Source organism: Lactuca virosa, chromosome 6 (assembly GCF_052849685.1).
Source record: "Lactuca virosa cultivar CGN04683 chromosome 6, Lactuca_virosa_CGN04683_v6, whole genome shotgun sequence".
NCBI classification, from domain to species: domain Eukaryota; kingdom Viridiplantae; phylum Streptophyta; class Magnoliopsida; order Asterales; family Asteraceae; genus Lactuca; species Lactuca virosa.
The window spans coordinates 57,506,883-57,578,971 of record NC_136431.1 but is presented as its reverse complement, the minus strand read 5'-3'; positions in this window follow the sequence as shown (position 1 = coordinate 57,578,971).

Below are 72,089 nucleotides of genomic sequence, written 5' to 3'. Positions count from 1 at the left end.
AATATCGTTCAAGGAGACCACTGCCTCATCATTCAATATGCGAACAAATAAATCCAAGATGACGAATGCGGAATATCAAGAACAATCATGAATCAATCACCATAATATGAAAGTAATATGTCAAAGGTTTTGTGTATATTGATTTTGATATGAACGTACAAAGGAAAACCTTAATCAGGAAAAAGATTGCATCAAAAGCTAACCTAATGATTATTTATAGGGTGCATAAAATATTTACTAAAAATATACAACCAATGCCTTAAAAGAGCTCGATGAAGAACTTCTACTGTAAAGGCAAAGTAGGGAATCACAAAACGATTAACCCTAAAAAGGCTTCCCTAATAACCAAACATGCCAAATCAGTTTCAATATCTCAAATACTCAACAATCTCCCCTAGATGATGAAACTGATGAAGATCACGATTTTCGATCTTCTTGGCATTTCTCCCTCTAAATTGTGAGAATCATCAGCACATGGGGTCCTCAAAGCGAGAGAAACACATATTATCTTCCAAATACGAACTCCCCATTGAATAATCATCACTTCCCCTTGAATCTTCAACAAATACCATGGAGAGAGTCCGGAAAGTTAAGAAGAATCACCAACAATCTTCACTATCTCATAGAGTAAGTCGTATAACCTGCTCTATCATAAGGAGCGAGTTTGCCAAAATAGATCTCCAAAACCCGTCGGATTTAATGAAATAAATCCTTTTAGAATAATCACAATCAAGGTTGTAGAACTCGTTACTCAGTGCCTGTTCGGCCGACTACCGAGTAGGGAGTACTCGGGGAGTACTCAGATTCGGTAATTCATGTAGAAATATTTTTAAGGAAATTATATATGTCAAAATCATAAGTTAAAATCATAAGTTGATTGAAATATATAACAAAATTAGATACATGTGAATACACAAAAAGGGAAAAACACATAATGGTCTCACTTCGTGAATAATTACTGAAAATTTAAGATATATATATGTAGTAATAATCACATGTGTGTGTTAAATAATAAATCATTAAGTGTATTATACATATTAATCATCGAGTTGACCGGGTTTTACAATACTGCTCAGTTCAGTAAGGGGCCGATCGGGGAATACTCGGGATTTTGTAACTCGCCTCGGTAAGGGGCCGAGTAGCGAGTACTCGGAGGAGTAATCGGCCAACTCGGCGAGTTTTACAACACTGATCGCAATACTCAAAAATCAAAACCGGAAAAATAACAAAAATTATTTTGTATTTTTCGGTTTTTAAATATTAGACAAAAAGAATAGAATAAAAAGCAATTATTTAGAATGGTTTGAAAAGAATAAGACCAAAGAAAAGGATTAGAAACGAAAATATTTTGGAAAGAAGGGGGTAAAAGTGAAAAGATCACAAGAATTTGAAAGGATTAAGGATATGAGGTTAAAATTGCCAATTCGCATAAAATATGGGGACTGGATTTGAACGTGTACACCATCTTTTTCGTTTGCGCTGAGGAACACGCGTGTTGAATTTACAAAGTCCAAATTTAATCAGTTTTTTATTCCAAGAAACTGCGAATCCGATTATCAAACTCCGAATAAACTGCAATTCCTCAAAATAAACTTCAATCAACTTTCGACACTGATTTCAAAATCCAATTGCGATTTCTGAATATCGAGTTTAAACCTTCAATTTCGGTGTTCTGCAATGCCGAACGTGATGAATGGATCCAATTGCGATTCAAGATTTCCAAATCCGAGTTCAGCAAGTCAATTGAGAAACCTGTTCTAGGTCCGAGTCCCATATAATTCTGATTGCGAGTTCAATTTCATTTGTTCTGATTTTATCTGATTCCGATTCCATAACTCCGAATCGATTGCAACCTCAGAGCCTAGAACTCCGAACCCAGAACTCCGAACAACACCGAGCGATTCGGAGATTGATTTTGAATACGAGTCCCAATTCCGAATGCAGTTTTCAATTGCAGATTTTGGTTTCTAAATTCCGAACCTTCGTCGTCAGTGAACTCCGAGCGATTCGGAGATAAACAGAAAACTCCAAAGATTGATTTTCAATTGCGAGGCCCAATAGCTAAATGCTCGTTCCGATTGATTTCCGTTAGAAGTTACGAAGAGCAAGTTTCGATTGCGAGTTTCAATTCGTGTAAAACCATTTGTTCGTTCGTTACCAGATGCAAAATGAGGATTTCATCACAGTTACGTTTTGGCCCCTAGAGAATCAGCGAAGAATCAAATTCAGCCCAATATACCGATCAAACATCATCTTTGATTGTAATTCCGAATTTAACCTTTTATTTCTCCAAAGTTCTGAAATTAGCCCCTGTCAAGAGTACACTTGACAGCTTGCACCCATTTTGCTGAATTGTGTCAGATTGCAGCCCTCTTTTTGCAGAAAAAGTCATTTTCAACCCATATTTTTCAACTTTTTCGCTTTTGTCATTTCCAACAATTAAAAATTGATAAAAATTGATTCCTTCAACAAGATTTCATCTTTTTGACTCAATTGTCGTCAGCATTCACCAGATTTTGTCTTTTTTTTTTTTGATAAAGGGCAAAACTTTTATGAAACTTTTGGTACCCATTTAAGATTCAAAATTGATGTTGATTTCTTGCACACCCATTTATCTGAAAAGAATCGATCATCTTCTGAAAATAATACTCGCTTTTTAGTTGGAAAACAAAAATTTCCATAAATTTCATTAAACCTACCAAATACTTTTTTCTTTTTTCTCCAACTTCTAACATCTTTATCTGAAGAATAATTGAATTTTCCTTGAACATTTTTTACTTCAGCTTTCTGAACCTTTTCACATGCATTAGGTACTTGTACCTTAGGCATCTAAACCTTCTTTATTTTACTCTTGTTCTTGTTCTTCCTCTTTCTTTTCTGATTGCTAGGCTTCAGCAACGAATTTTGGATCTGAACAACTTCTTCACCTTTCTGAATCTGAACAATTGAAGACTTTTGAACATAACCCTTAGGAGTTTGGTAAATCTGAACATCTTGAATAATTGGTTTTCTGTAAGGAACCAATCCTTCAAAAACATCATAAGAACTAGAAAAATCATCTGTTAGGGTTCCAATTGAACAAAACTTCTTTTCTTTCACGATTTCAGAAGAGTTTCTTTGAGATTTATCTTCAGAACAACTAGATGTAGATGGTGATACTTCTGAAAAACTTGAAACTTTTGACCCCCCTCAACAAGAACATTTGGGGTCACCTTTTCTTCAGAAACATGATGAACATTATGAACTTCACCAAGAACGCCAAGAACATCAAGAACATCCTTTTGAACAACATCTTCTTTTTTCTTTTCAACTCTTTTCATCTGCAAAATCTGTTGTTTATTTTCTCGATCTAAATGTCCATGGATAATACGAAATTGTTCTACTATTCTCTCATCCTTTTGTAACTCACCCATATCAACACATGAGTATTCAGATATTTTCCGATCAATAAAAAGATTATATAACTCAGTAACATCCCTCAATGTACATTCATCAAGAATATGAAACATAGTCACTTTGCTGACACCGTAGATTGGTTTAGTAACCTTTAATCTAAGTTCTAAAATGGAGTCAAAGATTAAACGATCCATTGGATCTTCAACAAGAAGCTGAACTTGAAGAAAGAGAAAGTAGATCTGATAAGATTTCTAGAGAGAGAAAACAAATCTGAGAATATTTTTAGAGAGATAAAGTAGATCTGAACACGAATATAAGAAAAAAAACATGAAATTCTTCTTTTATTTCTCTTCCAAAACATGAATCAAGAACAAATTAGATGAAAGAATGGGTAAAAAATAACAAATCTGAGATGGGTTTTGCAACAAAATGAGATTTTTCACTTTTTCATTTCAAAAAACTTACAAAACTTGAAGAATAAGGTGAGATTCATGATAAAATAGCGTCATAAACAAGATCGATTTTGCAATAACCGCTGAGATCTACAAGAACCCGCTTTGATACCACTTGTTAGAACAAATAAATCCAAGATGACGAATGCGGAATATCAAGAACAATCACGAATCAATCACCATAATATGCAAGTAATCTGTCAAAGGTTTTGTGTATATTGATTTTGATATGAACGTACAAAGAAAAACCTTAATCAGGAAAAAGCTTGTATTAAAAGCTAACCTAATGATTATTTTTAGGGAACATAAAATATTTACCAAAAATATAAAACCAATGCCTTAGAAGAGCTCGATGAAGAACTTCTATTGTAAAGGAAAACTAGGGAATCACAAAACGATTAACCCTAAAAAGGCTTCCCTAAATAACCAAACATGCCAAATCAGTTTCAATATCTCAAATACTCAACAAATACGCACTTTCGCAACTTCGAAACGTGGAAAGTGTTGTGAATCTGATCGAGCTCCTCAGGTAGATCCAACATTTAAGCAACCTTGCCAACCCTGGCAATCACCCGAAAAGGTCCAATAAACCAGGGACCCAATTTCTCCCTCTTCCTGAAGTATATCACACCTTTCCAAGGTGAGACCTTCAGTAATACCATATCACCGACCTAGAACTTCAACTCGGATCGGCGCTGGTTGGCATAATGTTTATGCCAACTCTGAGTTGTCTGCAGTCCCTGCCTGATTTAATGGATAAGCTCTATGGTCTAAAGGACTACTTTGGTCCTTCCTATAACCCTGTGACCAACCTCACCCCAACAAACCGGGGTACGACATCTTCGCCCATACAAGAGCTCAATTGGCAGAGCACCAATGCTGGAGTGATAACTAATGTTGTAGGAGAACTCCGCAAGATGTAGGTAGGAATCACAACTCCCAACCAAATCAATAACACAATCCCGCAACATATCCTTAAGGGTTTGTATCGACAACTCACTTTGATCGTCAGTCTATGGATGATAACCAGTGCTGAAATGCAACCTCATGCCCAGTTCCTCGTGGAACTTCTGCCAGAAACGGGAAGTGAACCGAACATCTCGGTCCGAAACAATGGAGACCGGAACCCCATAAAGAGCAACAATCTCTCGGACATAAACATCGGCCAACTTTTCGGCCGAAGAGCTCTCCCAGATGGCCAAAAAGTGGGCACTCTTGGTCAATCGATCCACGATGACCCATATAGCATCGAAAACCTTCGTCGTCTTCGACAACTTGGTGATAAAATCCATCGTGATCTGCTTCCATTTCCACATGGGAACCTCCAGAGGCTGCAGCTTGCCATGCGGCCTCTGATGCTTAGCCTTGACCATCCTACATGTCAAGAATCTCTCAACATACCATACTATCTCCCTCTTCATACACGGCCACCAGTAGCTCAATCTCAAATCCCGATATATCTTGGTAACTCCCGAGTGTATAGAAAAGTGAGACTTATGAGCCTTCTCTAACACAATCTGCTTGACCCCACCAGAAACTAGAACCCAGACCCGACCATACCGGGTCAATAACCCTCGACTATCCATGAGAAATCTGTCAATCTCACCCCTGATCCTCTCTAGTTTACAATTCTCCTTCCGACCTCCCTCAACCCGAGCCTCTCTAATCAAACCCAAAAGTGGATAATCAACAAATATCCTCATACACATCTCCCGACCGAAGATCCAGCCAACTTGCGGCTCCAAGCATCCACTACCACATTCGCTTTACCCAGATGGTAAAGGATCTCGCAGTCATAATCCTTGACCACGTCCAGCCACCTACGCTACCTCATGTTCAGGTCCGACTGCTCCATAAGATTTCTCAAACTCTTGTGATCCATGTAAATCGTACAACGGTCCCCATAAAGATAATGTCTTCAAATCTTGAGGGAAAAGACTACTGCCCCCTGTTGGATATAGTGTCTAAGTCCATAACTATATTTGGTATGTACTTGACCCGACCCGGCATAGTCCATTTGGGTTGCATGGCATTGCAATACTTGGGTAGACCAAAATAAGAGAAAGGACACTTAAGGTTTTCTTAATATATTATAAGTACTAATATATTAATAATATTATTTAATTAGTATTGATCAAAGAATTAATCTTGAATTCATTAAGTGATCAAAAAGAGACTAATTAAATATATGGGGTTGATTATGAAAATAATCTCTTCTTGTATAGTGGGCTAATGATCCATGGTTTGTATGGATTGGGTTAAAACCCATAAGGTGCTCCATGGATAGTCCATGGGGGCTACAAACCCATGGATCATGGAATATGGAAAGCCATGACAATTAGGGTTTACATGGTGTAACTCTAATTGTGTCACAACTATATAAAGACTCCTTGTCTAGCAAAATCGGACTACTACAAGCAAGAAAGAGGGCTAGTCAATTTTTTGAGTATAGTGAACTTCTCTCAAGGTTATTCCAAGAATTATGGTGTTGTATGAAGCATTTGAGGCATCACATTTGGGGTGCTAGGCTCACAAAGTCATCAAGGAATCCAAGCTACTAAAAGGTATGTTATTCTACTTGAATTCTGTATTACAAGTTCCCCATAACATGCTAGATAGGAAGTAAACCTTGGAAAATTAAATTTTCATGTATTTAGAGAAAACATAGATCCAAGGTTTCTAGGGTTGCATGTACACCACAGGAGTGTTAGAATGCTCAAAACCCAACAGTGGTATCAGAGCCTAGGCTTGTTTTCTTGATACTTGATGCAAACTTGTTGAAAAAGCTCAAAATCTGGACTCTGCAGCATGAACTCACCGAGTCCATGGGGGGACTCGACGAGTCCATGTGGAAATTCATCCTACTCGTCGGGTAGGTTCTTGCACTCAACGAGTAGGAGCCCCTGAATGCAGATTTTCGAGTTTTGCTGCTGGAAATGGACTAGAAACATTACCCTAAACTATTTTGGTGTTTTAAAACTTTTTTTAGATGGTGTAATGGTTATGCTAATCCATTTACAATGGTTAATATCAAAATTCCATGTTTTATATGTGCTAATATGATTCTTGAAATTTTGATATGAATGTTCATGTTCTTATGAGTTTTAGAAGATCATAGGAATTATGTGTAACTTGCTTGTAAGTATGATTCTTGATCTTAATGGCTAATCATGGAGTCCATAACTTGTCCTCAAGTTATGGATAACCAAAAGTCACTTCTTTAAATGTGTCATTAAGGAATAAGAGGTTACATAAAAATGAAGAGTCTTCATTTTAATGGACCATTAAGCTCATAAGTTATGAAATGAAAGGTCTTGAATAGTTTCAATACTTGCCCTCAAGTTTTGGAATTTGTAAAGTCTTACACCCTAATACTTTAATTTCCAAATTGAACCTTAGAATTTTAAAAGTTTAAAATTCAACCCTTATACTATTATTATATTAAAAGTTTAATTATATTAGATATGTATAAGAATAAGTCAGTCTTACCGTTAGTAGGCCTCATTCACGAAGCCGGTCTATAAGGGGGGTATAAGGTTGTTGCCTATAAAATGGAATCTTAATGGGTGTCCACTCTCATCCACCGCTTCCTTGACTGGTGGAGGGTCGTTAGCCGAACGGGTAGGACAAGGACTTTAAATCCTCATTAAAAGTATAATGAAATTATAAAGTAACTACACTTTAATAATTCCCAATCTTAGTTACTTTTGGAAAATGTGAAATAGGTGCTAACCCATGAAATTACACTTTGTACTTTACCAAGTCGTTAGTGGAGTGCGTGTGGTTAACCGGCACACTAACAAGGACTAGTAAGAGTGACAAAGAGTAACTTACTTTTACCATAGATCGGTGGAGTGCGTGTGGTTAACCGGCACATCGATTAGGTGATAAAAGTTAGGGGTACCAAGTCAATTTGCATGGTTATTCACACCTTGTTTGTGATCCTCGGCATATCAATCACAAACTTGAGAGGGCACAATCGAGATTTATACATGCCATTGAAATTTCAATGTATCTCAAAAGATCTAGAAATTTCAAATCCAATATAACTTAATAATCTATTTCGTTTTCATGGTGGAAATTGGTAAATCGTCATTTACCTACCTTCAAATTTATTTTATAGCTTGGATTACGGCATCCCTCTTCCAACTATAAATAGTTTGTTGGGTCCTAGCCTTAATACTTCATTTGGGTGACTTATTAAGGACTCTTTATCTAATAAAACTTGTCTTTCTTTCTTTTCATATGTCTTCCAACACTGCTACTGGCTCAAATCCTACAGAATCCTTTTCCCTAATGAACTTGTGTGGGAAAATCATTTTTGATGGTTCAAATTTCAATGAATGGATTAGGAACATCAGAATGATTACTCACTATGAGGGCAAAGAGTATGTCCTCGATAAGGAGCTAAATGTTGGATTAATGTCTAAGCACGTAACTATATTTGGTAAGTACTTGACCCGGTTGTGCATGGTCCTTTTGGGTTGCCTTCACCATAGCAACTTGATAGGGTGATTTATTGTAATGCACGTGTTTCTAGGCTAGGCATTAATATTGACATAATAGTCTAGGTTAACCATTGTAACTCATTTAGAAGAAATGAAAAGGAATTATGTGAAAATTATGTGTTTTATGCTTAATTATTAGGGTTTAATTAATTAAGAATAAAAATGAGCGTCGAAAATAATTATTAGATAAAGCCGATATTTATTAAGAAAGTTGTATTGGTCGTGAAAAGGATTACGAATATATAAAGAATGCCGAAATCCGAGTTATAACGAAGAAGTTATGACCTGTCAAAGTTTCACGACAAAACCGGCACGGTGCCGAATGTCGTAAAAAGTGAGTTTTTGATAAACTACTTTTTAGACTTAGTGATCTAAACGAAAGTCGTAGTGTTCGTTAAACCGAGAGTAGATATAAAAAGAACGCCCAAATCTGACTTCGTATGAGGAAGTTATGATTTTTCGAAGTTTCAGCTTAGCAGTAGACAGCTAAAAACTCGAATTTTAGATCGAGTGATTTTTAGCCGACACAACCTAAACTAGAATCGAAGGTCTCGTCAATAGTATCACAACGGTAAAAAGACAGACGTAAACGGACGTCGGATGAAGAAGTTATGAATTTTTAACGGATTTCCTGTCCCGTTCTGTTAAAAATAATAATATAAAAATTAAATTCAAAATTAGCCGACGAAGTCTAAACAAAAGTTGTAGAGCGTAATTTTACCTACGCGTGCATATAAGGAACGTCAAAAACGTAGCTCGTATGCGAAAGTTATGGATTTTAGAAGTTTTGGCGCGAAAATCGAGAAAAATTGTCAAAACCGGGAAATTTCGCATACGTGGACTTTGGCCACGTCACCCTCGCTTAGAATGTGCCACGTGTTCGAAATTGCTGTGTCATTAGAAGCGTGTCCGAACCAGAGAAGCCATCCGAAGTGGTCCAATGAAGTTGCGACGCGTGCATCCGAGCTTCGCAGGGTGCCACAGACCCCCCCCCCCTCCTCGGACGCGGACTTCGGTCCACTTAGAAGCTGCCAACGAGACCCTCGCATGCGCAGCCCACGTGACCTCTTCTCACATCTGATGCCACCTGGAGGCTTCTCAACCCTTGGATCAGCAGCCTCGGCCTATAAATAGGAGGGTGCGAGACCTCCTAGGGAATATTTGAAAATTTGACACTTTTAGCCCCTCTTTCCATATTTCTTTCATTCTAACTTCCCCCAAAGCCCCGGTATCAATTATAACCCCCGAAATACGTCCCGAAGTGCCCGAAGACCCGGAAAATTTATCTTTTCGGTTTCGAAGCCCGACCCTCGCAGAGCCCGGTTTCTGAATAAAACTCCCGGTTTTATTAGAAACAAACGTTTTAGGAAACGAATTGCTGCCCGATTATCATCAAATCAAGTGAGTGTGTTGTTACTTTCACCTTACACATAGATATGAAGTATTTTATATAAAATACATGCTGTGTGAATATATATAATGTTTGTTTAATTGAGATGGATGTTGAAGGAATGATTTATACATGTTTTTAAATAATTTAAACTGTATATGTATTTTTATCTACAAAAATGTTGGGTAAAACATGGGTAGATGAAATAGTGAGTATGTGATGAAAGGTGAGTTGAATAAATGAGATGATTAGTGATATAGATCATGAGTTGAGAGTGAGTGGTGAAATGAGATTATGAGTTGAGAGTGAGTGGTGAAATGAGATTATGAGTTGAGAGTGAGTGGTGGAATATGAGAGAATCAATTACCCAAACGTGGCCCCCATCATTCAGCAGAGTATGGATGACAACCATGGACTATTCTAGATGATCTGTGGAACACTAGCAGGCCCGCAACCTGTAAGTGTGTGAACTATATGTTCATCAACTGTACTCTAAAAACCCATTGACATGTATTGCGGGGAGGATTCCCGTGGGAAATACTGTCGATTAATAAGAGCTATGGACTTAGCACATGGCGACGATGTGACTTCGTGCCTATTTGACATAAATTGCTGAGGGAAAGCAATGTTGTCACCCCGATGTTTGTCTTATTTGACATAAATTGCTGAGGAAAGCAATGTTGTCACCTTATTGGTTGTTTTATGTTAGGTTGTTTTGTTTGACATAAATTGCTGAGGAAAGCAGTGTTGTCACCCCGATGGTTGCCTTATTTGACATAAATTGCTGAGGAACCCCCGAAGTAATGTTGTCACCCCTAGTGAAAATCCTTAGGCTAGGTCCCTTGTGATAGTTGTTTTAGGGACGAAAAGTGAGGATAATGGGAATGGGTAATTATGGTTATTTTTGGTTGATGAAATTAATTGTTGATTGTGAACTTAATAAGTTTATTATTTATTGTGGGTTGAAAACCCTATATGCTCACCAGGCTCCCAAGCCTGACCCACTCAACTTTTTATATTACAGGTAGTCGACCCCGAGCATAGTCGGATGATGATGTGTGATATTTGGATTATAGGCCAGTAGTTGTAAATAACTGTTGTAAGGCTTATAATGTCTTGTTTATGCTTTTGATCTGTATCGGAACATGACATCCCGAGGTTTGATATGAAATGAAAATATACATTTCTTAAAGAAAGGTTTTGATAAACTTTTATCATGTTTTGTTTTGGGAACAAATTCCGCAACATCTTTTAAAAGGATTACTTTGATTTTATTTTAAAAAGCATAAAATAAATCGGTCTTTTCTGGCCGAGAAATTAGGGGATGTCACAGTTGGTATCAGAGCATTAGTTTAAGCGAACTAAGAAATTGTAGGACTTCTAGACTTAAACTTAGAATGCTAAGTGATGCTTGTGAGATGAGTGTCTACCATATATTAGACACGAGCACTAGTTTATTTTAGGAAAGATGCCTAAAATGCTTTTATGTGCTAAATGCCATATGTTTGCCATATATGTCATTATTTGTTCAGATCTATGGTCTGTTGCCGACCGGATGTGGAAACTTTATGTGTGTAGGATTCTAAACGTATGATTACGATATTAGAACTAACATATAAACGTTTCGGAGTAATAACGAAGATTTAACGTCTATAGAAAATAAAGATCTAAAATCACCTACGATTGGTGTATAGATCGAAATGGCGAGTACGCAAAGTGAATTCGGAAACGATAATCCGCAGCCTGAGCCAGTCACGATGACTGGGGTACAGGCAATGGTGCGTACGATGTTGGATCAACAGATAGAAGAAACAAAACGTTTACTTCAACAAAGTAAGGATGAACTTGCTGTGCCAGTACGTCAGACATCTGTTCTTGAGGCAACTATCTGGGTTGCTAAGTCTATTGAAGAAATGATCAATGACAGGACTGCCAACAAGGTTGAAGTTGGCAAGAAGAGGAAATTTGAGGGGTCTTCAAGGCCCAACAAGAGCAACTTATTCTCAAAGCCTGACAAAAGAGGAGGTAAAGGAAAATGGTGCGGGAAGTGCAAAAATAAACACTCTGGGAATTGTGACAGGAAGGTGAAGTGCTTTAGGTGTGGAGAAATTGGGCATTACGCCAATGAGTGTACGATTCCCAAGGGGGTGTGTTACGTATGTAAGGAAGAAAGCCATATTTCTAAGGACTGTCCGAAGAAAAATGAAGTAACAAGGCCAAGTGCACCGCCAACGCCAAGGGAATTTCAGAATATCCTTGACGAAGCAAATAATAACGCTAAGAAGTAGAAGTAAAGACTTGATACCCGAACATCAAGTTATGAAGTAGTAATGTGAATAGTAACAAGTGGTTTAGCCTATTAGAGGCATAGTATAGGGTAAACTTGAACATTTGTGTACTCGTTTCAAGGAAATAATATAAACCCTGGTTTTGTCATCTGATGAATTGAATGACCATGTGAAATCTCTTGTATGGTGATTTGGTGAACTGCGAGACAATACTTGGGACGAGTATGAGTAGGTGTGAATGGTAGTAGAGGCCTATACTATCGGAAGCACATGACTCGTACTTGGATCAAGGAAAGTCACAAGGTTACCAAGGAGCTAGTAATTGATTCCGTCTTGTTCTAGTCTGTCGTTACCATCATTTCGGTAATGACTAAGAAGATGATTGTTATTCTGACCCTAGAGGTCATATCGAATCGAGTCCGACTACGATGAGTTTATTACGTGGTTCAGAGAACCAAGTTCGATGTAACATTTGACTTAAGCCAGAAGATTGAAGTGAAAGATGATCAAAGCGATCAATAGAAGTATTGCACTCATTGTTAAAGAAGTTGGTAGTTAGAAATGATACATGTTGAACTGTGATTGTATCACATTAGAACATGAAGGAAGGTATAGTTTGTTCCGAAATTTATCCCTAGGAGATCTGAGTCTAAGTAGTGCATTATACAATGAGAGATCATTAGAACATGACACATCGGTCTGTTACAATAAATAAAGGTATTCTAAGAAGAAGAAGGAGTCCTCAATAAGGATTTATTTTGTAACTTGAAGGTTACGATTGAAAGTCCTACGGAGATCTGAAGCTTTTTAGGATTCGTCGGATATTATCGAAGACTTATCCAAGGCTTTTCTTCGATCGCGACTCCATTAATAGCTATGACTCGCAAAGGAGCTATTTATACTTGGAATGAGAAGCATAAGGAAGCTTTTGAGAAGTTAAAGAAGAAGTTGTGTGAAGCACCGATTCTTTCGTTACCTGAAGGAGTTGATGACTTCACACTTTATAGTGATGCCTCTGGAGTTGGGTTATGTCACACCCCCAAACCGGAACGGCGGAAACGTTCGGGGGTGGAGGACTTTAGGTAAGTATCACAACACATGCAATATAGTAATCAAAGTACAAACAACCATTGCATTAATAAGTATATGTTTTACATAAGTGTTTAAACATTACATATTCAAACACTAAAGTAGGTACAGTAGAAGACAAGAGTCGCGGTACGGTGCTAGGTAGTCTTCTCAAAAGCTTCGGGAGTGTACCTGTCTACTGGATTCCTGAGAATACAAGTTATTTGGAAAGAGTAGATCAACATTTAAGCTAGTGAGTTCATAAGTATTTTAGTTCTGTTAAGTATACCCTAAGTTCTTTGGATAAGTTCACTGGTTTCTCCAGGAAATCCTATATTTCCCGAGGTGATTAACTGACAACCTCAATAGTTTCTCTCTGTAATTACTTAGTTTATACTGACTATATATAACCCAATATCGAATGGACAGTTAAATGGGTGTATCTGCCCTAAGCCCACAACCAAACAAGGAACAGGAAGTAAGGCGGAAGTCACACATTTCACTGTCAATCGGACATTACTTATGTATAACTATGATGTAGCAACTAAGGAATTATAGAATTAACCACTAAAGGTCCTTTATGTTATACTAGTTTACCGAAAGTAAATGACTAGGTTCCCATTTGTAAAAGTGGTTTAATCCCATAAACCGTTCTCTTTGTATTAATGTTTTGTATTTGTATTCCTTTCTGAAAACTTGTAACTGAGAGTGTGCCTGGCTCCACCAGCTGTTATTGAAAACTGTATTGAACCATTGTATTTTGTATTCTGTAAACTGGTACTTTGAAGGTGTACTTTCGTTTAGTTGTTTATACACTAACGTATTGTTAATATCTTTTTAATGAGTTATTATACCTATACTATGACGGATGGCCTGAAACAAACGCTTGGTGGGCGTTTAAACTGGTGATAACAATTGCCACTCATCGGCGTGTATGCCTGACTGTAGCTAGCAGCCTGAGTGCGGGGTTGTCAATCCCGATATAGATCTATATACAACTTGTTTCGATCCCCGGCTGGAGATTCTGGTTATAATGTCAGGACTTTTCCTATGTTGTCTAAAATGAATTAAACAACCTGAATTGAGTGTCTCATAAAAAGCATATAAACGTTACATGTATATTAGTTTTGAAAACCCAATCATTCTGAAATAAATGATTGACAGTATGTTCTTGAATAAAAAACGAATCATTCAGAAATAAATGATTGACAGTATGTTCTTGAATTAGTATCCCGGACATGTATTTGATAAGTGTAAACCCTTGATTTGTTCTAAATCAAAACCCTTGTTTCTTGTAAAACAGTGTATTCTAGTATACTTGAATCATGAAATATTGTTCTATGTATAAGTTATACCTATTATAATTTATATGTACTTTCTGAATCTGTATTTAACTATGTGTGCATGTAATCCCATGCTCAGCATGTTACAAAGGTAGTTAAACTGATGAAATAACTATTATATTTATATACATATACAATTTCATATATAAGTTAAATTTAAACGACACTCGGACAAATAACCGGTACTATAAGCCCACATTCAAACAAGGAAAAGGACCCAGTGTGAGTTATTAGTCCTAAGTCTTTTAAATCTCATTTATATACATATATATATATCTATATATATATATATATATATATATATATATATATATATATATATATATATATATATATATATATATATATATACAAATATGAATTTGGGGGAAAAATATAGGTTTATAAAAGAGTTTAATGCTTTGAGTATTTTTGATGATTTAATGTTGTTTTATCATGATTTGAAATCATGATTTTATAACACAAAGTTCTTGTGTTTTGCTTGTATTCCCCCCCCCCCCCTTAAAACAGTAGAAATTATGAAAATACGGGGGGGTATGAACTCACTTTGATAAGCGGTGATTCGGGCAGCGTTTCATTTCCCGAAAAATAGTTTGTTTGATGAGAAACCGACTCAAATCGGGCAGAGTTTCGACTGGAGAGAGGATAACTTCTCGAGGATTCCGGGGCTCCGGGGCTTGCTTCGGGCTTTAGACCCGATACCGGGGCCTTGGGGGGTCGTGAGAAAGTTTACGGGGGTGGAAAATGTGAAAAAGGGTGAAAAATGGGGTGAAAAGTGTGAAGTAGCCGGGAGGTCTCACATGCCTTATATAGGCCGCAGCCTCGGATCCGGAGCAAGGAGAACGAGACACGTGCCTCGGACAGGTGGCGAATTGAGGTTCGGTTTGGATAGGTGGTGAGGCGGGGCTTTGGTTCGGACAGCTGGCTCGCAGATGGCAGCTTCGGATTGGACCCAACTTCAGTCCAATGGGAGGAGGGCACGAGGGTCCGAAGGTCATCCGAGGAGTGTGTGCGGTGTGTCTCATGCAAAGGTGTCTGAGGCTTAGTGGACCGCGAACTTGGTCCAATCAGAAGGCGACAAGCGAACCTCGGTCCTATCAGGAGGTGACACGTGGAGGCCTCGCATGCGAGGTGACGTGTCCGAAGATGACTCATGCGAAATTTCCCGGTTTTCAACATTTTCTTGATTTTTGTGCCAAAAACTTGCGAAAATCATAACTTTCGCATACGAGCTCCGTTTTTGGCGTTCTTTATATGTACGTGTAGGTAAAATTATACTTTACGACCTTCGTTTAGACTTCGTCGACTGCTTTTGAATTTATTTTTAATATTATTATTTTTAACAGACCGGGACAGGAAATCCGTTAAAAATTCATAACTTCTTCATCCGACGTCCGTTTTCGTCTGTGTTTTTATCGTTGTGCTACTTTTGACGAGACCTTCGATTCTCGTTTAAGTTGTGTCGGCTAATTATCGTTCGATTTATATTTCGAATTTTTAGTTGTCTACTGCTAAACCAAAACTTAGAAAAATCATAACTTCTTCATACGAAGTCAGATTTTGACGTTCTTTTTATGAACGTTCTCGGTTTAACATATTCTACAACTTTCATTTAGATTGTTAAGGCTAAAAAGCCTTTTTATCGAAAATTCACTTTTTACACTGAACAGTGTTTTGCCGGTTTTATCTAGGATTTTCGATTGGTCATAACTTCTTCGTTATAACTCGGATTTCAGTGTTCTTTATATTTTTGGAAACCTTGTTACAAACTCTACCACTTGTTTCATCCCAATTATGATTATTGATCAATTTATTTTTGACCAAACTTTGACTGGTGTCACCTTATCCCCCCATTAGAGGGAATTTCGTCTCGAAATTAAGTCTAAAGTGATACTCATGGACTAGGTCTAATCTTTTCTTCCCAAGTGAATTCAGGTCCCCGGTTTGTAATCCAGCAAACCTTCACTAATGGGATAAGACTTTGCTTGGTTCTTTTGATCTCCCTATCCATGGTTTTCACTGGTTCATCTACAAAGTGTAGTCTTTTATTTAACTTGATTTCATCGAGTGAAATAACAAGTGTTTCATCGGGTAGACACCTCTTTAGATTAGATATGTGAAAGATGGGATGAATGCTATTAAGTTTTTGTGGTAGTTTAAGTTTATAAGTACAAGACCGATTCTAGTAAGAATCTCAAATGGTCCTATGTACCTTGAATTTTGTATTCCACGCTTTCTCAAGTGTATCTTGTCCTTCCAGGGTGAGACCTTCATATGACAAGGTCATCCATCCTGGAATTTCAAGGGTTTTCTTTTATCGAAGCCGTAGCTTCTTTGATTAACTCTGGAAGCTTTATGGCGCTTCCCGATTCGTATTTTTTTTGGTAGTTTCTCGGATGGATTCCAGATCAGCGAAGGTGCTGTGTGGAAATTAGATCTCTAGCTAGTTGCATATTACCTACTTTAGTCTAGTGCAGATAGGATCTACACTTGTGACCACAGAAGGTTTCGAATGGAGCAACTTGATTGCTAGCGTGATAAAGGACTCGACTAATTGGTAAATGGGTATTCCACTCTTTACCATAGTCGATCACAAAGAATCATGACTACTCTGGTTCCTAGAGATTTTTGAGTGACTGCCTGAGCTGGGAGATAATTCTATTATCTCAGTGGGGATAACAGATATTGGAATACCGTGCACCCACGCGTTCTAGTTATCTTCTCTACTTGCCACATTTTCAGGTTTCAAGGCTTCCTGTTGAGCCTCCTTACTTTGTGTGGAGAGTTTTGAATGGGTTATCATAGTCAATGATTAGCACTATGGCCTGGGTACTCTTTCCGACTTAGGGTGTCAGCTACTATATTGGCTTTGTCGAGATGATAACGAATTTCGAATTCGTAGTCATTTAGTAGCTCGGCCCACTGTCGGGGTCTCATGTTGAATTCCTCCTGGTAGAATACATGATGAAGGCTTTAGCTCCGAAGTTCATGATTAGACTCATACTTGGCTCATCCACCATTACCTCGTGTATACAAGTCGTATATACTTTAGATTTCACAAAACGTTCGGATGGGTGAATCTGCCCCAGGTCCACAACCAAACAAGGAACAGGAGATAGGGCGGAATCACACATCCTTAATATTGTTAATTCTAACTTATATACCACTCTCGTGTGTACACTTAGCAGCGATAGATTAACTTAATGAGTTCTGAGTCTGTATTCCTGAACTTGACCTGAGGTTCAATGATTTTCCTATGAGATCTATTGAGGTACTTCGGTAGTTACTGACTTCTATGACTACTTCGATGCTTTTTGTTTGAAGTTTCCTGTCTACTGAGTAGGCTAGAATGGCGTGGTACCCTTCGTATGGGTACTTCTAAAGTTTTGAAATGATAGACAACCTAAGGGTTTTGTGTTATGGATTGGAAGAATTTCATCTTACAGCTGATTAAGGAAAAGTTCTCTTATACAGCATAAAAATTTTCACATGGTAAGGGCCAGGCCAAACCATGTCGAATGAGGATGTCGAAATTTTCTCGACGAAATAGATATTAAGTCGTTCTGGGAGGAATGATTTCTAGGATGATATCCTATGTACTTAAGTTTTCAGCGCTTCTGGTTTTATTCTGTTATTATCGCTACGAACCCTTTTTGATTCGATATTGGCGGGTACTACCAATACGAGGGTTCTGATAATTTGAAATTATGAACTTTCATGAAACTATCCTTACTAGGTCTCTCTATAATCGCTTGGTGTATACAAGTCAAGTATAATTAAGATTGGTAAGACCTATGACTGAGCAACCCTGTCCTAAATCCACAACCAAACAAGGAACAGGAAATGAGGCGGGATTACTCACTCTAAGTCTACAAATCTTAATTATAAATGATCCTTATGTATACACTAAGTCATCATAGCTTACCTGTTAGGGTTTCAAATTTTATATAATTGTTGTGATTTAATTTGAACGGAAGAGTAATCATAATTATAGCTAGTTATCGGGGTTTGGAAGCGTACCAAAATATAGCAGGGTTCTTTGATGCTTTCCCATGTATTGGGGTCAAAATCCTCCTACTCCCCCGCCGTTCTTCTCTGTTGGACAATCCCTCTTGTAATGTCTTATTTCACCACAAAGGTGATGGGAATGGTTCCAACTTTGGCAGTTGAAGTGATGAACTCAACCGGAGTTCTACAGAAGCGGGAGGTATGCCTCTTCAAGTTGCATCTATTGCAATGCAGCTTTCGGCAAACTCCATGATGATGGTAGTTGCACTTTCTGCAATGTGGGAGGTTTCCTAAGTACGGCTTGGTTGGTGCTAGAATAACATGGCTGATGGGGGTATTGACTGCCCCAGTTCGTAGCCCTCTGTTAGGTTCTTGAGTTGAACAACTCCCTTTCTTGTTCTCGAACTTTCGTTTCAGGATATTAGGCTTAAGGTTCGAGGTGTTCTTACAAGTAGGTGCTCGTTGCTGTACTTGGCCATCATCACGATCGGGGTTACCGATAGCATTACTACTAACATTTGCATTGTTAGCATTAAGGTGTGCCATGACAACCGCTACAGCTGCTGTGACCGCAGCTTGAAACGTAGCCGCATCTATCTGAAGGATTGGTGTTTCGCTGGTGGGTTGGTTACAATCCTTCGGAGGCATGATTCTGTTACATGATAAGAAAATGAGCTCATGAGCGACGATAGTTGTCTCTAGATGTATTCTAACCATTTGTATCTATGTATAAATCTTTCGTTTTGTTATATTGTTCTCAATGATTCGACCTGCATCCCTATGATGCAGTCCTGGTAAGGAATAGAAATAAGTTTCTAGAGTGGTTATGAACCGAGTATCATCCGAACTAAGTTACCTTTGTTTGGTGGATATCGTTTCCCAATTTTCGAAAATATTTGAAAATAATTCATAACAGTGTCTACATAAAATAGACTTATGAATTTGAGAAGTAATCACTATCAATTAAGATTTCGTGATCTGATTTATTGTTATTAGCCGTGACTGGAAAAGAGGATAAACTCAAAACCTAATGTGAGTAATGAAATCACTAACTCACTAGGTTAAATCGATTTACTAGTTATTACTTAGATGAAAAGGTGCTTAAACACTTCACATGAATCATGTGTAGTTTTCCTTTGTTCTCTGTTCTATTCTGAGTGGTAATGATTTGTTTCCTCCTGGTATCTATAGGGTGTCCTTCTCCTCTGTAGGTATATTGAATTCCTGAGCGGTCTTACTTTCGATTCTGACACTAATCCCCATTACTTCGTAATGAAGATTTTGAATCTCGGAAGTTCATGCGAATCTTTCATTGGTGTCCCTAATAGGGTAAGGGCACTACATGATTTCTATAGTTTATTTACTTGTCATCTGTTTCTTTATCGGAATTCTCTTAATGAAATTTTTTTTGGATCCTCCTTGACTCTTCTATTGATTGCTAGAGTAACTATGTTTATCTAACGGGTTTATACGAGAATGGGAATGTCTAAAGAATCTATGAGAAAATTTAAATTTTTACGAAGGTGATCCGTTCTGGTTCTTCTATAATCACATGGTGTGTACCGATTATATATAATCCAGATCAAATAGACCTTTGAATAAGTAATCCTACTCTAAAACCACATCCAAACAAGGAAAATGAAGTAGAGTGAAAATCACATATTCTAAGTTTATAAAATCTCGGCTATATATAACCTTAACGTATCTACTTAGTAATTACAGATTTATAAGAAAAGATATTTTTAACATTTCCCCAAAGGTATGTAAAATACCTCCATGTTATTTTAGTTATGAGTTTGATTCTTTGACTTCTAGATATAAGAACTTGACAAGTTTTCAGTCTTCTTGTTATAGCATCCTAAAATACTCCCATAGTATTTTAATCCTTATGTTTGGTTCAAGAATTCTTCTGGTGCTTAGGTAAGTTTTAGACCAGTTGCAACACTACAATCACTCCCCAAATACATGTTGGTCATATCTCGGATGAATATACTTGATCAGGCTATATTGATCCCAGATATGATTACGTCATTGTCTAGGTTTAACTGCAATGTCCAACATCCAAATACTTTTGTTTTGTTCTTCTTGTGATACTTATTCTAGTATATATACTCTGCATGTACTTATACTTTTATAAAATATTGTTATATCTTTAAAGTATAACTCTTGGTCAGAGTGTTTTTATCCCAATAGGTTTATAGTTGTATATCTTTTATGACTGATATACTGAGTTCACTATAAACACTGCTCTGATACCAATCTGTCACACCCCCAAACCGGAACGGCGGAAACGTTCGGGGGTGGAGGACTTTTGGTAAGTATCACAACACATGCAATATATTAATCAAAGTACAAACAACCATTGCATTAATAAGTATATGTTTTACATAAGTGTTTAAACATTACATATTCAAACACTAAAGTAGGTACAGTAAAAGACAAGAGTCGCGGTACGGTACTAGGTAGTCTTCTCAAAAGCTTCGGGAGTACCTGTCTACTGGATTCCTAAGAATACAAGTTATTTGGAAAGAGTAGATCAACATTTAAGCTGGTGAGTTCATAAGTATTTTAGTTCTGTTAAGTATACCCTAAGTTCTTTGGACAAGTTCACTGGTTTCTCCAGGAAATCCTATATTTCCCTAGGTGATTAACTGACAACATCAATAGTTTCCCTCTGTAATTACTTAGTTTATACTGACTATATATAACCCAATATCGAATGGACAATTAAATGGGTGTATCTGCCCTAAGCCCACAACCAAACAAGGAACAGGAAGTAAGGCAGAAGTCACACATTTCACTGTCAATCGGACATTACTTATGTATAACTATGATGTAGCAACTAAGGAATTATAGAATTAACCACTAAAGGTCCTTTATGTTATACTAGTTTACCGAAAGTAAATGACTAGGTTCCCATTTGTAAAAGTGGTTTAATCCCATAAACCGTTCTCTTTGTATTAATGTTTTGTATTTGTATTCCTTTATGAAAACTTGTAACTGAGAGTGTGCCTGGCTCCACCAGCTGTTATTGAAAACTGTATTGAACCATTGTATTTTGTATTCTGTAAACTGGTACTTTGAAGGTGTACTTTCGTTTAGTTGTTTATACACTAACGTATTGTTAATATCTTTTTAATGAGTTATTATAACCATACTATGACGGATGGCCTGAAACAAAATCTTTGTGGGCGTTTAAACTGGTGATAACAATTGCCACTCATCGGCGTGTATGCCTGACTGTAGCTAGCAGCCTGAGTGCGGGGTTGTCAATCCCGATATAGATCTATACACAACTTGTTTCGATCCCCGGCTGGAGATTCTGGTTATAATGTCAGGACTTTTCCTATGTTGTGTAAAATGAATTAAACAACCTGAATTGAATGTCTCATAAAAAGCATATAAACGTTACATGTATATTAGTTTTGGAAACCCAATCATTCTGAAATAAATGATTGACAGTATGTTCTTGAATCAAAACCCAATCACTCAGAAATAAATGATTGACAATATGTTCTTGAATTAGTATCCCGAACATGTATTTGATAAGTGTAAACGCTTGATTTGTTCTGAATCAAAACCCTTGTTTCTTGTAAAACAGTGTATTCTAGTATACTTGAATCATGAATTATTGTTCTATGTATAAATTATACCTATTATAATTTATATGTACTTTCTGAATCTGTATTTAACTATGTGTGCATGTAATCCCTTGCTCAACATGTTACAAAGGTAGTTAAACTGATGAAATAACTATTATATTTATATACATATACAATTTCATATATAAGTAAAATTTAAACGACACTCGGACAAATAACCGATACTATAAGCCCACATCCAAACAAGGAAAAGGACCCAGTGTGAATTATTAGTCCTAAGTCTTTTAAATCTCATTTATATATATATATATATATATATATATATATATATATATATATATATATATATATATATATACAAATATGAATTTTGGGGAAAAATATAAGTTTATAAAAGAGTTTAATGTTTTGAGTATATTTGATGATTTAATGTTGTTTTATCATGATTTGAAATCATGATTTTATAACACAAAGTTCTTGTGTTATGCTAGTATTCCCCCCCCCCCCCTTAAAACAATAGAAATTATGAAAATACGGGGGTATGAACTCACGTTGATAAGCGGTGATTCGGGCAGTTCGTTTCCCGAAAAGGAGTTTGTTTGACGAGAAACCGGCTCAAATCGGGCAGAGTTTCGACTGGAGAGAGGATAACTTCTCGAGGATTCCGGGGCTCCGGGGCTTGCTTCGGGCTTTAGACCCGATACCGGGGCCTTGGGGGGTCGTGAGAAAGTTTACGGGGGTGGAAAATGTGAAAAAGGGTGAAAAATGGGGTGAAAAGTGTGAAGTAGCCGGGAGGTCTCGCATGCCTTATATAGGCCGCAGCCTCGGATCCGGAGCAAGGAGAACGAGACACGTGCCTCGGACAGGTGGCGAAGGGAGCTTCGGTTCTGACAGGTGGCGAGGTGGGGCTTCGGTTCGGACAGTTGGCTCGCAGATGGCAGCTTCGGATTGGACCCAACTTCGGTCCAATGGGAGGAGGGCACGAGGGTCCGAGGGTCATCCGAGGAGTGTGTGCGGTGTGTCTCATGCGAAGGTGTCCGAGGCTTAGTGGACCGCGGACTTGGTCCAATCAGAAGGCGACAAGCAAACCTCGGTCCTATCAGGAGGTGACACGTGGAGGCCTCGCATGCGAGGTGACGTGTCCGAAGATGACTCATGCGAAATTTCTCGGTTTTCAACATTTTCTTGATTTTTGTGCCAAAAACTTGCAAAAATCATAACTTTCGCATACGAGCTCCGTTTTTGGTGTTCTTTATATGCATGCGTAGGTAAAATTATACTCTACGACCTTCGTTTAGACTTCGTCGGCTGATTTTGAATTTATTTTTAATATTATTATTTTTAACAGTACGGGACAGAAAATCCGTTAAAAATTCATAACTTCTTCATCCGACGTTCGTTTTCGTCTGTCTTTTTACCGTTGTGCTACTTTTGACGAGACCTTAGATTCTCGTTTAAGTTGTTTTGGCTAAATATCGATCGATTTATATTTCGAATTTTTAGCTGTCTACTGCTAAATCGAAACTTAGAAAAATCATAAATTCTTCATACGAAGTCAGATTTTGACGTTCTTTTTATGAACGTTCTCGGTTTAACATATTCTACAACTTTCATTTAGATTGTTAAGGCTAAAAATCACTTTATCGAAAATTCACTTTTTACACTGAACAGTGTTTTGCCGGTTTTATCGCGGATTTTCGATTGGTCATAACTTCTTCGTTATAACTCGGATTTCAGTGTTCTTTATATTTTTGGAAACCTTGTTACAAACTCTACCACTTGGTTCATCCCAATTATGATTATTGATCAATTTATTTTTTACCAAACTTTGACTGGTGTCACAGGTTAAGTTGTGTTCTGACCCAAAGGGATAAAGTGATAGCGTATGCATTAAGGCAATTGAAAGAACATGAAAAGAACTACCCCACTAATGATCTGGAGTTGGCAGTGGTAGTATTCGCCTTAAGGTTATGGAGGCACTATCTTTATGGTACTAAATGCAAACTTTTCACTGATCATAAGAGTCTTCAATATCTGTTTAATCAGAAGAAATTGAACATGAGCCTACGGCGCTGGCTAGAGTTACTCAAGGACTACGACTGTGAGATACTTTACCACCCTGGTAAAGCAAATGTTGTTGCTGATGCTCTCAGTCGGAAGGTAAATCTTAAAAAGAAAAAGCCAAGAGCGTTGAGAATTGAAGTTGTCTCGACAATTGTGGAAAGTATAAAGAAAGCTCAGGAGGAAGCTTTAGAGAAAAATGACTGAAAGGAGGAACGTTTGGGAAAAACATTGGTGTTTGATACAAACGGTCAAGGATTGAAAGATAGGATTTGGGTACCTAGGACGGGAGGAGTAAGAGATCTTCTGATGGAAGAAGCTGACAAGACCATGTGCTCGATTCATCCCGGCAGTACAAAAATGTATAGAGATCTAAAACCCTACTACTGGTGGCCGATGATGAAGCTCGATGTTGCTAAGTATGTGGCCGAGTGTGTAACTTATGCTAGGATTAAGGCACAACATCAGAAACCTTATGGGAGTTTAGAACATTTGCCTGTACCCATGGGTAAATGGGAAGACATCACTATGGATTTTGTGACTAAACTGCCCAGAACATGGAACGGTCACGACATGATTTGGGTGGTCGTTGATCGCTTCACTAAGAGTCCGCATTTCATAGCCGCTAACGAGAAATGGTCTATGGATAAACTTGCGAATTCTTACATGAAGGAAATTGTGAGGCTTCGCGGTGTTCGTTAACGATTGTATCCGATCGTGACAGCCGTTTTACCTCAAGGTTTTGGAGGAGTCTATAAGAGGAATTGGGTACCAAGTTGTGTTCGAGTACAGCTTACCATCCGCAAACCGATGGTCAGAGCAAACGAACAATTCAAACATTGGAGGATATGCTGATAGCATGTACCCTGGAATTCCAAGGTAAGTGGGATGAACATTTACCTCTAGTAGAATTTTCCTATAATAATAGTTTCCACTCAAGCATTAAGATGACACCTTATCACGCTTTGTATGGAGAAAAGTGTCGAACGCCGTCATGTTGGCTGGAAGCTGCGGAAAAGCAATTTATGGGACCGGAATAGTCCATCAGACTGCTGAAAAGTTGAAAGTGATAAGGAAAAGGAGGTTAGCAGCACAAGATCGACAAAAGAGTTATGCTAACAAGAAAAGACAACCGATATCATTTGAAGTTTGAGATTCGGTTTTACTTAAAGTCTCGCCGTGGAAGGGACTTATCAGATTTAGTAAAAGGGGAAAGTTGAGTCCAAGGTTTATTAGACCATTTACAGTTCTTCAGAGGATCGGGAATCAAGCTTACAAGCTAGAATTACCGGAAGAACTAGAGGGTATTCATAACACCTTTCATGTGTGTTATTTGAGAAAGTTCACGGGAGGTGTGCCCGACATAATTCCCATTTCTAAATTAAGGTTGGATGAGAACAAGAGGTTAATTGAAGAACCTGAGGCAATCGTTGATTGTAAGACTAAAAAGTTGCGACGCAAGATGGTCGATTTAGTGCTTGTGTGATGGAAACATACGAATGGGCCAAATATCACCTGGGAAACGGAGAGTGACATGATGAGTCGCTACCCGTATTTGTTTGCTGATGTGTGATTTTAGGGACTGAATCATTCTAGGGGGGGGGGGAATTGTAACGCCCGTGTTTCTAGGCTAGGCATTAATATTGACATAATAGTCTAGGTTAACCTTTGTAACTCATTTAGAAGAAATGAAAAGGAATTATGTGAAAATTATGTGTTTTATGCTTAATTATTAGGGTTTAATTAAGTAAGAATAAAAATGAGCTTCGAAAATAAATATTAGATAAGGCCTATATCTATTAAGAAAGTTGTAGTGGTCGTGACAAGGATTACGGATATATAGAGAATGCCGAAATCCAAGTTATAACGAAGAAGTTATGACCTGTCAAAGTTTCACGACAAAACCGGCACGGTGCCGAATGTCGTAAAAAGTGAGTTTTTGATAAACTACTTTTTAGCCTTAGTGATCTAAACGAAAGTCGTAGTGTTCGTTAAACCGAGAGTAGGTATAAAAAGAACGCCCAAATCTGACTTCGTATGAGGAAGTTATGATTTTTCGAAGTTTCAGCTTAGCAGTAGACAACTAAAAACTCGAATTTTAGATCGAGTGATTTTTAGCCGATACAACCTAAACGAGAATCGAAGGTCTCGTCAATAGTAGCACAACGGTAAAAAGACAGACGAAAACGGACGTCGGATGAAGAAGTTACGAATTTTTAACGGATTTCCTGTCCTGGTCTGTTAAAAATAATAATATAAAAATTAAATTCAAAATTAGCCGACGAAGTCTAAACAAAAGTTGTAGAGCGTAATTTTACCTACGCGTGCATATAAAGAACGTCAAAAACGGAGCCCGTATGCGAAAGTTATAGATTTTAGAAGTTTTGGCGAGAAAATCGAGAAAAATTGTCAAAACTGGGAAATTTCGCAGACGTGGACTTCGGCCACGTCACCCTCGCTTAGAATGTGCCACGTGTCTGAAATTGTTGTGTCATTAGAAGCATGTCCAAACCAGAGAAGCCATCCGAAGTGGTCCAATGAAGTTGCGACGCGTGCATCCGAGCTTCGCAGGGTGCCATGGACCCCCCGCCCCCCTCCTCGGACCCAGACTTCGGTCCACTTAGAAGCTGTCAGCGAGACCCTCGCATGCGCAGCCCATGTGACCTCTTCTCACATCTGATACCACCTGGAGGCTTCTCAACCCTTGGATCAGCAGCCTCGGCCTATAAATAGGAGGGTGCGAGACCTCCCGGGGAATATTTGAAAATTTGACACTTTTAGCCCCTCTTTCCATATTTCTTTCATTCTAACTTCCCCCAAAGCCCCGGTATCAATTATAACCCCCGAAATACGTCCCGAAGTGCCCGAAGACCCGGAAAATTTATCTTTTCGGTTTCGAAGCCCGACCCTCGCAGAGCCCGGTTTCTGAATAAAACTCCCGATTTTATTAGAAACGAACATTTTAGGAAACGAATTGCTGCCCGATTATCATCAAATCAAGTGAGTGTGTAGTTACTTTCACCTTACACATAGATATAAAGTATTTTATATAAAATACGTGCTGTGTGAATATATACTATTTGTTTATTTGAGATGGATGTTGAAGGAATGATTTATACATGTTTTTAAATAATTTAAACTGTATATGTATTTTTATCTACAAAAATGTTGGTTAAAACATGGGTAGATGAAATAGTGAGTATGTGATGAAAGGTGAGTTGGAAAAATGAGATGATCAGTGATATAGATCATGAGTTGAGAGTGAGTGGTGAAATGAGATTATGAGTTAAGAGTGAGTTGTGAAATGAGATTATGAGTTGAGAGTGAGTGGTGGAATATGAGAGAATCACTTACCCAAATGTGGCCCCCATCATTCAGCAGTGTATGGATGACAACCATGGACTATTCTAAATGATCTGTGGAACACTAGCAGGCCCGCAACCTGTAAGTGTGTGAACTATATGTTCATCAGCTGTACTCTAAAAACCCATTGACATGTATTGTGGGGAGGATTCCCGTGGGAAATACTGTCGATAAATAAGAGCTATGAACTTAGCACATGGCGACGATGTGACTTCGTGCCTATTTGACATAAATTGCTGAGGGAAAGCAATGTTGTCACCCCGATGTTTGTCTTATTTGACATAAATTGCTAAGGAAAGCAATGTTGTCACCTTATTGGTTGTTTTATGTTAGGTTGTTTTGTTTGACATAAATTGTTGAGGAAAGCAGTGTTGTCACCCTGATGTTTGACTTATTTGACATAAATTGCTGAGGAACCCCCGAAGCAATGTTGTCACCCCTCGTGAAAATCCTTAGGCTAGGTCCCTTGTGATAGTTGTTTTAGGGACGTAAAGTGCGGATAATAGGAATGGGTAATTTGGGTTATTTTTGGTTGATGAAATTAATTGTTGATTGAGAACTTAATAAGTTTATTATTTATTGTGGGTTGAAAACCCTATATGCTCACCAGGCTCCCAAGCCTGACCCACTCAACTTTTTATATTACAGGTAGTGGACCCCGAGCATAGTCGGATGATGATGAGTGATATTTGGAGTATAGGCCAGTAGTTGTAAATAACTGTTGTAAGGCTTATAATGTCTTGTTTATGCTTTTGATCTGTATCGGAACATGACATCCTGAGGTTTGATATGAAATGAAAATATACATTTCTTAAAGAAAGGTTTTGATAAACTTTTATCATGTTTTGTTTTGGGAACAAATTCTGCAACATCTTTTCAAAGGATTACTCTGATTTTATTTTAAAAAGCATAAAATAAATCGGTCTTTTCTGGCCGAGAAATTAGGGGATGTCACATTTATGAAGAGAGAGAAGATATTATGATTTATTAATATATTATGAGAATAATATATTAAAGGAATAATCATATTATTTAATTAATATTAGTCATAGATTAATTAAGAATTAATTTGGTGACTAAAAGAGATTAACTGAATATAGGGGACTGAACTGCAATTATTGGATAATTGAGTTATTGGGCTGGGAAACCCAACGGAGCAAGGGGTGAACAAAATTATGATGGGAGTCCATCATATTTTCGTCCATGGCCCAGAAGGTTCCATGGGCTGCTTGGTGATTAAGTTGTCCATTAGGGTTTTGGCTGAAACCCTAGAAGCTCACAGTATAAATAGACCCCTTGGGTTGTGGAAATCGGCTACACTTGCTTCCTTGGAACCCTAGGGCCGATTTCATACCTCTTATCTCTCTCCAAATCATCCTCTTGCTAGTTGGAGTTTGTAAGCCATTAGAGGAGTGACAATTGTGACTCTAAGCTCCAAGACAAGAAGAATCAAGCAAGCTACAAGAGGTAATCATCTAGATCTGAGTTTCTTATGTCAAATTCGAATTGTATACACTAGATCTAGGGTTTGCAAGACTTGGATAAATTGCATGTTCAATAGAGAAACCTAGATCCAAGCATTTAGGGTTTGCATGTGCACATAGGAATGTTCTTATGGCTCAAACCCAACACTAAAGGTTATCAATGAGTACACTACCCATGAGAAAGATGCCACTAAGGTGTCTTGCATCATGTTGGCCGCAATGACAGCAGAACTCCAGAAATCCTATGAAGATTTCTACCCTTTTGAGATGCACCTGGATTTGATGGATAGGTAGCATCAGAGTGCTCGTCAGGAGAGGTATGAAATCATTTCCTCCATGATAAAAGCTAGGATGAAAGAGGGAGAATCCCTCACCGGTCACTTGCAGAAAATGCAAAGGTTCATGGACCGGTTATTGAAGCTTAATGTGGACTTTCCTAAGGACATGGCGATTGACATCATTCTCCATTCCTTACCTCCAAGTTATGATCAGTTTCGTATGACTTATCATATGAACAAGGAGGAAGTCACACTAAGTAAGCTTCAAGGACTTTTAAGGACCGCTGAAAGTGGCCTTAAAATTAAATCATTTGTTACTCCTACTCCTACTACTGCTCTTGTCTTGGCGATTGGGCAGGGAAAGGGGAAGAAGAGAATGACCCCTTCGAAGGGTACCAAGGGAAAGTCTCTTGATGGCTCCTCTTCAAGTGGAACCAAGAAAGGTTCCATTCCTCCTTCTTCAAACCCAAAGGAAGCACAACGCTTCTACTGCCAGGAAAAGGGGCACTGGAAGCGAAGCTGCCCCAAATACTTGCAGGATGTAAAGGATGGGAAAGTTAAACCCACCCATGCAGGTATTTACACTATATTGTCTAAAAACTCATTACATACTAACTCTTGGGTGCTTGATACAGGTTGTGGTATTCACATTTGTACTGATTTGTAGGGCCTAAGAAGAAGTAAGAAAGTGGAGCACGGGAAGATAAACTTAATCATGGGGAATAGGAAAACATCACCTGTTACCAAGATAGGAGTTTATTCTTTATTTCTTAATAATGGGTTAATGTTAGATTTGAATAAATGTTGTTACTTGTCTGAAATTGCGAGAAATATTATTTCCTTTCATGGCTTGTACAAACAAGGGTTTTCATTTTCATTTGATAATAATAATGGTGCTATTAATGTTTGTTACAATGATGTATTTTACTTTAAAGCATTACCTTGTGATGGCGTATATGAAGCTGTGAATGTTGTAGATAATCTAGGGAATAATGTGTTGTGTATTGATTCTTCAAATAGCTTAGATAAAACAGACTTGTGGCATTGTCGTCTTGGACATGTTTACAAGAAGCGCATTGGCCAACTCCAAAAGGCTGGAGTTTTGGAATCATTTGACCTAAAGTCGGATGATAGTTGCGAGTCTTGTTTACTTGGAAAAATGGCAAAGTTACCCTTCACTGGTACTTGTGAGAGGGTGAAGGTTTGTTGGACCTCATACATACTAATGTGTGTGGACCCTTCAAAACTGCCACAAGGGATGCTAATCGGTATTATGTGACTTTTACTGATGATTATAGTACATATGGATATATCTATTTAATCAAGCATAAGTCAGAGACCTTTGAGAAATTCAAAGAGTTTAAACAGGAAGTGGAGAATCAACTGGGCAGGAACATCAAGATGCTCCGATCCGATCGGGGAGGAGAGTATCTTAGTATCGAGTTCCTTGACTATCTTAAGGAATGTGGGATTGTCTCACAACTGACACCTCCTAGGACACCACAGTTGAATGTTGTAGCTGAGAGGCGCAATCAAACCTTATTGAATATGGTTCGTTCCATGATGAGTCGGACTTCGCTACCAATCTCATTCTGGGGGTATGCCTTAGAGACTGTCGCCCATATCCTGAATCTAGTCCTTACTAAAAAGGCTGCCAAAAAACCTCATGGGATGTGGACTGGGAAAGTTCCCAATTTGGACCACATCAAAATTTGGGGTTGCGAGGCATTCGTGAGGTGTGAGTCTCATGATAAGCTCGAACCTCGAAGTGGTAGGTGTATTTTCATCGGCTACCCACAAAGATCCTTTGGTTATCTCTTCTATAGACCTAGTGAGAATGTGGTCTTTGTAGCTAGAAGAGGAGTCTTTCGTGAGAGAGAGTTCATAAGCCAAGGAAACAGTGGGAGGCAAATTGACCTTGAAGAAATTCAAGAGTCAAGTGGTGAAGGAACCTCAAACCCTAGTAACCAACCTGAGGAGGAAACTCCTGTTGATCCGACTGACAAGCCCATACCTCTGAGGCGTTCCACGAGAGTTAGGAATGCACCTGAGCATTACTATGGATTCCATATTACTGCAGAAGGTGATACACTTATCAGTGATAGTATATTGGTAGGTATGGTGTCACACCCCCCAAACCAGAACGGCGGAAACATTCCGGGGCGGAGGACGTCATGCTCAGTATCATAACCATAGTGAAGAAAGTAAACACAACCATCATAAATATAATTTAAAAGGTTACATCGTTTCAAAAATACATGTTTCCGAATAAATTACATATGATGTCAAAATATAGCAAAAGAATCTACGCCTTAGCGTCTTGACTTTCAGAAATCTTGTGGTTACCTGTATTATTGATTACCTGAGAATACAAGTTGTTTTGAAAGAGTATCAGCATAAAGCTGGTGAGTCCATAAGCATTTTATAAAAAAATAAATGTTGTTTCCTTAAAGTTTGTTACAAGTTTGTTTCCAGAAAATCCAATATTTTCTAAAAGGTTTGTTGTAGTCTTAACTGAAACAAGACTTAGTATTTGTAAGTAAATCGTCATACTTATGTGTGTGGTTTTATATCTAAATAAAACTCCTTTGTGAAGAATCTTAGAATTCCCATGAATTGTATGTTTTGTTAATACCCCATGTGAGATGTTATAACCATACTAAAGACTAGAAGGCCTTGTATGCGACGTTCTTCAGGCGTTGGAATGTTATGACACTTGTCACCCCAGACCTGCTGGTCTAGCTGTTGCAAGCAGCTTAGGTGCGGGTTTGTCAGACCCAGTATAGATCTATACACAACTATCACGTTCTCCCTCCAGGAGATTCTGATTATAACTACAGGACTTTTCTGTGGTACTTAGAGTACCCCGAAGGAGAATGTCTCACAAATTTATTCATTAACAAGTTCACATAGTGTGTAATGAAATACTCATTTTTTAAATCGATAGTGTTACTATTTTCTTTGTTAAATGAAGTGTTCAAAACTATACCTATTATAGTTTATCAAAAGTGTTGTATGATGGTGTGAAACCTTGTTATGCATGTCTATGTATTTCAATAAAATGCAGTGATAGGCAGTTTTGTAAAAATCACCATAAATTGTAGAAAAATCGTATGGAGATGTTCAAGTAGTCATTTTAAAGGTATAAACCTGAACTATTTGAATATTAAACATGTTTGAAAAATATTGAGTTTAAGTTGGGTAAAACTGTTCGTTAACAGGTCACAACTTTTCTGCTGTAAGCTGTCAAGTTGAGTTTTAAATAAGTTTTGGTGTTTTAACTTGTATCCCCCCCTGAAAACTAAAGAAAACTGGAAAATGTAGGGGTATGAACTCACCTTGAGTGATTTCTTGAAGAGTGGAAGGTTGAAGACAATGAGTATCAAGTCAAGAACACTTGATGAACACGTGAAAGCTTGGATGATCCTAAGAACGATTTTTGGTGTTAAAATGTGTGTAGATGATCCAAGAGTGTTATGAAAATATGGAAAACACTTGAGTTTAGATGAAATACTTACAAAAAAGTGAAGTAATAGCTCAAGAACACCTCCAAAAAGTGGTTGGAAGTAGAGAGAAAAGAAGCTTTCTTGAGGGGTAAGAGAAGTGTGTGAATGAAGGAAATGATCAAGGATTTTAAGAAGTTACTCCTATTGGATTAATGTCTAAGTCCATAACTATAGTTGGTAAGACTTGACCCGACCCGGCATGGTCCATTTGGGTTGCATGGCATCATGCATTTGGATAGACTATAATGAGAGAAATAACACTTAAGGTTTGTTAATATATTATAAGTTATAATATATTAATAAGATTATTTAATTAGTATTGATCAAGAATTAGTTTGGAATTAATTAAGTGATCAAAAGAAGACTAATTAAATATATGGGTTGATTGTGTAAATCATCCATACTTGTATAGTGGGCTAATGCTCCATGGATTGTCAAGTTGGGCTAAAACCCATAATATGCTCCATCGATGCTCCATGGTATGTTTGAACCCATGGATCCAAGGAAATGGAAAGCCATGACAATTAGGGTTTACCCTAATTGTCACTAACTATATAAGCATCTTATTGTTGACAAAATCGGCACTAGAGTATGATTATAAGGGCTAGCCGATTTTCATGAAGTGTGTATGTTCTCTCAAGTTATTCCAAGTGTATTTGGTGTTGTGTGAACCATTTGAGGTGTCACACTTGGGGCACTAGGCACTCAAGCTTCATGAAGTCATTCTATATCAAAGAGGTATGTATTCTAACTTGTTATATTTCATATGAATCAAAGTTTTTGTATGCTAGTTAGTATAATACCTTGGATATTCATATTTGCATGTATAATAGAGAAAACATAGATCCAAGGTATTTAGGGTTGCATGTACACTTAGGAATGATAGAATGCTCAAAACACAACAGTGGTATCAGAGCCTAGGCTTGTTTTCTTGTTATACTTGCAAAATCTGCTTAAAAATTGAAGTTTTTTGCTGTCTGAACAACAGACTCGCCGAGTCCATAAAGGGACTCGATGAGTCCATGCCTTAAAAGTGTTCAAAACGATCCAACTCGTCGAGTTGGTTCATGCACTCGATGAGTTGGACCCCCTGACAGCATATCTTCGGATTTTTTTGGCTAGAAATGGACTAGGAACATTACCATAAGCTGTTTTTGAACCTATAAACTTGTTTTTGATGTGGTAATGTTCATACTAATCCAATTTCAAAGATAATTGTCAATAGATTCATGTTTTGTATTAGTTTAAGTGTTATGCTAATTACATGAAAAACTTTGATTCCAATTATCTTGTTCATATGAGTTGCTTAGATTAATAGAAAAGGTTGATTGATTATGTGTCTTTGATCCATTTTAATCTAAGAGTGGATTCTAAAATGTGTTTGTGTAACTTGTCCTCAAGTTACATGAAAAGTCACATTAAAGTTTCTTAAAACTCATAAAAGTTGGCAATGGTTACAAAATGAAGAGTCTTGTCCTCATTAAATGGTTTTATGACTCCATAACTTGTCCTCAAGTTATGGAGGTTCAAGAGTCACTTCATTAAATCATTAAAATGTGTAACCTTAATTATTTCCATAAGTTACAAAAGAAGAAGAGTTACATTCTTTAATAAGTTTAAAGTCTTCCATAACTTGTCCTCAAGTTTTGGAACTTGAAGAGTTTTAATTAAAACTACTTTAAACACATAAGTTATGGAATTAAATGGTTTTGAATATTTTCAAAAACTTGCCCTCAAGTTTTGGAATTTGTAAAGTTTCTCTCATGAATACTTTAATTCCAAGTTAAGCCCTTAGAATTTTAAAAGTTAAAATTCAACCCTTATACTTTATAATATTATAAGTTAATAATATATATATGTGTATAAGAGCAAGTCAATCTTACCATTAGTAGGCCTCATTCACGAAGTCGGTCTATAAGGGGGGGTATAAGGTTGTTGCCTATAAAATGGCAGCTTAATGGGTGTCCACTCTCACCCACCGCTTCCTTGACTGGTGGAGGGTCGTTAGCCGAACAGGTAGGACAAGGACTATAATTCTCCCTTCATTAAAAGTATTAATGATAAATACTAAGTAACTAAACCTTTTATTAATTCCCAATCTTAGTTACTTAGGAAAATGTGAATAAGGTACTAATCCATGAAATTACACTTTGCACTTTGCTTAAACCGTTAGTGGAGCGTGTGTGGTTAACCGACACATTAACCTAGATTTAACAAGGTAGGCAAAGGGTAACTTAATATTTATCATAGTATCAGTGGAGCTCGTGTGGTTAACCGGCACATCGATTGAGGGGTAAATATTAAGGGTACCAAGTATATTTACATGGTTACTTCACACCTTCTTTTGTGATCCTCGACATCCTAGTCACAAAACCTGAAGGGCACACTCGAGATTGAAACATGCCATTGAAAAGTTCAATGAATCTCAAAAGATCTAGGAGTTTCAAATCCAAGTAAAACTTAATTATATTTCTTTTTTCATGGTGGAAATTGGTTAATCATCATTTACCTACCTTCAACTATTTTATAACTCGGATTACGGCATCCCTCTTCCAGTTATAAATAGGTTGTTGGATCCTTGCCTTAATATTTCATATTGGGTGTTATATTAAGGACTTTGAATATCTCCCAAAAGATGTCTAGCTCAGACATCTATATAGTTGATTCAAAGTCCTTAATATAACACCCAATATGAAATATTAAGGCAAGGATCCAACAACCTATTTATAACTGGAAGAGGGATGCCGTAATCCGAGTTATAAAATAGTTGAAGGTAGGTAAATGATGATTAACCAATTTCCACCATGAAAAACGAAATATTATTAAGTTTTACTTGGATTTGAAACTCCTAGATCTTTTGAGATTCATTGAACTTTTCAATGGCATGTTTCAATCTCGAGTGTGCCCTTCAGGTTTTGTGACTGGGATGCCGAGGATCACAAAACAAGGTGTGAAGTAACCATGCAAATTACTTGGTACCCTTAATATTTACCCCTCAATCGATGTGTCGGTTAACCACACGAGCTCCACCAATACTATGATAAATATTAAGTTACCCTTTGCCTACCTTGTTAAATCCTGGTTAGTGTGCCGGTTAACCACACACGCTCCACTAACGGCTTAAACAAAGTGCAAAGTGTACTTTCATGGATTAGCACCTTATTCACATTTTCCTAAGTAACCAAGATTGGGAATTTATAAGTGTTTAGTTACTTAGTATTTATCATTAATACTTTTAATGAAGGGAGAATTATAGTCCTTGTCCTACCTGTTCGGCTAACGACCTTCCACCGGTCAAGGAAGCGGTGGGTGAGAGTGGACACCCATTAAGCTGCCATTTTATAGGCAACAACCTTATACCCCCCTTATAGACCGGCTTCGTGAATGAGGCCTACTAATGGTAAGACTGACTTGCTCTTATATATGTATATATATATATATATATATATATATATATATATATATATTATTAACTTATAATATTATAAAGTATAAGGGTTGAATTTTAACTTTTAAAATTCTAAGGACTTAACTTGGAATTAAAGTATTCATGAGAGAAACTTTACAAATTCCAAAACTTGAGGGCAAGTTTTGAAACTATTCAAAACTAATTAATTCCATAACGTATGAGTTTAAAGTAGTTTTAAATAAGAAAACTCTTCAAGTTCCAGAACTTGAGGACAAGTTATGGAAGACTTTAAACTATTAAAGAATGTAACTCTTCTTCTTTTGTAACTTATGGAACTAATTAAGGTTACACATTTTTGTTATTTAATGAAGTGACTCTTGAACCTCCATAACTTGAGGACAAGTTATGGAGTCATAAAACCATTTAATGAGGACAAGACTCTTCATTTTGTAACCTTTGCCAACTTTTATGAGTTTTAAGAAACTTAAATGTGACCTTTCATGTAACTTAAGGACAAGTTACACAAACACATTTTAGAATCAACTCTTAGATGAAAATGGATTGAAAACACATAATCAATTAACTTTTCTATTAATCTAAGCAACTCATATGAACAAGGATCAAACTTTTTCATGTAATTAGCATCACTTTTAAACTAATACAAAACATGAATCTATTGACAATTATCTTTGAAATTGGATTAGCATGAACATTACCACATCAAAAACAGGTTTATAGGTTCAAAAACAGCTTATGGTAATGTTCCTAGTCCATTTCTAGCCAAAAACTCGAAGATATGCTGTCAGGGGGTCCAACTCGTCGAGTGCATGAACCAACTCGACGAGTTTGATCGTTTGGAACACTTTTAAGGCAAGGAATCGTCGAGTCCCTTTATGGACTCGGCGAGTCTGCTGTTCAGACAGCAAAAAACTTCAATTTTTAAGAAGATTTTGCAAGTATAACAAGAAAACAAGCCTAGGCTCTGATACCACTGTTGGGTTTTGAGCAGTCTAACACTCGTAAGTGTACATGCAACCCTAAATACGTTGGATCTATGTTTTCTCTATTATACATGCAAATATGAATATCCAAGGTATTATACTAACTAGCATACAAAAACTTTGATTCATATGAAATATAACAAGTTAGAATACATACCTCTTTGATATAGAATGACTTCATGAAGCTTGAGTGCCTAGTGCCCTAAGTGTGACACCTCAAATGGGTCACACAACACCAAATACACTTGGAATAACTTGAGAGAACATACACACTTCATGAAAATCGGCTAGCCCTTATAATCATACTCTAGTGCCGATTTTGTCAACAATAAGATGCTTATATAGTTAGTGACAATTAGGGTAAACCCTAATTGTCATGGCTTTCCATTTCCTTGGATCCATGGGTTCAAACATACCATGGAGCATCCATGGAGCATCTTATGGGTTTTAGCCCAACTTGACAATCCATGGAGCATTAGCCCACTATACAAGTATGGGTGATTTACACAATCAACCCATATATTTAATTAGTCTTCTTTTGATCACTTAATTAATTCCAAACTAATTCTTGATCAATACTAATTAAATAATCTTATTAATATATTATAACTTATAATATATTAACAAACCTTAAGTGTTATTTCTCTCATTATAGTCTATCCAAATGCATGATGCCATGCAACCCAAATGGACCATGCCGGGTCGGGTCAAGTCTTACCAATTATAGTTATGGGCTTAGACATTAATCCAACAGTGACTGGGTCACATGTTGATGTTTTAAGAATCAAAGAAATGTGAAGAAACATAAATGAAGTATATGCTGCTTCTGATCGCGAAGATGGATTTCGATCGCATGGTTCGGTGATCAGAATTTTTAGCTGTTGCTTAGGAGTTATGATATATTGCTTAGGAATAGATAACAACAAGTTTTTCATATGCTTTTGCACTGTAAGGATAAGTTTTTCCGCAAAGTTTAAAACAAAAGGAAAATTTTTATTTTATTTATTTTAAAATATCCTTACAATGGCATTTGTGGAAAAAATTGTTGTTTATATGATTCCATTAATAGCAAGAGTGGAAATATGAATTTGATTCTTTCATTTATGGTAGTGTCTAAATTTACCAAATAAGGAAAGATTCTCATCACCCAAGTTTCAGTTGGATAGAAACTTGGTATCATGCAAGTTGTATAGTATGATGAATGAGAACTTTCAGCTTTGGAAAATTAAGACTAATTCCTTGTTGACATGTAATGTGAGTCAAGTAAAAGACTAAAGGGATCGAGTACACATTCTTGTGCACTGGTCATGTCCACCACAAAGCTCGTTAAGACTATTCGTCATGATTTACTAAAGTTTAGTAAATATGGTTATACTTACAAGTTTAAGTATCATTCTGAGACATTGGAAAAGTCTCAATGTATGGCAGAACGAATGGGAAGAATCAAATTAGGCAGACAGATAAAAGTTTCTCAAAACTGAAAAGATGGGAGAGTACTTTAGTATCATGTTTTGTGATCATCTTAATGATTAAAGAACCACATCACAATTGGTCTTCTAAGGACATGTTAGTGCATTCTTATGACTAAGAAGAGGAGTCATGAATTGTTGAAATGGTTAAATCAAGAAGATGAGTCATATTTCGTTTCAAAACAATTCTTAGAGTCATGATCCAAGACTATAAGTTGAGTGACATATCTTAAAGAAAGGTTTATAACACTTGTCAAATGTAAGAGTAAAAGTGTCCTAATCTTGTACATTTGAAATTGGTAAGTTGTGATGTTTTGGATAAAACAAAGACCAACTAAGGCTAATTGTGTGAAGTGTTTGTCTTGATAAAGAATCCAAACTATCTCTTGAATATTTGGCAAGATAGTCTTATATGTCAAGAGGACAGTGGGAGTCTTAGATATTCTAAAAGATTTAAGGTCTAATCAAGAATAAAAACATGTAGTTTAACACTAGCACACGACGTGAGGTTTATAACCTATCGTGTTGACATATTTCTATTTCTTTGCCTATTCCAGTTAAAGTTGGCTTTGTATATGAGTTCTTAGAGTTCTCAGTTGGTTGCATAACAACTTGGAAGCAATGGCAGGCCCTTGAGCAGCCAGGTGGTAAGAAATTAAGATTGAGTTCAGTCCATATGTGTTTGGATTTGTCACTAACCTAGTCTTGTGATTATGGTTTGACAAATTCACATGGATAAGAACATATACACCATAAAATCTAAGGGTCATAAGGTTTCTCTCCGATTCATGAAAATGATGGTGAGGAAACACTTCCACCAAGTAGATTTGAAGCAGATGGCAAAAGGTCTAATCAATTGAGACTATGATTACGACATCCCTTTTCATAGTACTGAAATTGTTTAGACACACATGCATGATATCTAAGGAAAGGTGTATGATTTTGATAAAGTCTTATCAAAGCAATCGAGTATCAGAAATTTGAACTTTGGTAAGAATGTCAATAAAGTATTGACTTCTAGAGGTCCAGCTGTTTTCTGGATACATGTCAAAGCTAGTGGGAGCATAAGTGTTATGCTAATAATCATCATGTTAGTGGGAGCATGATAATTATGATAAGTATTGCAAGTTAGCAATGTTAATTATAGAAAACAAAAGTTTCAATTCGTGAAGTTGCAGGGGTTGAAAAAGTTGTTTTGCTATAATTAAGGGAGAGGATATACTTCATTTCAGTTCTAAAGGCTTGGATTGAGACCTTAATCATCTTTAGTCAAGAATATATACATGAATTTCACGTTGGATTGGTTCAACTTAAGGAAATTCTATATATTGCGTTCTCAAAATTCGATTATGATTACGACATCCCTCTTCATAGTCAAATTTTAAAAACATGGCAATAAAAATATTGTAGCAAAAGACTGGTCTAGAATCATGTCTTTATGTGAGACATCATGAATCGTGTCCCATTTGCTTTGGGTACAGGATCGATTGCATGTGCTACAATATTTGTCCTTTCTAAATTTTTCCAAATGCCCAGAGGCATTAAGAAGGGAAAAGGTCTAGAATTGGATATGACTAAAATGATTAAGCAATTGTCGAGGACAATCTAAGGTTTACCAAAGATTGGTTGCTCAGGGACAGTTGGAAGTATAGTGCTAATTTTGGAAGGACCATATTGACATATTCTAAAGAGAGGCATCTCTTGTTCAGAAGTGATAGTCAAAATGAGAATATGGAGTTGTCTCCATAGGTGGAAGTTATCTGTGTAAGATTAGAAAACTTAATGCAAGAAGCATGTTCAAAGCAATGTACTTTGAATATGAGACTTATTTTCCATGGAGTTGATCTCCATTGGAATACCTTATAATGACTGTTGACAAGTCTTTGTGACTTTGTACATATTCATTACAGGAGGGTCAGTGCATATAAGTTTAAAATCTAAACAGATTTCGTTAAATGATAGGAATTTAAAATTCTCACATTTTTCGATAAGGATTTGGGAGTATGAATCATTGAAATTATGTTCAATTGGTTTATTTCACAAAGTAAGGATCATAGAAAAACATAGAGTGCATACTTGGTGTATGGCAAAGCTATTGTTTTGAAAAACATAGTGTACTTGCTTGGAGCATGGAACAACTAGTGTTTTTTAATTCAGGTATAATGTTGATAAAACCGAAACAATGAATAATGAGTAATCAGTATGGTGATAAATAAAAGTGGTCTATTTATATTCATAGGTTTTGATACCATATTTGATTCATTTATTCTTGTGTTTCATTTTGCATGTTTTGACTTCCAGAATAAACTAGGTTATTCTTCCCGAATGACTAAGTTATTCAAACCATCTACAGTCGGTCATATGTTAGAAGTAGATATGAATCAAGACTGTCATGGGTTGGCTTGTAGAGGTCTAAGATGTTGGACAAAGTGGTGCTACAACACTCATGAGTGCTCATAAGTTCTGAGTATTGGATTCAACCCACGCTCATTTGAATCACTTCATGGATTTTATCACGAGTGATCATGAGACGATAATATCTTATATTCTTCAAACCTAGAGATATGAGTTGTTACTATGAGTTGGTTATACATTGATTGCACGAAAACGCATTGGTAACTCGATGTTATAAAACATGTCTTTGTGTATGATTCAACAAGTAGTAGAACAAGCCATATGAGTCGAAGTTTATCCATTCCTTTTACCTTCGGGATAAAAGCGATATCTGTGGGCCCCTCGATGATTTAGCGATGAAACATGTGAGTGCTTGGTTTGTGTGATGTGGATAGGGTTGGACAAATGAGAAGATGACACATGGAAAGCAAGTGGGCACACTTGACCCACTTGTGGTGTAAACATCCTTAGATATTTATCTTAATGTAAAATAATGATTTATAATTAATAAATCCTTGAGAAATTAATAAAATATGGGTTTAGGGAGTTTAAAATGGTAAAAATATGAATTTGGTGAAAAATCCCCGTCAAAAACGTCAAAAACGGGCTTAGGAAGCGAAAGTAGTCGAAAACCGGGCTTAAGGAGCGAACCTGCGAGGTTCGGCTCTTAGAGGTGTTGAGGACCGCAGGTAGGGGAAGGAACCGAGAGTAGGGAGAAGGGACCGAAGGGAAGGGAGAAGGAACCGAAGGTTGGTCTCGGTTCGAAGGGGCGAGATGAGTTAAATAGACCGAGGGCTCGGTCTATTTCGGTTGCATGGAGGTTTCGGTCCGAGGTGCTTAGTTCGGTTCTAATAGCTTCGGTTCGGTCTTCGCAGTTGGGTCCTGAGGGACCTTCGGTCCTAATAGAAGGGTTTCGGTTCTAAGAGGTTCGGTTCCTAAGAGGGGTTTCGGCCCTATTTAGCTGTTTTTCGATATAACTTCCCGATTTAAGTGGTTTTTGGCTAATTTAAGGGTCGGGATGACCCGGATGACTATAAAAAGTTGAGAGAAATTTTGAGAGAGATTTGGGAGAGATTTGTTTTTAGCCATTATTATTGTATAATCTCGTAATGCAAGGTTCGTGAACCTCGTTAAGCTTTGTTTATGATTGTTTTAAGACCTCGAAAGGGTCCATAGTCGTGTTTTGAAGCGTTTAACTCCCTTTTTAGGGTTTTACATTGCTAAACACGTAAAATATCCGAAACACTTGAATTTTTGGCATACCAATACACATTTTTATAGAATAACTTTTCACATACAAGTATTAGTTACGTTTGGCCGGCTTGACTTGTTGACTTTGACTTTGACTTGTTAACTTTGACTTTGACTTGTTGACTTTAACTTTGACTTGTATTTGACGGTTGTCACATCTGGATGAACCTAACAGCTACACGGAAGCCATGGTAGGCCCTGAGGCGGATAAATGGAAAGAGGCTATGGACAGCGAGATACAGTCCATGTATGACAATGAAGTTTGGAACTTGGTTGACAATGTACCAGGTCGTAAGACAGTCGGGTGCAAATGGATCTTCAAGAAGAAGACTGACATGGATGGTAACGTACACACTTATAAGGCGCGACTGGTTGCAAAGGGCTATTCTCAAACTCCGGGAGTTGATTATGATGAGACCTTTTCACCAGTAGCAAAGATTAAGTCTATTAGGGTTATGTTAGCCATTGCTGCATTTCATGAATATGAAATATGGCAGATGGATGTGAAAACCACTTTCCTGAATGGAAAGTTGGTTGATGATGTTTACATGAGTTAGCCAGAGGGTTTTGTCAGTATAGAGAACCCTAATAAGGTGTGCAAGCTTGAGAAATCCATCTATGGGTTGAAACAAGCACCTCGTAGATGGAATCTTTGCTTCAATGAGAAAGTCAAAGATTTTGGATTTTCAAGGAGTGAGGATGAGTCCTGTGTATATGTTAGGGCTAGTAGGAGTATAGTTAGCTTCTTGGTGTTGTATGTGGATGACATACTACTCACAGGAAATGACATCCCAACCTTGCAGGAGGTTAAGTCCTGGCTTGGGAAGTGTTTCACTATGAAGGACCTTGGGGAAGCTACATATATCCTAGGGATAAGGATATTGAGAGACAGGAGTAAGAGACTAATTGGACTTAGTCAAAGTACTTACTTGGATAAGGTACTGAAGAGGTTCAGTATGTAGGATTCCAAGAAAGGGGAATTACAGATCCAGAGTAACGCCAAACTGAGTAAGACTCAGAGTCCGAGTACAGAGGCTGAGATAGTTGAGATGAGTCATGTACCATATGCTTCCGTTGCGGGCTCAATCATGTATGCTATGACTTGTACTCGTCCTGATGTGGCCTTTTCCTTGAGCATTGTCAGTAGATATCAAGGGAACCCTGGCAAGGCTCACTGGACTGCGGTAAAGAACATTCTCAAGTATCTGCGAAGGACAAAGGACTGGGTCCTTACCCTTGGTGGCAATGATGACTTGAGAGTGGTAGGATATAGCGATGCTAGCCTCCAGACTTATAGGGATAATTTCCGCTCTCAGTCAGGCTGGGTCTTTATCCTAAATGGAGGACCAATTACTTGGAAAAGTTCCAAGCAGGAGACGGTAGCTGATTCAACGTGCGAATCAGAGTATATAGCAGCAAGCGAGGCAGCAAAGGAGGCGATATGGCTAAAGAACTTCATTGGATACCTTGGAGTTGTACCATCTATAAAAGAGTCAATGGAAATTTTTTGTGGCAGCGAAAGTGCGGTTGCCTTAGCTAAGGAACCAAGGGATCACGGGAGATCCAGACACATTGACAAAAAATACCATTTCATTAGACATCGTATAGAAGAAGGACTCCTCGTGGTTAAGAGGGTATCATCACATGAGAACCCAGCAGATCCCCTCACGAAGGGACTGACTAGGGTTAAGCATTTACAGCATGCAAGGCACATCGGGCTGAAGGATGATATTAGTTTTAATAATTAGATAGTTTTGAAACTTGTAAAATGTAATTGACATTTGATGATTAAATAAAAGTTGTTGTTTATTTATGAGTAAAGTGTTACTATCTAGTGAGTTAAAAAACTCTTAGATCGATTAGATCTTTCAACAGGTTAAATAAGATAATCAAAATAAACACAGTAAACAAGATGTAGAATCAAATAATGCTTAATGATTTAAAGTAGTCACGCCTCAGCAGAGCTCGACAAAGAACTTCCGCTGTAGAGGCGAGCTAGGGTTTGTAGTACAATTGCCGAAAATTAATAATCAAAGCGCTAATAAAACTGGGCTGAGGACCTTAAATACTAAACCCTAATAAAACAATCACGGTTGGACAGGCCCAAACCGGATAACAAAACTGGGCTGAGGACCGAGCCCAAGACGCAACCTTACTAGACCCAACAATCTCCCCCTTTGCGTCAATTGAAACGAGAGACTTATTTCGGTTGAGTAGGCTTGATCTTTTTCACCACCTTAAATAGCCGAGGGATAATAGCAAGAAGTGTCTGCCGAAACTGAATGTACCAACGAAGCATATCGGTGAATAGCTTCTTGTCCGCCTCACTATTCTGATTACACCTGTGAATGATCTCCGGAATGTGCTCCAAGCAAGCAGTTAAGAACAGGTGCTTATCAATAAGAGCAAAAAGGCATTTTTGACTTTCGCCTCTAATAAACATTACCGTATGAAATTTTGGATCAATTTTGCCCTTGATCATCGTATTCACATTGCCAGTACTTCCAATTGGTTTAATCGTAGTTCGCTTGTAGATGGCAGATGCAATTTCTTGGTCCATCTTTGCTACTTCGTGAATGTAGCGGACAAGCATTCTCTTGACATGATTGATGATCGGTTGATACTCCTGAGGATTGGACATCAAAATGTTGTTGAGGAGGATCCAGTCATGCGGGTTCAGATTTGGAAGATCCGCCAAGGAAATGGTATGGACCGAACTGTCCAAGCCTCGAGTCACTTTAAACTTGACATTGACAAATTTCACAGCCGAATAAGACTTCAATACCTTAACTGTTGTGATATTCTTTGTGCTCCAAGTCAAGTATTGTGGCTGAGCAAATTCCAGATAAAACTCCAATAAATCCCGGTCTACCTTCGGGTTTGGAGAGGGAACGACAGTCGTTGATTGAAAACAATGGAAGATAAATGCCTTTCGGGTGATTGGCATATAAAACTGAGCATCCTTAGAGTTTTCAAGACCGAATGACATAACTGGTTCAAGCCAGTGAGTGCTCAGTTCGTCTATGACTTCCCTTTGGAGCGAATCCATGGTCCATTCTGGAAACATGGACTTCTTCTTCTCTAAGAGCTCCTTTTCTTTCAGCTTCTTCTCGAACTCAACCGTTTCCTTCTTAATTCTTTCCTCAATCTCCTTATCGGTGGACTTAGTTTTCTGAAAAGGTTTAGAGGGATTTTCATCCAAGATATCTTCAAAATCATCATCATCATCTTCGTCATCTTCACCAATCTTCTTCTTTTTCTTATCCCTTTTGCTGACCGAAGCTACATTATCCTTCGGTTCAGCTGTTGATTTTGGTTCGGGAGGAGGTTGAGAATGATCCTTTCCTGCTTGAGTAACCTTTTCTCCCCCTTGTTTCGGTTTGACAGAAGTCTCCGGAACACCCTCAATCCTACTTAGAATATCCAAAGCAGGTCGGAGCTTCTCTGCTAAATGGCGTCGAATTGATATAGTCAAAACCGAGTCGTGGGCGTCAAGAAGATGCAATAGAATGGAATGTACATCGCCCACAGAGCTGCGAATAGCCTCGCATTCAGACTTCATATGATCAAGCTCTTTTGTCGCATTTCAGAGCTTTAAAGTTTGAATCTTGAGCTGGGAGGTTCACTTGTCAAGCTCATCCATTATTCGATTTTCCACTGCAAGCTCAGCCTCAAGCTGAGTTAAGCGATCATCAACTTTAGTATGAAGCTCTTCGTTAGCAGCTTCAATAGCTCTTCGAGCATCATCGAGTTTTGTCTTCTCAGCTTCCAGTGAACGCGATAGATTTTCGACAGAAGCATTCACCGTTTGAGCGTTTTTCTGAGCCGCTGCTTGCAAAGAATCCAAGAAGAGCTGGGCCTCTGAAATTAGTTTATCGACATTTGCGGTCGCATCCTTGCAGTCTTTTGAGGAGGCTTCAACAGCAAGCGAAGCCTTCTGGCATTGAGAAGTTGAAGCGTCAATGGCCTTAGCAGCGTCAGAAAAAGAGGAGGCATGTTCTTGGACGATTGAAGAAAACAGAGCTTTTAAGGCTGCTTCAGAATAAGAACTAGCAGTAGACGAAGACAAAAGTTGATCAATCTTGTCAGTTACCACCTTTAAGTGTCGTTTGGTGAGGGGAGCATCTTCATCATCGTCGCTTTGGACTCGATAAGGACTGAAGTAAGTAGAATCAAACTCCAAGTCCTCACCTCCAAGAACAGTGTTGGTTTCAGTAGATTGGGTAGGTGATGGAGGTTTGGTAGTAACTGGGGTTTCGGGAGCTGAAGAACGAGCCCCCGTATCAGATATGTTGGTTCGAACTCCAGTAGTGGTGGTAGTAGTAGCCTCAGTGAAGATGGGTGCAGAAATGGGAATGGTAGAGGGAGGTTGAGATGTGATGATAGGGAAAGTGGAAGGAAAGGAAATAGGAACAGAAACAGGTGGAGGAGAAGGTGGTAAGGAGCGAACAGGTACCTCAGGTATAGGCGAACGAGGCGGTGTATCACCACGAGCTGAACCTTCATCCTCAGAGTTGTCGCTCTCAGATTCGCTAGGAATGTTTGACTGATAATGAGGAGGCACATATTCAGTCAGAATCGGTTGATGACTGAAGAATTAGTTTCCGTGCAGGTTTATTTGTTTTCTTCTTCTTGGGCTGAGAGGGTGCTGCCTTCTCAGACTTTCTCTTCTTGGGAGTCTGAACTTTTGAGACTTGAGCTCCTTTATCCTCCTTCTTAGCTTCTGGCTTCTTTCCCCGTTTAGCTAGTTTATCTGCTTCCTCAACTGATTTTATCATGTCAGGAGTGAGTTCCTTCGGACCAGAAGAGGGAAGCTTCTTGTATTCTTGAATAATCTTGCTCTCAGGAGACACACTGGCGTACATGGTCTCAGGAATGGACCCAACAAAGAGAAACTTTGATGGATGAGTGACGATGATGTTGGTGGTATGGAAAGTTGCAATAGAAGAGAGCAGGGAATCCGCCATGATGGGAACATGAAAGCGCTCCATAACCCATTGAGTTATAATCGTCCAAAATCGGGCACAAGAGATCTCTGTGTGGCGTGAAGAAGATGATAGATTCTGAATAATTTAAAGCCACAAAACGAAACCATAGTCTAGATTGATACCATGGTACAACCCGTAAAGCAGAGTCATGAAGGACTTGCTTGCACCATCTGATCCTGCACTGCGTTCAGAAAGCCCCTTGAAGAGAAGAGTGAAGAGACCATTCCATTGAGGAGGAAGGCATGACTTTTTAAACTTGGTCACAGTCGTTAGGGTTTCAGTGTACCCCATATTGTAGAACATCGAAAATAGCTGACCTGTTGAGATGGAATCAGGGTTTATCATGGATTCTTCATACGGAAGCCCTAGTAACGAGCAAAAGCGATTCTTGGAGATTGAAGCTTTTTGATTGAGAATGCCGAAGTAAATCTTGTCGAACCCTTTGTTGTAAGTGGCGGAGGAGTAGATTTGAGAGAGACACGCCATAGGGACGACCTCCACCGTTGACAGAGCACGAAGGAGTGGGGAATATTTCAGACATTCCACCACTTGATGCATGTACCCATCGTAGAGAAACGGTGTGAGATCGATGAACAGGTTCTGATTGGGCTTGATTGCAAGGAGAGTGGAGCGACCGGTAGTTTCTTGAACAGATGAAGATTCCGCCATTGATGAAGCTTGTTGAAGAAGAAGATGAACAGTGAGTAGCGGATCGTTGTATATTGCTTGAGAGAGTTGAAGAGCGGTAAAGAAGAGTCGCACAGAAATCAAATCCTTATATACGATTTTGTAGAGAGAGAAAAAACGCAAGCAATGATTCCTGAATTTTGGGAAACGACGCCTGAAAAGGCGTGATTTGACAACTGGCAACCCCGATGTCACACCCCGAAACCGAAGGCGGAAATGTTCCGGGGCGGAGGACGTCATGCGTAGTATCACAACAGTTGTTTCATAGTAAGCATAGTAAACACAACCATTACATTATAATAAGAATATTTACATTGTTCGAAAACATGGTTTATACATATCAGTATATATAGCAAAAGTAAAAGATGTGACTTCAGGATGTTCCATCTTCTCCAAAAGTTGGCAAAAGTACCTGCCTATTGATGCCCTGAGAATACAAGCAGTTTTAACATATCAGCATAAAGCTGGTGAGTTCATAAGTGGTTAATTCTGGTGAAAGGAATGTTTCCTTGATTCTTTGAAAAGTTGTTTCCCAAGAAAATCCCATATTTTCTTATGAAAGAGTTTTGATTATCCATTAGTTACATATTAAACGGACTATTTATGAAATATTAAGTTATTCCAGAAAATCCCATATTTTCTTAAGGGTTGATAGTTGATTATCCATACGCGAGTATCTACCATACTCGGACAGTAGTTTTCTTTTCGAAGCTCTGGTTACACCCAGAGGAGTACATTAGCCGTATTTTCGAAGCTCTGGTTACACCCAGAGGAGTACATTAGCCGTATTTTCGAAGCTCTGGTTACACCCATAGGAGTACATTAGCTGTATTTTCGAAGCTCTGGTTACACCCAGAGGAGTATATTGGAAAAGTAAATTCTCGTTACCTAAGTTGTGAGTGCCATAACCGTACTGAGACTGGATAAGGCGCGTAAATGGGCCAGTATCTTTTATGACTTTGTCACCCCTGAACCAAATGGTTCCGCTGTAGCTAGCAGCGAGGGTGTGGGATAGTCAGTCCCATATAGATCTATACACAATAGTCACGCTCTCTCTCCAAGAGATTCTGGTTATAAGTCGTAGTCCTCCACTCACGAATCCGGAAGAGTGTTACCGAGGACATGTCTCAAACTTAGCCTAACGAACTTACAAATAACAATGTTGAAAATCCTGTTTATAATTTGCGTGAATCCTTTATGAAATAATACATATTATGATAAGGTTCACAAGTTCCTTGCTTTAGATTTGAAAACTGTTTCTACGAGTTGATTTCTAAATCGAGTGGTAAAACAGTTTTCTGTGTTTGAAAGCATACTGAACATGAAATTATTTTAAACAAAATAATATATTTGAGCACAAGTTTCCTTGTACTTTTGCTTGTATTCCCCCTGAAAACATGAAAAACTCGGAAAAGTATAGGGGTATGAACTCACAGTTTATCGTAGGATCCGAAAGCACAATTGGTTACGAGTGTTGAGTGTCAACCGATGTTTCGTAAACTAGTGGATCCTATTAACATATGATAACACATATGTGTGTTAGAATTAGGGTGTTTCATGGCTAAACATGACGGGAAATCACCCTAAAGACTTGGAAATGCTTGTCGGGACCCTATATGATCAAATAAGGGAGGTGTACGGCCATATGAGTGGGTGTGCGGCCAGGCTGTGTGTGCGGTTGCACAAAGGAGTGTGCGGCCGTACAAAGGGTGTGTGCGGCCGTACACAGGAATCGGCCGTACACTCCTCATTTGTGTCCGAAATGTCGATTTTGAGGTGTTTTGAGGTGTTCTAGTGCTAATACCAAGTCCAACTAGCAAATGGAGGCCAAACTCTTCACTTTGGAGAGTCTTTAAGGTGTGTGCAACCACCTTATGAAGGTGTGCGGCCATACACCTTAAAAGGATGAAGAACACGAAGAACACAATAAGTTTTAGGCTTAGATTCAAGTGTCTTACCAAGATAACAAGCTGAATGATGAAGTGGTTCGCGTTTTTGAGGCCTTTAGAGTGTTCTTGGGTGAAGTTCTTAGAGAGAGAAAGTAGTAGAGTGCAGCCAAAGGAAAGGAATGAGTGAAGGGGTCTCCTTATATATATAAGGGACGAGTGTGCGGCTAGGGGATGGGTGTGCGGTCGCACACCCGTGTGTGCGGCCGTACACACCTCTCATGAGGGTGTATGGCCCGATTTTGCTTCTAAACGACATGTTGACTCATTCCTAATCTCATTCCCAACTGTACTCAAGCTTAGAACACTTAAACTAGCTCTTAAACGGCGTTAAAAGATGATAACATCGAGTTTAATATTGCTATAAAGATCGATTGTACAGGATAAAAGTTTTAGGTTGTCACATCATCCCCCCGTTAGAGGGAATTTCGTCCCGAAATTCGAATATAGAATACAAATCATGGATTAGAAAAGAGATGCAGATACTTCTGTTTCATCTGATCTTCGCGCTCCCAAGTGTATTCAGGTCCCCGCTTGGCATTCCAACGAACCTTCACTATCGGGATGCGACTTTGTTTCGTTCGTTTGATCTCTCGATCCATGATTTCGATTGGTTCTTCTACAAAGTTCAGATTCTTGTTGATTTCAATCTCATCGAGAGGGATAGCAAGAGTCTCATCGGATAAGCACTTCTTCAGGTTCGAGACGTGGAAAACGGGATGTATGTTACTAAGCTCTTGAGGTAATCGGAGTTTGTAGGCTACAGGACCGATCCTAGCAGAGGATCTCGAATGGTCCTATGTATCTTGGATTTAGCTTTCCACGCTTCCCAAAGTGTATCATACCTTTCCAGGGCGAGACCTTCAACAGAACACGGTCTCCAACCTGGAATTCCAAGGGTTTTCGTCGTATGTTTGCGTAGCTCTTTTGTCTATCTCGAGAGGCTTTCTGTCGTTCTCGGATTTGGACAATCTTTTATGTGTTTTCTCGAATGATTTCTGGACCAGTGAGAGTGTTATCGGGGACTTGCCCCTTAGCTAGCTGCGTGTCGCCCACCTCAGCCCAGCACAGAGGGGATCTGCACTTGCGGCCATAGAGGGCTTCGAAAGGCACAACCTTGATGCTGGTATGGTAGCTGTTGTTGTAGGAGAACTCGACCAAGGGTAAATGGATATCCCATGACTTACCGAAATCGATGACACATGCTCTCAACATGTCTTCCAAGGTTTATATGGTTATCTCACTCTGCCCATCAGTTTGAGGATGATAAGTTGTACTCATGTCCAGCTTAGTTCCAAGGGCCTTCTGCAGGGACTGCCAGAATCTCGAAGTGAACCTGCTATCTCGATCGGAGATAATGAACACAGGTACACCGTGCAGTCGGACTATCTCCTGGATGTAGATTCGTGTCAGTCTCTCCATTTTGAAGGTTTCTTTGATTGGCAGGAAGTGAGCGGATTTAGTCACTCGATCGACTATCACCCAAATGGCGTCGTACCCACTCGGAGATTTGGGTAGTTTGGTGATGAAATCCATAGTATTCCTCTCCCACTTCCATTTGGGAATTTCTGGCTGTTGGAGTAGACCTGAGGGTTTCTGATATTCGGTCTTTACTTTGGCGCAAGTCAGACACTTGCTCACGAATGTAGCGATCTCCGCTTTCATGTTTGGCCACCAATATAAATTCTTGAGATCGAGGTACATCTTGTCCGAACCTGGGTGAACGGAGTATCTGGTCTTGTGAGCTTCGTTCATTACAACCTCTCTGTAACCACCGAACTTTGGGGTCCAAATCCGGTCCACGAAATAATAGACTCCGTCTCCCTTGATCTCTAGGTTCTTTTCCATTCCCCTCAAGGCTTCACCCGGCATGTTCTCTGGTTTTAAGGCTTCCAGCTGAGCCTCCTTGATTTGCGCGGATAAATGGGAATGGATAGTCATAGTCAGTGCCTTCACTCTGCGACCTGAATACTCTTTTCGGCTAAGGGCATCTGCCACCACATTGGCCTTGCCGGGATGGTAGCGGATTTCGCACTCGTAATCGCTGAGTAGCTCGACCCAACGCCGTTGTCGCATGTTCAGCTCCTTCTGGTCGAAGATATGTTGTAAACTTTTATGGTCAGTGAAGACAGTGCACTTGGTTCGGTAGAGATAATGTCTCCATATCTTCAGTGCGAAGATTACTGCTCCCAACTCTAGGTCATGCGTTGTATAGTTAACTTCGTGTACTTTCAGCTGTCTCGAGGCGTAAGAAATAACTTTTCCCCGTTGCATGAGCACACAGCCTAGGCCCTGATTGGATGCATCACAGTAGACAACGAAGTCCTCCGTCCCTTCGAGCAGAGACAGGACAGGTGCGCTGCATAGGGCCCGCTTCAACGTTTGGAACGCAGTGTCTTGTTTTTCACTCCAACAAAAGGGTACGCCTTTCTGAGTTAGAGTGGTTAAGGGTTTGGCAATTTTGGAGAAATTCTGGATAAACCTGCGATAGTAGCCAGTGAGACCCAAGAATTGTCGGATTTCTATGGGTGTCTTCGGTGCTGACCAGTTCTCTATCGCTTTGATTTTGGAGGGGTCCACGTGACCTAGGAAGGTTACTTTTCGAATCCAGAATTCGCACTTGGAGAATTTTGCGTATAGCTTCTCCGTCCTTAAGGTTTCCAACACCGATCTCAAGTGTTGTCGATGATCTTCCTCACTTTTGGAATAGACAAGTATATCGTCGATGAACACGATGACAAACTTGTCCAAGAAAGGACGGCACACCCGATTCATCAGGTCCATGAATACTACCGGTGCATTAGTTAGACCGAAGGGCATAACTACAAACTCGTAGTGACCATATCGAGTCTGAAATGCTGTTAGGAACATCACCCTCATGGACTCGCAGCTGATGGTACCCTGATCTTAAATCTATTTTCGAGAAGTAGCTGGCTCCCTGAAGTTGATCGAAGAGGTCGTCAATTCGAGGAAGAGGGTAACAGTTTTTGACTGTGAGCTTGTTTCGCTCTCGATAGTCAATGCACATCCGAAAGGATCCATCCTTCTTTTTCACGAATAAGATTGGGGCTCCCCAGGGTGAGGAACTCGGACTGATGAACCCTTTGCTGAGCAACTCATTGAGCTGACTAGATAACTCCTGCATTTCTGCGGGTGCTAGGCGATATGGAGATTTAGCTACGGGAGTAGCTCCGGCGATTAAGTCGATACGAAACTCGACTAGATAAAATGATGTTACCATAATAACCAAAAGGCGTTACACCAACCCATCGCTTTAATTTTGAAACCATATGCATTACATCGTTAAGAACCAAACAAGACCTCTTTGTGAATACAGGATGTGTGTGCATAAGAGTGTAAAAGATAAAGAAATAAAGCAAACTTTTTGTGGAAATTTGTGATGTCTATTTAAGACATAAAACAGTTGACCCCGGGCACGAATCTCTTCCTTCAAAGTCAAGAGAGACTTCAAATTGCTTGTTTGGAATCCCGTTGAATTACGATCAAGTACTTGTTGGGAAGCATTGAAAGGCATCTTTTATATATAAGGCTATTAAGGGTGGCTTTCGCTTCAATTCTTGATTTCAATACTTGATATAAGATTGAAATAGAACGAAGTACTTGTTAGACCGATGTGGCCTGTTAAACAAGTAGGTGTGTAACATATTCAGTAACTTGTTGAAAATCGTTAATAGGAAATCTCAAAAAAAAAAAAAAAACTGGATCCTTTTGGAAGAAAAAGTCTTGGTGAAAAACAATTTCATAAGGATCGCGCAAAAAGAAAATTGAGATTTCATAAGGTGACATGTAATAGCTAGAACTTTGAAGTATTCACCATTAATTCATTGAAGGTGTTGGATTTTGGGTTTCACTTAATTCGTGGTGGACGAAACTAAGATCATCAACACAGAAATTGTGTAACCATAAACCTCAGTGGTTATTGCTGAGAATCTCATGGGTTACAAATGTGAAACGAATCGTGATGGAGAAAAATAAGGTGGTTAAGAGAACCGAATGTGCCTCTTCCATAAAAGATTGACTAAGCAGAAAAACTCTTAACTCAATTTGAGAAGAGTAAGGCAGCTCATGATTAGAGTAAATTTGACAGCCTGATTAGGAAGACAAGATTGGTATATATCAAGTCATTAAAGCTTTATTCAAAATCGTTCGAGGCTTTGGTCAACATACAACAACATGCTTCTAGGGGCACATAGCTAGTACATAGATAGAGAATGATACCTGCCCCAGCTCCATCAGTGAGAGAAACTCTTGTACATAAATTAAGCAGAAAAGAAATAAATTTTGGAATTTATTAACAAGAAATGAAAATAAAAAGAAAAATATTTTTGGATTTTATGAAATATTCTGAAAAAGAATTAAAAACAGAAAGAAAAATATTTTTGGATTTTATGAAATATTCTGAAAAAGAATTAAAAACAGAAAGAAAAATATTTTTGGATTTTAAGAAATACAAAAGAAATGCGTAAAGAAAGTTGCAAGAAAAGAGTATATATACTATACAACCGAAACCATAAGTTAGAAATTAGAGGAGAAATGAGCCCGGTGAAACCGAACCCGAAATGGACCGAGTGTTCGGTACATTTCGGTTCCCAGACGAACCGAACCCGAAATGGACCGAGCGTTCGCTCTATTTCGCTTCTAACTATTATTGAAACATAAGAGATTTTGGTACAGATTCAGCTTCCATCATTCCTAAGCCGTGTAGGATTTTATTAAAACTTGCTTCAGGCAAGACTTTAGTAAAGATGTCAGCCAACTGATCAGTGGTTCTTACAAAATGAATTTCAACGTTACCATCTTCCACATGATCTTTGATAAAATGATACCTCAGTTCTATGTGTTTCATCTTTGAGTGTTGCACTGGGTTGTGACAAATCCTAATTGCACTCTCGGAGTCACAATATAGTGGGATTTTCTTCATGTTCAGGCCAAAGTCTCGACGTTGACTTTGTATCCAGATGACCTGAGATGTGCATGATGATGCGGTAATATATTCTGCTTCGGCAGTGGAGAGAGATGTGACATCCCCAAAATCTCGGCCAGAAAAGACCGGTTTTATTTATGCTTTTAAAAATATTTTCAGAGTAAATCTTTTTCTTTTATTCAAAAGAGTTGCGGAATTTGTCCCAAAACAAAATATGATAAAATAAAGTTTATCAAAGCATTTTATCAAAGATGCATAATCATTTTATAACAATATTCGGGATGTCATGTTCCGATAAACAGACCAAAAGCATAAACAAATATTACAAGCAATTCAACAGTTGAATTCATATAAAGGCTCATAAACAAAACAACTTGATGATTCATCCATCTTATGCCCTTGCGCCACTTCCTGTAATACAAATAAACTGAGTGGGTCAGGCTTGGGAGCCTGGTGAGCATATAGGGTTTTCAACCCACAATAAATAATTATATTTAATTTTTACCGACCAACAATAACCCGATTACCCATTCCCGTTATCCTCACTTTACGTCCCTAAAATAACATCTATCTAAAGGGACCTAATCTAGGAAAGTTCATCGGGACGGACATTACTGCTAAGGGGTTTCCTCAACAATAGATGTCCTAAAGGCAACCATGTGGGGGAGTAGAGTACACCGGTGAACACGTCGTTCACAACACCTACAGGTTATGAGCCTGCTAGTGTTCCACTGGACTGCCTAGAAGAGTCCGTGGTCGTCATCCATACTCCGCTAGATGACTAGATCAACAACAACATCGAGGCCTCTCATCTGTTTATCACACATCAACTATCTACCCATGTTCTACCCAACATATTAGTAGATAAAAATATATATTTTTATACATAGTTTTAAACCTGTAAAGCATGTTCATTTAATATATATTCCACATAACAGATAAGGCACACACATATAACACATATTTCATAGATAATATATCATATATATGAGATAGAAGAAAGTGAATATACATTCACACATATAACAACCAAATATACACATCACACATATTTTATAATAAATACTTCATAATATGCGTTAGAAGAAAGTAACTACACACTCACTTGTTCAGAAGATAACCGGACAGCACTACGACTTGTAGAAGTAGTATTCCTCGGTAGTCCTGGAAGATCTTCACAAAAAAACGAGCTTCTCGCGAGCAGAGCTTCGGCTCGAGAGTTGCACTTCTCGGGATCTTCGGGGCTTCAAAACTTGCTTCGGGGCTCGGGAATAATATCGGGGCTTCGGGATAATATTGGCACGCAAACCAAGGCAAATTTTAGAGAGAAGGAATGAATATTGGTAAGGAAAATGGCTGAACTTCGGTTTCTATTTATAGGGGCTGGAAACCCCGATTACGCTGGGCGTAACTTCAAGTACGCTGGGCATACTCAGTACGCTGGGCGTAATCTCAAAGTACGCTGGGCGTACACGGCGTCACTGCATACGTCACCTAACAGTACTCGATTAGTTGTCAGCTCCTTTTCCTTTTCTCCAGTGTAAAGGAGATTCGTCCGGTCGAACGAATAATAAATAAGTAGATAATTAAAAATAAATATTAATTATTTTAAAAACTTTGGAAATTCATATCTTCTTCATATGAACTCCGTTTTCGACGTTCTTTATATCCACGCGTAGGCGGGAACGTAATCTACAACTTTCGTTTAGACTCCGTCGGCTAATTTTGAATTTATTTTAACAATTATATTTTTAACAGGCCGGGACAGGATTAGTCCGTTAAAAATTCATAACTTCTTCATCCGACGTCCGTTTTCGTCTGTCTTTTTACCGTTGCATTACTATTAACGAGATCTTCAATTCTCGTTTAGGTTGTGTCGGCTAAAAACCGCTCGATCTCAAATCGAGTATTTGGGCTGTATATCGCTAAGCTGAAACTTAGAAAATTCATAACTTCCTCATATGAAGTCAGATTTGGGCATTCTTTTTATGCACGCTTTCGGTTTAACGAACTCTACGACTTTCGTTTAGATCGCTAAGGCTAAAACTCGCTTTATCGTAAATTCATTATTTACGTTTCCCGGTATCGTGTCGGTTCCGTCGTGAAACTTCGTCGGGTCATAACTTCTTCGTTATAACTCGGATTTTGGCATTCTTTATATATTCGGAAACCTCGTCACGACCACTACCACATCCTTCATAGATATCAGGTTTATCTAACATTTCATTTTGACGCTTATTTTTATTCTTTATTAATTATACATAAAATAATAAGCACATAAATTCACATAATTCACAAAATACTCAAATATTTCATCTTTATTACATCAAAAGAGTTACAATAGTTGACCTAGACTATTACATCGTCTAAAAATGCTTAGCCCCGAAACCCGGGCGTTACAATTCTCTCCCCCTTAGGATGATTCCGTCCCGGAATCATGCGTCAGCAAACAGATGCGGATAGCGACTCATCATGTCATCCTCTGTCTCCCAAGTGAGATTCGGCCCATTCGAATGTTTCCATCGGACTAGCACTAAGTCGACCATCTTGCGTCGTAACTTCTTAATCTTACGGTCAACAATTGCCTCGAGCTCTTCGATTAGCCTCTTATTCTCATCCATTCTTAACTCCGAGATCGGAATTATGTCGGGAACTTCTCCCGTGAATTTCCTCAGATAACATACATGGAAGGTGTTATGAATACCATCAAGTTCTTCGGGCAATTCTAGCTTGTAAGCTTGGTTCCCAATCTTCTGAAGAACTTTGAACGGTCCAATAAACCTTGGACTCAGCTTTCCTCGTTTCCCGAATCGTATAAGTCCTTTCCACGGTGAGACTTTAAGCAAAACGGAATCCCCAACTTCGAAGGTCATCGGTCGTCTTTTCTTGTCAGCATAGCTCTTCTGACGATCCTGAGCTGCTAACATCCTTTCCCTGATCACCTTCAGCTTCTCAGCAGTCTCATGGACTATCTCGGGGCCCATAAACTGCTTTTCGCCAGCCTCAAGCCAACAAGAAGGCGTACGACACTTTTGTCCATACAAAGCTTGATAAGGTGCCATCTTGATGCTCGAGTGGAAACTGTTGTTGTAGGAAAATTCTACCAAAGGTAAGTGCTCATCCCAGTTACCTTGGAACTCGAGGGTACATGCTCTCAACATATCTTCAAGCGTTTGAATCGTTCTTTCACTCTGACCATCAGTCTGCGGATGGTAAGCTGTACTCAGACATAACTTCGTACCCAATTCCTCTTGTAGACTTCTCCAAAACCTTGACGTGAAACGACTATCACGATCCGATACAATTGTTAGAGGAACACCGTGAAGTCTCACAATTTCCTTCACGTAAGCATTTGCAAGCTTATCCATAGACCACCTTTCATTGGCAGCTATGAAGTGTGCACTCTTTGTGAAACGATCCACGACCACCCAAATCATGTCGTGACCGTTCTTCGTCCTGGGTAGTTTAGTCACAAAATCCATGGTGATGTCTTCCCCTTTACCCATGGGTACAGGTAAGGGTTCTAAACTCCCATATGGTTTCTGATGTTGTGCCTTAACTCTTGCACAAGTTACACACTCGGCCACATATTTCGCAACGTCGAGCTTCATCGTCGGCCACCAGTAGTAGGGTTTTAGGTCCCTATACATTTTAGTGCTACCGGGATTAATCGAGTACATGGTCTTGTGAGCTTCTTCCATCAGAAGATCTCTTATTCCTCCAGTCTTAGGTACCCAAATCCGATCTTGGAATACCTTTAGTCCTTGACTGTTTGTACCAAACAGTAATGTTTTTCCCAAACGTTCTTCTTTTCGGTCACTCTTCTCTGAGGCTTCTTCTTGAGCTTCCCTGATACTTTCCACAATGGTCGAGACAACTTCTATTCTCAACGCTCTTGGCCTTTTTCTTTCAAGGTTGACTTTTCGACTGAGAGCATCAGCGACAACGTTTGCTTTACCGGGGTGGTAAAGTATCTCACAGTCATAGTCCTTGAGTAATTCTAGCCAGCGTCGTTGCCTCACGTTCAATTCTTTCTGATTAAAGAGATATTGGAGACTCTTATGATCGGTGAAAAGTTTGCACTTCGTGCCATAGAGGTAATGCCTCCATATTTTTAGAGCGAAAACTACCGCCGCCAACTCCAAGTCATGAGTCGGGTAGTTCTTTTCATGTTCCTTCAACTGTCGAGACGCATATGCGATCACCTTTTCTCTTTGGGTCAAAACACAACCCAACCCAACACCAGACGCATCACTATAAACAACGAAGTCTTCAACTCCATTGGGTAGAGAAAGTATCGGTGCCTCGCATAGTTTCTTCTTTAGCTTCTCGAATGCTTCTTTATGCTTATCACTCCAAGCATAGGTAGCTCCTTTGTGGGTTAACTCTGTTAATGGACTAGCGATTGAAGAAAATCCTTGGATAAACCTTCGGTAATATCCGGCTAATCCCAAAAAGCTTCGGATCTCCGTGGGACTTTTTGGTTGTTCCCACTTCATTACCGCTTCAATCTTTGCTGGATCGACCATTATCCCTTCTTGGTTGACCACGTGACCTAAGAATTGGACTTCTCGAATCCAAAAATCACATTTGGAGAATTTAGCATACAGCTTCTCCTTTTTCAAGACTTCTAACACTTCCCGCAAGTGTCTACCATGCTCTTCTTGGCTTTTCGAGTAGATGAGAATGTCATCTATGAACACTATCATGGATTTATCGAGGAATGGTTTACAAACCCTGTTCATCAGATCCATGAATGCTGCTGGAGCATTAGTTAGTCCAAACGACATAACCAAGAACTCGTAGTGTCCATATCTCGTTCTGAACGCAGTCTTCTCAATATCCTGATCTCTCACCTTCAGTTGATGATATCCTGACCTAAGATCGATCTTTGAGAAATAACTTGAACCTTGCAGTTGATCGAACAGGTCATCAATTCTTGGCAACGGATATCTATTCTTTATTGTTGCCTTGTTCAGCTCTCTGTAATCAATACACATTCTCATACTTCCATCTTTCTTTTTCACGAATAACACCGGAGCTCCCCAGGGTGATGAACTAGGTCTAATGAAACCTTTGTCCAATAACTCTTGAAGTTGCATCATCAGCTCCTTCATCTCCGTCGGTGCTAATCGGTAAGGTGCTTTTGCTATTGGTGTCGTTCCTGGTAACAAGTCAATACGGAATTCTACTTGTCGATCAGGCGGTAATCCGGGAAGATCTTCGGGAAATACTTCCGGATAATCACACACGACAGGAATGCTCTGTATCACCTTCTTTTCCTTCTTAGCATCGATCACGAATGCTAAATATGATGTACATCCCTTGGTCAAACATTTTCTGGCTTTCATTAGAGAAATGATTCCAGAATTTACCCTGTGTTTGTCCCCATACACCATAAACGACTCTTTCCCAGGCGGGTTTACTTTTACAATCTTCTTTTTGCACAGTATTTCCGCATCATTGGTGCTAAGACAATCCATTCATAACACGATGTCGAAACCGTTAAGTTCGATAGGCAATAATTCCTCGTGAAACTTATTCCCGTTCAAATCAATTAAGATGTTTTTCATACGATGGTTAACAGGTACAAACTTGCCACTAGCAACTTCGACTAATAAGGCATTATCTAGTCTATCGACAGGCAAAGCTAGCTTTCTACCAAATTCATGCGAAATAAAGGAGTAGTTGGCTCCAGAATCAAATAAAATTTGGGCAGGCAATTTGTTTACGAGAAAGGTACCTGAAGCGACATCAGCTTCTTCCTTAGCAGCTTCCAGTGTCATCTGGAAGGCTCTAGCCTTCGGCTTTGGTGGAATGTTGGGTCTTCCTGCTTCCTTCTTCTTTGGGCAGTCCCTCGAAATGTGCCCCTCCTCGTTGCACTCATAACAGACCTTCTTAGTGAAAGTGCATTCATTGGCATAGTGCCCAGGCTTCCCACATTTGAAACAAGTGACCCCTCCGTCGCACTTCCCAGAGTGCTTCTTCTTGCACTTGTCACACCACTTCACTTCGCCTCCTCCACCTCCTTTCGAACTAGACTTTGAGAATTTACCCTTTTTGCTGGACCCCGAGGGTCCGTCAAACTTCCTCTTCTCACCAACCTCTGACCTTTCCAGACCTTTCTCCCTGATCTGGGTCTCAACATTTCTGGCAGCCCAGATGGCGGCTTTCAACGTGGTTGCTTGCTTAACCATTGGACCATAGTCCGCTGGTAGTCCAAAGGCAAACTTATTGACCTTTGAGAGTTCTGTTGGAACTAGGTATGGGATAAGCTTCATTTTCTCCGTGAAACTTGCAGCGTATTCAGCAACGCTCATCTTTCCCTTCTTCAAATTTTGAAACTTGTTATTGATTTCCAGAAGGTCCTGCTCTGAGCAGTATTGCAGTTTCAGTTGTTCCACAAAATCTTCCCAAGACAATTTACTCGCTTCTCCCTTGGGCATAGAGTCAGCTAACAGCTTCCACCAACTCAACACGCCAGATTTCAACAACGGGATAGCAAGAGCGGTCTTCTGCCTGTTGCTGCATTCGCAACTTTCAAACATTGTCTCCATTTCGGAGATCCAATCCATAATTTGCACCGGCGTCGGGCTTCCGGATAGACACGGTGGCTTAGACGCCATGAAATCTTTGTATTTGCATCCACGTCCGTCATTTCCTCCATCCTGGTGGTTTTGCCTAACTATTAGTGGGTTGGCTTGACCAACGGTACCACTGAAGTTTCCACCTTCCGATGGCCCTCCATTCACTTCGGGCTCTTCAACTTGGATTGAAAGTTCTTCACGATTTTGTCGAAGCAGACGTCTAGTTTCTTCCATCTGATTATCCAACATCGCCTGAATCATCAATTGTACACCAGCCATCGTTACTGGCTCAGGTGCTACAGCTACAACAGGTATTTGCTCAATTACAGGTGGTCGATTCCTGTTTTCGTTTGCGTTTCCAGCTCCACTGCGGGTTCTTGCCATTTTGATCTATACCCCAAATAAGGTGAATTTAGATCTTTATTCAAGATAGACGTTTAAATCATCCTTATCTCTCCGAAACGTTTACATGTTAGTTCTAATATCGTAGTCGTACGTTTAGAATCCTAAACACATAAGGTTTCCAGATCCGGTCGGCAACAGACCATAGATCCGAACAAATAACAGCATATAAGGCATAAATCATTTAGCACATAAAAGCATTTTAGGCACAATTCCTAAAATAAGCTAGTGCTCACACCTCACAATCATCGCTTAGCATTCTACGTTTAAGTCTAGAAATCCTACAAATTCCTAGTTCGCTTAAACTAATGCTCTGATACCAACTGTGACATCCCCAAAATCTCGGCCAGAAAAGACCGGTTTTATTTATGCTTTTAAAAATATTTTCAGAGTAAATCTTTTTCTTTTATTCAAAAGAGTTGCGGAATTTGTCCCAAAACAAAATATGATAAAATAAAGTTTATCAAAGCATTTTATCAAAGATGCATAATCATTTTATAACAATATTCGGGATGTCATGTTCCGATAAACAGACCAAAAGCATAAACAAATATTACAAGCAATTCAACAGTTGAATTCATATAAAGGCTCATAAACAAAACAACTTGATGATTCATCCATCTTATGCCCTTGCGCCACTTCCTGTAATACAAATAAACTGAGTGGGTCAGGCTTGGGAGCCTGGTGAGCATATAGGGTTTTCAACCCACAATAAATAATTATATTTAATTTTTACCGACCAACAATAACCCGATTACCCATTCCCGTTATCCTCACTTTACGTCCCTAAAATAACATCTATCTAAAGGGACCAAATCTAGGAAAGTTCATCGGGACGGACATTACTGCTAAGAGGTTTCCTTAACAATAGATGTCCTAAAGGCAACCATGTGGGGGAGTAGAGTACACCGGTGAACACGTCGTTCACAACACCTACAGGTTATGAGCCTGCTAGTGTTCCACTGGACTGCCTAGAAGAGTCCGTGGTCGTCATCCATACTCCGCTAGATGACTAGATCAACAACAACATCGAGGCCTCTCATCTGTTTATCACACATCAACTATCTACCCATGTTCTACCCAACATATTAGTAGATAAAAATATATATTTTTATGCATAGTTTTAAACCTGTAAAGCATGTTCATTTAATATATATTCCACATAACAGATAAGGCACACACATATAACACATATTTCATAGATAATATATCATATATATGAGATAGAAGAAAGTGAATATACATTCACACATATAACAACCAAATATATACATCACACATATTTTATAATAAATACTTCATAATATGCGTTAGAAGAAAGTAACTACACACTCACTTGTTCAGAAGATAACCGGACAGCACTACGACTTGTAGAAGTAGTATTCCTCGGTAGTCCTGGAAGATCTTCACAAAAAAACGAGCTTCTCGCGAGCAGAGCTTCGGCTCGAGAGTTGCACTTCTCGGGATCTTCGGGGCTTCAAAACTTGCTTCGGGGCTCGGGAATAATATCGGGGCTTCGGGATAATATTGGCACGCAAACCAAGGCAAATTTTAGAGAGAAGGAATGAATATTGGTAAGGAAAATGGCTGGACTTCGGTTTCTATTTATAGGGGCTGGAAACCCCGATTACGCTGGGCGTAACTTCAAGTACGCTGGGCGTACTCAGTACGCTGGGCGTAATCTCAAAGTACGCTGGGCGTACACGGCGTCACTGCATACGTCACCTAACAGTACTCGATTAGTTGTCAGCTCCTTTTCCATTTCTCCGGTGTAAAGGAGATTCGTCCGGTCGAACGAATAATAAATAAGTAGATAATTAAAAATAAATATTAATTATTTTAAAAACTTTGGAAATTCATATCTTCTTCATATGAACTCCGTTTTCGACGTTCTTTATATCCACGCGTAGGCGGGAACGTAATCTACAACTTTCGTTTAGACTCCGTCGGCTAATTTTGAATTTATTTTAACAGTTATATTTTTAACAGGCCGGGACAGGATTAGTCCGTTAAAAATTCATAACTTCTTCATCCGACGTCCGTTTTCGTCTGTCTTTTTACCGTTGCATTACTATTAACGAGATCTTCAATTCTTGTTTAGGTTGTGTCGGCTAAAAACCGCTCGATCTCAAATCGAGTATTTGGGCTGTATATCACTAAGCTGAAACTTAGAAAATTCATAACTTCCTCATATGAAGTCAGATTTGGGCATTCTTTTTATGCACGCTTTCGGTTTAACGAAATCTACGACTTTCGTTTAGATCGCTAAGGCTAAAACTCGCTTTATCGTAAATTCATTATTTACGCTTCCCGGTATCGTGTCGGTTCCGTCGTGAAACTTCGTCGGGTCATAACTTCTTCGTTATAACTCGGATTTTGGCATTCTTTATATATTCGGAAACCTCGTCACGACCACTACCACATCCTTCATAGATATCAGGTTTATCTAACATTTCATTTTGACGCTTATTTTTATTCTTTATTAATTATACATAAAATAATAAGCACATAAATTCACATAATTCACAAAATACTCAAATATTTCATCTTTATTACATCAAAAGAGTTACAATAGTTGACCTAGACTATTACATCGTCTAAAAATGCTTAGCCCCGAAACCCGGGCGTTACAAGAGATACACACGATTGTTTCTTAGATTGCCAGCTTACGAGTTTGCCGTCCAGAAATTGACATCCTCCAGTGGTACTCTTTCGGTCTAGTCCACATCCCCCAAGATCAGCATCTGAGAATGCTTGGACAAAGAACCCTGATTTGGCTGGGTACCACAACCCGAGAGAAGTGGTTCGCTTTAGATACCGAAAGATGTTCTTCACAGCTAACAGATGAGGTTCGCGTGGATTTGCTTGAAACCTGGCACAATAACAAACAGAGAACATTATGTCTAGTCGACTAGCAGTGAGATATATTAGAGACCCTATCATCTGACGATAAAGAGTCATGTCAGCAGCCGGTTTGTCCAGAGAGGGAGTTAGCTTTGTGCCAAACGCCATAGGAACCTTTACTTTCGAATCTCCCATCATTCCAAACTTGGCAAGCAATGTCTTCGTGTAAGCCTCTTGATTAATGAAAATGCCTTTGGGTCCCTGTCTTATATTCAGACCAAGGAAAAAGTTAATAGGACCCATTGAGCTCATTTCAAATTTAGTTTCCATCAGCTTCCTGAATTCAGCTGTTAAGCTAGGATTTGTGGAACCGAAGATGATATCATCAACGTAAATCTGAACGATCATAAGGTGGTCACCCTCTTTCTTACGAAAGAAGGTTGGGTCAACCGAACCTTGTTTAAATTTAGACATTTTCAAAAATCTAGTTAGAGTTTCATACCAGGCCCGTGGTGCTTGTTTGAGACCATAGACCGCCTTGTCCAGAATGTAGCAGTGATCTGGATAAATTTCGTTCACAAAGCCCGGTGGTTGCTCTACATACACAGTTTCTTCCAGTTCTCCGTTTAAGAAGGCACACTTCACATCCATTTGGAATACTTCAAAGTTTTTGTGTGCAGCATAGGCGAGAAAAATACGAACCGATTCTAGCCTTGCTACTGGAGCGAAGGTCTCTTCATAGTCTATGCCCTCTTCTTGACAGTAACCTTTCACAACCAACCTCGCCTTGTTGCGTATCACATTCCCTTCCTTATCCATCTTATTCCTGAACACCCATTTCAATCCAACCACGGAAGAATCCTTTGGTGTTGGAATCAGTCTCCACACTTTATTTCGTTCGAACTCATTGAGTTCATCCTGCATTGCCTGTACCCAATCAGAATGATCAAGTGCAGTCTTGACTGTCTTCGGTTCGACTTTAGAGACGAAAGAATTAAACATGCAAAATTCTACTTTAGAGAATAGTGATGTCTGTTTCGCTTTTAGTTGTGATCGTGTGAGAACGTTTTTTGTTGAATCACCAATAATTTGTGATTATGGATTATCTTTGGTCCATTTGATGAGTGGAGGATAATTGAGATCGTATGAGGGATCCAGTTCAGCGTTCACTTTTACTTCAAACTCTGACTGAGTATCATCATCGTTTATGTTCGCATTCTCCCCCTCGAATGATGATACTTCCTCTGTTGACGGATTAGAATCCTTCCCTTCGAAAGATGATACTTCCTCAGTTTCAGGCTCAGAATTCTCCCCCTGGACTTGACTTTCGGTTGGAAAGAATGATGCAGAGCTCTCCCCCTGGAATGTTGAATCTTGGTTGGGAATACCAGACGAACCCTCCCCCTAAGCATGAGAACAATCTTTTGGAGGTTCACTTGTGTCTGGCTTGTTGGTTGCCACCGGTCGTTCTTCTTCCATATTCTTTGCAGCTTCATCGATTATCTTCTTCAAGTTATCTACCTTGTTGTCTGCAGCTTCAGATTCAGAGAGAATAGCCTTTTCGGGCTCATCAAACAGCAGCATGTATTGTTCAAATAGGTTTGAGATAGGTATGGTAACTTGACCAGAGATTGGAAATATTTCCTCCATAGAGCCTTCGTTGGTTTTGAGCCTCTTGACGTAGTTATCATCGAAGGTAACATAATAGGTCACCTCGATTTTCTTTGAGCGTTTGTTGAGAACCCTATATGCTTTGGAGGTTAAGGAATAACCCAGAAAGATTCCTTCATCTGCTTTCACATCAAATTTATTTCGGTGCTCCTTTGAATTAAAGATGAAGCACCTTGAACCGAACACATGAAAAAACTTGACATTAGGCTTTCGGTTGTTTAAGATCTCATATGGAGTGATTGAAAAACGTTTGCTAAGATATGATATGTTCTGTGTATAGCACGCAGCAGCAATGGCATCAGCCCAGAAATACAGAGGTAGAGATGCGAAACTCAGCATGGTTCGGGCTGCTTCGCATAGAGATCGGTTTCTTCTTTCGACAATCCCATTCTGTTGTGGAGTATATGGGGCCGAGAAGTTGTGAGTAGTTCCCTTCTCTGCAAGAAAATCTTCAAAGGCTTTGTTTTTGAACTCCAACCTATTGTTGCTTCTTATGTTGCGAACTATCTTTCGTAGTTGAACTTCTACCTGCTTGATAAACAGCTTAAGTGTGGGAGTGGCCTTTGATTTCTGCTTCAAAAAGAATACCCAAGTAAACCGAGAGAAGTCATCCACTATGACAAGTATATACTTGTTGCCACCAACACTTTCGATTGAAGACGGACCACATAAATCAATGTGAAGTAATTCAAGTGGTTCAATAATTTTTGTGTTGATGCGAGAAGGATGACTCTGTCGACTTTGCTTTCCCATTTCACATGCAGCACATAGATGTTCTTTATCGAATTTTAGAATAGGAAGACCTCTAACATGATCTCCAAGCACCAGTTTGTTGATGTCTTTAAAATTCAAATGGGAGAGTCTTCGGTGCCAAAGCCATCTTTCATTTGATTGAGCCTTAGTTAGTAAACAGATTGCTGGTTTCCCTCAAATGGGATTGAAATTCAGAGGGTACATCTTGCCTTTTCGCCTTGATTTCAGCAGAATGTTGTTCGTCTTCTTTTCTATGATTTCTGAGCCATCGTCATCGAACGAAACTTTTAATCCGGTACCCACCACCAGTTGAGAAACACTAATAAGGTTGTGTTGTAAAACTTCCACGTATGCCACTTTGCGTATCGAGAACTCGCCATTGGTGATCATACCATAACCTTTAATCGTACCAAAGGAGTTGTTACCATATTTAACACTTCCACCATTTGAAAGAGACTGAAACTCCCTCAGCTCTTCCCTTCTTCCCGTCATGTGACGTGAGCAGCCACTGTCTATGTACCATTCATCGTCAAACTGCTCGTCACGTATAACCTGCAAAGATTAAGCAGATTTAGGAACCCAAAGTTTCTTGGGTCCTTGTGAGCCTTTAACAGAACAGGGAATTGCAAGAGAAACATCAATTAAAAAGGTTCTTTTTGTTAAAGTTGTTTCATCTTTTCTTTTTAAGGTAAAAACTTTGATTTTATCTGATTTGAGCACTTTAGGTGGAGTTGTTGAGTATGTGTATTTTACGTTAGCATACTTTCGATCAACAACAGGCTTAAATGACGACTTCTTTGCATTTTCCGGACAAAGCTTTTCTTTTCCCTTTTGATCAGTCTGTGAGTGAAGGTTAGAACTAGGGAAATGAGATTTAGAAACGGAGTTAAATTTTTGGATATAGCTCTTTTGTGGTTGAGAGCCAAAATTACTTTCCCTTCGGTTCTTCTCACTGGTTAGTCTAGAACCGAAACCACCCTTTTGGTTTTTCTCATCTTGAGCACCGAAACCTTGTGTTCGGTTGATATTCTTTGGTGGACCGAAACTCTGTTTTCGGTTGGATTGATTATGAGGACCGAAACTCTTCTTTCGGTTGGGTGGATTCTGAGGACCGAAACTCGTCTTTCGGTTGTTGTCATCATGATGAGTATGAGAAGTTGAGTTAGCTTTTTCTTCCTCCTTTGGCTTAGAAGGTTTTTCATAGCGAACGTAGTTAGGATTTTGAGATCGCCAGAACTGCTTTCTTTCAGTGAGGTTTTTCTTGTACCTCACATTTCTTTGATGCTTTCGATCTTTCACCTGTTTTGGATTTCTGTGGATGTTCGCCTTTTTCTCAGATTTTTGAACATGACTTTCGCTCTTAAGTGAAGAGGTTTCGCTAGATACCACGACTTGTTCGTCTGAAAGCATTTTGGTACCACTTGTGCTAGGCTCATCAAAACGAGCAGGATCATTAAGTGGTTCTGCCACATACCTTCCTTTTACTCTCCACGCTGTTTTCTCAGACAGACCTACTGTTTCATCGGCATTATCAATAGGTGCTGACCAAAAATACTCATCACAGCCTTCAGCATTATCTTCTGCTACTATTGTCGTCAGTTCGGCTGTTTGCTGCTTAGTAACTCCATTAACTTTGTAAACCTGATTTGGAGTCGTTTGGACCTTTTGATAAACAACAGCCTTTTCTTTGAGGACGTTGGTCTTGTCTTTGGATAAACGAGTGAACTCAACCGAATTTTCAGAAATAAGATTTTTGTTAGTTTCGGGTTCGCTTTTGACAAATTCTGAACAGTCAACCTCATCTTCCACAGAAATGACACTCATATCATCATCCTCATCGAATTCAGAAGTGTTTTCAACATCAATTTTATTTTTTGAACTCAATTTAGCATTCAACGAGTCAAATTTCTATACGGTTTCGGTTTGGATTTTCAATTTGTCATTTTCATCCAATAAATTTTTGAGCATGTCCTTATGGTCTTTGGACTTTATAAAGGACTCTATTTTGTCAAGACCAATTATGTAGGCGGGAGAAACATCATTAGAAGAAACAACGTTTTCGCAATTATATGCATCGGCATCGATTTCATCCTCCTTTAACTCAAGGAAGGGTAAAATCATACAATGTATCTTCTTCCCTATTTCACAATCAAGATGCAATTGAGTAATATTGGAATATAATCTTTTAGCAATTAAATAAAAAACATTCTGTTGTTTCAAAAGCTTCAAATTATCTCTTTGCAAATAAATTGTTTCATCCCTAGACCTAATCAACTCTTTCTCCTTCTGCTCAATCCACATTCGCCTCTCCTCACTTTTCGATGACACCCTACTGATTTGATCAGTTAGGTTAGAGTTTATAACGCGAGTTTGAGTTAAACTTCCACTTATACTAGAAAAATTAGATTTTAATCCATTGAGTTCTTTTTCATAGTTAGTGATGGGAATTTTCAGAGAGATAAGAATAGATTGTACCTTCTGGATCAACTCGTCGCATTCGTTGATCTGCTGACTGACCGGTTTCGCTGCAAAACAACAGTCTTCTCTCTCCTTAGCTTCATCTTGTCCCCCGTCAGTGGTATAGCCTCTCATGCGTGACACCCCAGAAGTCACCATCAAACACCTTCCTGCAGCATCCTCTTCTTTCACCAACAAAGCCCTGCCATGAGTCGGCTTCCTCACCTCTTCATCCTCTGAATCAGTCGACCAAACTTCAACACCTCCAAATTCATCGTCAACAACATTTCCCTGCACAATGAGAGCATTCATAGTGTTGTTAGATCCAGCTTTCTTCTTCCTGATTTCCTCCAAACACCGTGTGAGGTTCGCTTCCTCGTCCTCATCTTCATTCTTCTCTGACATTTTTCTCAGCATGCAGTCTTTGGCGAAGTGATTTTTGCCTCCGCAGTAGTGACAGATAAACCCTGAGTCACCTCCAAGTTTGACATCCTTCTTTGGTTCTTCGGTCTGAGAAACACTTTTCGGTTCCTCCTTTGCTTTCTCGGCACTGTAGCTGCCTTGCCAGTTTCGGTTCTTGTTTGTTGGGAACCTTCTTTTTATGAACTTCTTGGGATTTGACACCATCAAGGCATAATCTTCACTTGTTAGATCATATTCAGAGAGATCTAAATCTTCCTCTTCCTCAGCAGCATTCTTTCCTTTGGAGATTAGAGCTAAAGATCACATGCTACATACCACATTCGTTTCTTTTGTCAAGGAACTCTCATGCGACTTTAAGATTCCCACTAGTTTTGCCAGAGAGTAAGCTTTGAATTGTTTATGTGCCTTCACCGTAGACGCCACAGCCATCCATTCTGGTCTAAGCCCATTCATGAATGTTACCTTCTGCTCAATAACCTTCCTTTCGATCCCATGCTTTATCATCTTACCAAGGAGATGATTAAAGCGATCGAAGGCTTGAATAAGCTTCTTTTCGGCCATTCTGCTTGAAGTCACCAAATTCTAAGAGCAACAATGTTTGAATTGAGTGCTCAAGATCTTCATCTGTAGAGTACAATTCCTTCAATTTGTCCCATATTTCCTTTGTTGTTGTGCATGAGCTTACCAACCGAAACGTGTCTGATTGTAACGCAAACCTAATCATCCTTAAAGCTTTGATATTGCACTGGAACTTTTCCTTCTCATCTTGAGGTATATCTTTCATGTCACCGATGAACTGACCAACAGTGATTGCCTCCCAGATTAAGTATCCATTATCTTCTGAGCCAATCACGTAGTCTTCAAAGTGATGCGCCCATACCACATAATCCTGAGTATATAAAATAGGAATCATTGTTGTTGATCCTATACTGTTGGAGATATTGATGGGGTTTGACTGAGAGTCATCCATGGACATGGTGATGTTTGTTTAAAACCTGCTTAAGATCAGACTTGTAAATAACGTTTGGGTTAAGATCGAATATTAAAAGAACAACGTCAATAGCAAATGACGGCTCTAGCAATATCAATCAAAGCGGAAAAACCCTAAGATCTTCTTCAACAGAAGAGATATGTATGAATTACACAGTCTCTTGCTCTGATACCAATTGATGAGTTGAAAAAATCTTAGATCGATTAGATCTTTCAACAGGTTAAATAAGATAATCAAAATAAACACAGTAAACAAGATGTAGAATCAAATAATGCTTAATGATTCAAAGTAGTTACGCCTCAGCAGAGCTCGACAAAGAACTTCCGCTGTAGTGGCGAGCTAGGGTTTGTAGTACAATTGCCTAAAATTAATAATCAAAGCGCTAACAATAAAGGTTGTATGCATGCACCTTAAATACTAAACCCTAATAAAACAATCACGGTTGGACAGGCCCAAACCGGATAACAAAACTGGGCTAAGGACCGAGCCCAAGACGCAACCTTACTAGACCCAACACTATCTTATGTTAATCGTTTACTATTGTTTCAATTTTGCATGTTTTGACTTCCAGGATAATTATTGTTGGATTAGGTGTCTAAGCCCATAACTATAATTGGTATGTACTTGAATTGATAATAGCAATGTCCTTTTGGGTTGCCGTCAAACCTGGCAATTGAATAGGATTATTGTTGGAGAAAGAAGAATGATTTATTAGTTTATTATTTGGTTAATAAATTAATTTATTAATGTAATATGGATATAATATATTAATTAGAAATCATATTATTTAATTAATATTTAATCAGAAATTAATTTGGAATTAATTTTGGGATTAAAGGAATTAATTGAAACTACAGGGACTAAAGGTGACAATATTCAAAAGTTGAGCACTGAGCAATCTAGAACCTCTCTAACAGGGATGGAACGAAATCTAGAGTGTCCTAGGGTTTCCTTGGGCTCTAAGGGTTCCTTGGAAGCCTTAGGGAGGAAGTTAAGGGATTAGGGTTATCTAAGATACACCTGCCTTATCCTAAACCTTCCTTATCACCTATATAAACCCTTATAGGGTTGGATTTCGTCTAAGGGCACTCTAAGAGAGGCTAGGGTCGAATTTTTCACTTCCC